A 57,813-nucleotide genomic window follows, 5' to 3' on the forward strand; every position below is an offset into this window, starting at 1 on the left:
TCTTAAATACTTTGTAAAAAAAGAAATTATATTTTTAGTGAAAATATCGGGAGAAGAAAAAACTTTCAGGAAATTTTATCGAAAAATGAAGGGAGAAATTAAGTAATTAAAATGTTGAGAAGTTAAGGTAGTTTAGTCATTTAATAAAATTTAACCTAGCAAATTGATGTATGTTTGTTTTAGGAACATTTTGGCAATTATTTTCTAAAAGCAAAATTATTTGAATAATACTCTAAGGATGTTTTAGTATTTATTTTGTAAAGGAGTGACTAACAGGCAAAAGTTCCATACTTAAAAACATTGAGAAGTTAGAGTAGTTTTGTTATTTTAGAAATCTTAATACATAATTTGCATGAAATTATAATTTAATTTTTTTAACCAAAGATTTAAGATACAGTTAAAGATATTATGTGTTACTTTCTCCTTGTATTTTTGGTAAAATTATAATTTAGTTTTTTAGTAGTAGTCTACTCGAAACTACCCGAATCGATTATCCGGCGCGAATTTAGTGAGCCTTATTCACATCCATAATCCAGAGCTCATTTAGGGCCTGTTTGTTTTAGATTATGACAACCGATTGTGGAGTCCCCAACCGATTTACTGGACTGAAAATTGCACTTAGTGGGCCCTATTCATGCTTAGGAGGGCACAATCGGTTGGGGACTCCACAATCGGCCACTTAGTGGGCACTAAATTTGAATCTAATAATCGGTTGGGGACTCCACAATCGGTTGTCATAATCTAAAACAAACAAGCCCTTAGTGGGCCCTATTCATGCTTAGGAGGGGACAATAGTTTAGTGATCAAAACAATTCATCTACCCAAAAAAAAAAAAAAAAAACCCCAACCCAATTCATCTGGTGGATCTCACAATATGCGTGACATTATTAAATAATTTGAACCCTAGATTTTTTGTAGGAATTTAAATTTAAGTTTCCATCCGAATTGTAGCATGCTAGGGACCGTTCGATCTATCGGCGGATGCTAAACTACACATAATCTAAAAATCAATACGATCGGATGATCTTTGCCATTGAATTAATTGTGATTTTCACCTATAATCAACTTGTTTTTAACGAGAATCCATCTGTTGGACATCGGTCAAAGAAGTAATCCAACGGCATTAAAGCCATTGGCAAATCCGACAAATCCGACGGCTGAGATCACTTTGCAATCAATGATACAATTTGTTTCACTTATATTGCCTTTGGGATTGGGCTTAGATCATGTCGTTTTGAAACATGCGCTTCAAGGAACAATTGAGCCCAACAAAACACTCTCATGTGATTGAACGATGATGATAAGATAGCCCACCCTAATCAACATCAAGGATCCGTTTAGTTGGTTCACTTGACTGGGAAAGGAAATGGAAATAACATGGCATTCAGAAAGTGAAAGGAAATGGAAATAACATGGCATTTGGAAAGGGAATGGAAAGGGAAACCTATGAGATGGATGTTTAGTAGGAAGGAAACTATGAGGATAATAAACAACAGAAAAAAAATAATAATAATTCATTTAGTTGGATAGAAAAATGGAAAGGTTACCAACTTCATAGTGGCTATCTCACAAGACACTGTAGACACCTCTTTTTTTATGTTCTGACTATAACATAAGAAGTGTTGGAGCAATAACAGATTAGCATATCCGGGGGTGAACATATCATAGAACTATGAAGTATTTTCAAAGTTTTTTTTTTTTTTTTCCGAAAGGAATATTTCTAAATTCCTTCAAGAACCATTCAAAACTCCAACCCTGATATCAGTTTTAAGACTAGTCAGTGTGATTAGAATAACTTACTGTGAACATGCTATGATAGTCCGGTGCTTCAAGAATGCCCTCACAACTAAATATGGAGCTTGAAACTTGTCACTTGACAGGATTTCCCATTAAAGATATTGGCCACAACGGAAAAACTCTAGAATGAAGGATTCGATTCAGCTGATTTGAACTAAAAAATAGTTAAAACAAGAGGAGTTAGCAAGCAGTTCATTCAACAAACAGGCCAGGAATCCATTGATTGTGATACCATTTATGCAATAGTTCATCTACAGCCAACAATGTCTTACAGAGGAGATTTAGGCTTAGTCCAGGATAATCGAAGAATCCACTGGTAGTGATGAGATTTCGGCAAATATGTCATAAATCCAACAAGAATGCAAGCCAATGTCCAGTTCCACATCAGAGAGATCCAACGCTCGGCAAAGGCTACAAATATCAGTTGTAAAAATGATTGTCTGCTCGAGCGGTTCAGGTAGGATCACCCATTCTATTTGGGCCAAGACATTTTCCAGAGAAAGGTCCCAGTCAAGAGCCATTACAATAAAGGCCTTCCACAATCAACCAATCATGGAAACCAATTTTCAACTGACCATTGCACCTAAAAAAACCTCAACCATAACACTGAAACGAAAGCTTCACATTCCCCAAAAGATACTATCACACCTTTGTTCTTCTTTGGCATGAATCATAGCTGGCACATCCACAACATAATATTGAACCGAGAAACACGGAAGAATGCAAATGTTCTCTAAATGTACCAAAGAAAAGAAAGTCCATCTCTGTTCAAATTGCAGATTGAATCCGAATCCCCTCTCTACAAATTTGAAGAGTGTCAATAAACACTAAATAATCATAGCATGAGATCCACCGTGCCCTCAAATCATCTAACCATTGCATTTTATAGTAGGAAATTTGCTACGAAGAATCTGAATTGATGAAGCTTCCATGTCTTGTACTCAATAGCCACCCATCACCAAGCAGTAGCGCCAACAATCTATCCGTAACATGGTGGATTAAAAAATAAATAACAGATAATTACAATAAATGCTGGCCACCACATACCTTATTGATAGACTGCGACTTTTTGCCAATCCCTTCGCCAGCAACCTTTGTAAATACCAAAACAGATAGCAGGAAATAATAATGCCCATCCTTTTTTTCAATCCAAGCCCTTTCACAAAAAATTGGAGGACACTCCTTCGTAATGTCTTGGAGATTGCTGACGAGTCAAGCGGGTCCATCCAAAAGTATAAATCCAATATCAAATAGCTCAACCATTTTTTCAAATAGCTCAACCATTCTCCGATGTAATGATTGATAGGTAGAAAACCCAATTTTGGACTCAAATTACAAAGTGATGGGTGGGTGAGTTCAGAACCTGCAATTGCGAGGCACTAAGAACGAAACCCACAATTCCAGTCTGTGGTACTTAATTTACAATAATGCACCACTTTTACAAATTGAACAAAGAGGGGAGGGATAGGAAAGAACAGGAAATATTTACAACTTTTATCAATATGGAGGGATATCTGTGAGAGCCTCCGCAGGATTCCGGCGAACACACAACCTTATCTTGTGGAGGGTAATGAATCTATAAGATACACATTTCACACGGGCTGCCTCCAGCCCATGTTCCCGATAACTAGGAACCGGTGGACCCACTGATAAGGACGTTCCCATAACCACATTATGGAGATTGAGATAAGTGTGTGATCAGTATAAAAAACCTATCGGGGTGCATTTATCGCGCTTGGGAGCTGTCATCGGCATGGATGGAGACACAAGCATCAGCGGCACCCGCGGCAAGGAGGATTTTATAAGGATGGAAAGAGAGGCAGCTGACAGAGCCAATCTTTTGGGCCATGAAGGTGGGGTAATAGCGGATGAGGCTAAGTTGTTCTGCTGCTAGGTTGAAGACTTTGATGAGTTGCTTGGACGAACCACTTGCAATAACAGGAGCATGACGGTGGATGGCCAAGGCAGTGAGCGAGCCCCGATGGGCATCAATAGAGAGGTACGACGGATGGCTGAGATTTCTGATATCCAGAAACTGAATATCCCCAGCTTGAGATGCGCTCACAATCTGGATAAGGTTAAAAAGGTTAAACAAAAATAAAAGACACATGTCGTACCTTCATTCAACCAAACGTGCACATGCTGGAAAAAAGATGTGCCATCAAATATTTAAAAAACCAAGGTATACCCATGGTTTTAAATTTCGACCGAAATTTACTTCTTCTTTGTTTCCAAAATTTCTGTACAAGTTTGAAATTTTTTTTTTTACCGAATTCCAGCCAAAATGTCGGTTTCGGATATGTCCGAAAACGAAATCTTAAATTTTGGGTATACCTAAGCCGAGACCGAAATTTTAAACCTTGGGTATACCTAACTTCTTTTTGAAGGCACAGCTAACTGGTTTAGAATAAAAGGAGATTATCCAAACTGTTGACACAAAATCACAAACCCTAAAAATAAATCAAGATATTGTTACCTTTGCTGGATCTAATCCAGGTTGAAAGCCAATTCCGACAACTCTTTCTACTTTCTTATGTGGCCTTGTTGTAGAAACAGGCCTACAAGTTTAAAATAACACATAAAGCAAGCTTAGAAGCTTTCAAAAGAAAACTAAATAAGTGCCAAGGTCATAGAAGGCTTTACTCAAGAGGAACCTACCAAAGAAATGTAAAACAATTTATTGAACATCTTCCAGAAATAAATGCACGCACAATGAGATGAAACAGCTTACATGTCAGGAGTACGGATGTCAAATAGCCTGACAGAACCATCGACAAAACCAGCCACAAGCTGACCCCCATGAACTTGAGAAGCAGACTACAAAAACAAAAGAATTAAGCAAATATTCTACTAAAGGAAACTGTTGCTAATAGAAAAAAAAATGCAGCAGATACTAAACACATTATAAAAGTTGACCACAATAATAGAAAGGAATTTATTAAAAAGAGAATAGGGGATGCTCCAGTGAGAGTAAAACCACACTTTGAGGGGCATTCCTAGACTATGGCCTCTTTTCCTTTTAGGAGACCACCCCTTTAATCTGAAGACTGCAATCACCCTATCGAGTTAGGTTTAAACTGCATACTGATATTAGGGAAACAGCTACAGCCACAAATACAAATAATAGCACTAGTATCGAGTGTCCGATTCGGCTAACCTCAAAAATAAGATTCATGGATTCTGCTAATTTTAATTCTTATAAATGATAATATGATTGTCAAATGTGAATTTTGGTAGGCTAAATAAATATAATGTTTTATTTCGATATAAAAAACTTATCATTGGGATAGAAAAAATATGTGATAATCGTAAAATTGTTCGAGTATTCAGAAAAAATAGCTAAAAGAAATCTAGAAGTTTGACAGTGAATCCTAAAGTATTGGAATCTGACGTGTGTCCAACACGGGTATTTCACATACCCAGAAGAATCAATGTAACAGATACCTTCAGGTAAGGAAGCAACTTTAGGTAACAGAGTCCCTCACTCCCTCCCGTAACAGAGTCCTTCAGGCAAGGAAGCACCTTTAGGTAACAGAGGCCCTCACTCACACACACACACACACACACACACACACACAAACACAAACACACACACACACACACACACACACACGCGCACACACAATAGGGGCAGTGAGAGTGCAACCATTATTGAGGACCTACGGTCAATTTGTGTTAACCATAAAGTTTGCTAAACAGCAATCGCAGAACAAGAGGAGTAATGGTATGAGGAACCATATCCAATCTTAAGTTTGTAACTTTGTGCAACCAAGCACAATTGATACACAACAGATATGACCTGCAACAAATTGAAGACCCTGACACCACCATTAAGGACAATTCCAAAACTCAAATGCATCTTTTCAGAGGATTTCTTTTCTACTTCCGACGTAATTGCTACTGATTCATGAGAAGTTGAGAGCCATGATATCATCTGCAAAGAATGACAACTTTCAAGCCAGTACATGTTGTACCTACGAAAGGGTAAGATACTGAGGCTACCGCAAAGTGTGAACCTGAGAGTCGATAGCTGTACCGTTCAAAGCATAAAAAAATACCGACGCTATCTTAAAGAGCGACCACTGCCTAACCAATGTAATAATCAGTGCTGGAGTTTCAAGACGAGGATGCGGGTCAAAATGCAGGCAAAGCAAATCGTAGTCGACTTAACACAATGTGGTCAAGTACTCAGTTAACACGATCAGCACCCGAGAGACTAGGACAAGAACGCAGCCAAGGTAAAAGGGAACGGGTGAGTCCACAATGATGCGAGAGAATTTTGAAACTATGCCCTGGACACATCATTTAAGTTTTTTGTCATTCCAATGCACGGACATTTGGACAGTGAATGAGCTCCTTGACATAACAAGAAACATGTACATGTGAAGCGTCCTTAGATACATGAATTATCCCCTTTGGAAATAAAAAAAAGAGGTGGCCCATCGTGAAACTGTCATGTTAGCATTTTTAGAAACAAACTTTCTGGGAGTGATATCTGAACTTAAAAATGCTGGACACAAGTCCTGCTCAATGAAGAAGATTTCTGCTATGTTCCTAGCACTGAAGCTAACCTTCAACATTACAACATATGTCCCGTAACATTGTTTAAAATTGTAAAACTCAGATCCATCATATGAAAACAATATTATCCAGGAACATATTGGAATAAGTTTCTCCAAAAAAAATAAAATCGAGAGGAAGTAGCAGTTTCCACTCGGATACTACAGTGGAAGTGCGTTGAATCAAGAACAGACAATAAGCGCCTTTCCTTTGGACGTTTCATTCTGTCCCCACTTAGACTACTACCAAAAAGCTCCAATGAAGATTCACTCAGGTAATCCGTCAACGAATGAATAACGGTTCCCTTCTCTTTTTGGAAATCTTTATATAATTACATATGATTTTGAAAGGTTTCAATAAAAACCAACATTACTTTCTCCATTTTAAACTCGAATCTAGCTTGCTATCTTTCCTGGTGTCATTTTTATGTAACTAGAGTCCTTTGTCTATCTATATCACTTAGGATAGTTTTCCTATTTTGCTCGTTATTGTATATTATTCCAACTCACTTAAAAATGCATATTTGTAACTTGAATTATCCATGATGTAAAGAGGGGAAGAGAAAATGAAGGGCAAGAATTGAACTCCAATATCCAATACTGTGGCTTGAGTAGTGCTCTTTTCTTTCACTTTTCTCTCCTCTTTCTTCTCTCCTCCAAGATCCAATGAAAGTTGACAAACAGTTCAATAACAAAGACAAAACCTACTTCTGAATATAGCTCCTCGGGAACAAACATTGAAAGAGGATATTTTTATGATTATAATATGGGAGGCTACTATACGCGTCAATGTTCATTGAAATAACTTTTAGTATGTCATAGCAGCTAGGGACTACACAAAAACCTCTAGAGCCTTATTGAATAAATTCTTCTCCTTTGCTACTTCATTCGTGCTGAACTCTTCTTTTTTGGTACTCGATTCCTGCTAGAAATTGTGAGTTCTCCTTTTGGAATGCATCAAATTGCTAATAGTGCCTCACGAAGGTTGAAATTCCTACTTCAAAGATCATTGAACGTGGAAATTGACAAGGCCATCTCAGAAGAGAGTAATTTCTTCAAATCCGTACCAAAATTGAGCAAGAAATTAAAGCAACCAATCATTAAGGACGGCTAAAAGCCTTTGGCAAGTGAGAAAAATGGGGACTTTTCTGAACGTTGGTGATCGAGGTTACAAGGATTTCAAAAAACCCTGAGCAAGGGTGCAAAGATTAAGATTTTCAAATTGAAGATTAAGCAAGTCATGAATGTTTTATTTTTAATGGTGAATAGTATTAATAGAAGCGACAAAAGACCGAGAAGGTCTGAACAGATAATACAAGAAGAGCCACAAGAAAAACGGAAAGAAAAAAATCAAGGGGAAAGATAATCAAACTGCTCCAGACTTTCCCTGAATAACCCATCTTTAGCTAGCCTATCCGCTACGCCATTTGTAGACCGTTACACATGATAAGCATTTCAACGGGGCCCTCCTACTCTATCTTGGATTTAATTAAAAAAAGCCGCAAATCTCCACGGTATTGAGTGTGTCCCATTAACCCAGCTTATCACATTCTTTGAATCTCCTTCTATCTCAACCTTTTCCAACCCAGCATTGGTTAGAAGCTTAATACCATGGAGGATGGCCCGCACTTCCGCCTCATTTGCATCACAAATTCCTATAAGACCCGAGTAGGCCCAAATGACATTTCCTTGATTATAGAAATGTATTTTCGAAGATGATGACATCATGTCAAGAAACATCAGGGTCTACACAGAAATAGGAAAATTTTGAGAGGGAAGACATCGAAGAGGAAGATATTGGCTAAGTTTGAGAAAGACTTTAAACAAATTTTGTGCATCTTGAATGAAGGCACTCTGAGCTTACCTCCCAGCACACCATGAAGTCTATCAACTAGTACTTTTGCCAGGATCTTATAGACACTATTGACGAGACTCGTGAGGCAAAAATCAGCCACGCTCTCCGCGCCATCCTTTTTAGGGATAAGAGCGATGGATGTGGCATCAATCAAGGTTTTAAATTTCGACCGAAATCCGAAATTTTGGATTTTGGTCAACAACGAAACCGAAACGTTCCGAAACCGAAATTCCCTAAACGTACTAAATTTCGGTCGAATTTTCGTAAATTTCAGAAATTTTGGTTGAAATTTCAATATAATATTATTATTTTATTTCTTTACGGGATTTCAGCCAAAATCCCCAAAATTTCGGGAGAAAAATCCGCTGTTTCAATAACTTCTACCGAATTTCGACAGAAATTTTGGGATTTCAGCTGAAATTTCGGTTTCGGTGGAGCCCGAAACTATAGCCGAAACCGAAATTTAAAACCTTGGCATCATTGCATCTACCTAGATTACCACCAGCGTAAAATTACTTAAACAAGTTCATAATATCCTTATTGACAACCTTCAAACAAACTTGATAGAAAGCGATGCAGAAAGCATCATGCCCAGAGGCTTTATCCCTTTTCATGGAAAAAATGACATTTTTGACTTCCATTGAGAAAGGTTTTCCAGTCATGTGCCCAAGAATCCTAAGCTAGAAACCCAAACTGGAACTTCTCTGAGTTAGGAAGACTCGCACCTCCAAAAAGTACAACTCTTTAAACCGCAAAATTATCTTCGAGGAAATAAGAGCCTAATCCTCAACCTTTACGCCATCCGCAACTAGGGGGAGTGAGTTCTGTTGCTACATCTCTTGGCGCTAACGACACTATGGAAATAGGTTGTATTCCTATGTCCCTCTTTCAGCAATTTTGTAATGGATCTATGTTTCCACTTTAAATCTTCCTGAAAATAATTCAATCGTGCTCTTCTTGAAGTTGGATCCTTTCCAAGGTCTCTCCCAAAGATAGATGTCTCTCTTAGTCTCTTCATTAATGCCCTCAAGCCAGCTGAGATTCTCTAAGATGAAAGACTTCTTATGTTTCCACTCACTAGAGAATCAAGAGGGGAAACAAGGGAGGAAAAAGAGAATGAAGAAGTTACTGCTCATGAATGAGCTCATAGGCTGGCTAGAGCATATTGGTATTAAGATTTTTGGTAAATGGGCAGGGGTATGGATACCACTATGTTTTCTAATTTAGCCGACACTTCGAATTTATTGCCGACGGACGTGTCCCACCGTGTCCGATACGACACGCGTGTCCCCACATGTCGACACTCCTTTGGACACTTTTAAATGTACTGCTAAAAGTGTTAAGACTCAATATAGACATGCAGACGTATTTTTGTATCGTGTGTGGCATTCTGTTTTATTATTGAATATTGTATTTGACTCTTTTATTATTAATTCTTTTTTCCTTTTTCTTTTTGAATGGTTTTATTATTAATTCTTCTTCTGCTATAAACTCTTCTTTTAGCTCTTCTCTAACTAATATTTGATGTAATACCCCCTCCCCTAAACAAACTCTTTTCCCAACACAATATTCATTGTATCATATTGGTCTCCCTTCCTCATTGTATATTGGAGACGGAATATAACTAGATTAAATTCATGAATACGTTATTATTTGATTATCTCACGTTTGTTTTAGATTATAGATGATTAATTCTAAGATTTATTAGTTTGTTAAATGAATACCACGTTTATATTGTTACAAATTATGTAGTAATCAGTAATTTTATATGTATGTACGTGTCACCATTTCTAGATTTTTATATGATGCCATGTTAGACAACTCGTATTCATGTCAAATCTAGACAGATGAATCCATATCCACAAATCATGATTATATATACTTTCTATTTTTGCCGTGTCCCCGTTTCTAAATTTTGGGGGTTTGCCGTGTCCGACACTCCGTGTCCATGTCAACACACAACACTCATGTCTGTGTCCACAAATCATAGCTTAATATCCTCCAAAAATCATCCTATGACCTTCTATCATTTATCATCATGTTCTGAATTCCTAATCATTGAAAAATGGTGACAGGATTTCACAGGAATTTCAGTAATGGAACAATAGAGAGAAAATAGCATATAAATAGGAGGCACACTCACCAATGCTGAAACACTGCTGTCGGATGATGAAGGAATAGAAGCAACAAGCTGCTCTTTATCAAGATCCCAAAGCATGATAGACGACATCTCACCAGAAGAATACTGCTTATACAGTAACAAATAACAAACAATAGATGATTCAGAACATAGTGAAAAATAATGTCAAGCTAAGAACAAGGGTTCTGTTTCTTTTTTTTTCAATAATGTCAAGATAAGAATAGTACGCAACTAATATAGCTAGCCAAGAAAGACTTACCAAATATCCAGACTGTTGCTGCCAATCCACAACAGCATTTACACAGTGGATACCAGGTCTATGACCTTGAAATGACGAGAATGCGGTTACAAGCTTTTGTTTACCCTTTACAGTGTAATCTTTCCATACTCGAACATTTCCATCACCTTTATAGGATTTTTGTATCATTAGATATCAATGCAAAACATGACATCATATCTGGAAGTGGCTCACTACCATTGCTTTAAATTTCAGCCAAAATTTAGGATTTTGGCTGGGTCTGAAATCTGAACATTTTAGATTTCGATTTTCGGCCAAAATGACCGAAATTTGAAGGAAAAAAAAATCCAGTTTCCTTTTTTTTTCTTCCAAATTTCAGTCATTTACGGTCAAAATGACCAAATTTCAGCAGAAATCCCAACCATAATCCGAAATTTTCAGATTTCGGACCCAACCGAAATCCAAACTTTCGGACTGAAAATTAAAACAATGCTCACTACAACCACCACAACTGTCTATAAAACATACCAGCAACGGATCTTACTTGAAGCAACAAGGAGCAAGCTGTCATCAAGCTCGTTCACAAGACAGAGCTTGGAAATTCCTTTATCAGGAAAATCATGGTTGTCAAAACTGTTTAGCAGTGTAGTCTCCTCATAGTTCCATACCCTGAGGTAAGATACAAATCAAATTTATGCAAAGATTAGTTCGAATGCAAATTAGCTGCAATGACTACCAACACGGAACAAAAGAAATCACAGTACAACCTGCGGATGGTTTGATGTGGGTCCAGTGGGAAAATGGTGATGGGGAATACCTGGTCACAAAATTGGAGGCCAAAGGTGGATCGTGTTTTTCTGAGTGAGTTCAAAGAATGAGTTCTAAACGTCAATAGGTTCAATTAACTTTATAATTGATGGGCCTTGTTTTCAATTCAATGGAAGGAGGGCTAATGTGTTTTCATGTCATATAGAAATTCAACCAATAGATACATCTTTATATGTACATATACAGGAATACACATACAATAAAATTACTATTAGATATAATGTGTTACATAAAGTGCACTTTATGATCGGGTGCAAGCCACATGGAAAAGGTTCAGTATGTGAATCTCACTTCATATATCAAATAGAGAGTTTCCTTCTGTGAACGTTTAGACAAGGCTGCTAGATGATGATCCATTTTATTGATATTGGAAAAAAATTCCATGATAGAGGATCATGGTTGGCGAATGTCAACCACGAACTCTCCGATAATCCATATTAAAGTGTTCTACCATGTTCAGTCAGGCTTATGATCCAAAAATAAGGATGTGAATATTTGGATCTCCGAGGTGCGAGAGCTAGACCAATACGAGGTCCACCATTCATGACGGCATAAAGGGAAGATTTCTGAATGAGCTCTTATCTCTTTTGAATTTTTGTCAAAATATCAAAGACACTTCCAAAGATCCGATGGCTTTATAACATGCGGTCTAATTCTTAGAATCCATGAGAACTTTTAATTCATTATCTGCTATTTTTATTTGGGTTAATGGTAACTCTTCACTCTTGCAGATGAAGATTTGAATAAATATTAAGGAGAGGGGAGGAACCTGGTCTCTTCAGGGAATGTTGTTCTACCAACATTTTATTAATATGTGAGTTTCCCTTCAACTCAGCAAGATCCTGTGAAATGTACTTCTCCATATCCCACAATAGACCAAGCTCAAGTTTCAAAGTAGCAAGTAGTATGTGGTCCAGATGGCATTACGGGTAAGGCAGCAAAATTAGTACTATGACAAACAAATATGGGATGGGAACTCTTTCTTTCACCCAATGACATGGTCCTGCTCATTCAAATGAGGCAGAAAGCTCGGTCACAGGCCCTTACACTCCTGTAGTTACAACTATATGACAGACTGATAAAACATGATGATAAGCTAATAATTTCAAGGGACGGTTGAGGACAAAATGTCTCCTTGCATATCTGCCACAACAGATCACAATATGTTCACAAAGCGACAAGATATCACAGAAACATATAAATACTAATCTCATTTCCAAACCAGGAGATCCATAAATATTTGATGTTTGAAAACTAAAATCTTTTAGTCATTTACCATCTTAACATGCGGTTGCTGTTCTAGAAAGAGATAAGGAACTGAGTGTTTAAAAACATGCATTCGGACAAAGATCGCCCAAAGTAAAACCAAATCAACTCAGGTGAGCCAATAATTGACCCAGGGAGTTCTTAAACAATGAAAATAACCCCTCATATATTAGTGGTATTAAAAAAATCTCTTCCTGTCATGGTAAAAGACATTTTCATGGCCTACGGTAAATTAAAGACAAACAAGAATACTAAGAGAGAAAATTAACCCCTTTCAAATTACCTGATCCTCTCACTCTCGTCTGCGGCAATTACGATGGGAGAGAACGGTTGCAGCAAAGCTGTTTTTGAACCCGATTCAAACTTCGTATCCCAGATAGCAATTTGATTGCTAAGCTTACTCACGGCTTAAAAAAGCAAACTCGCAATGTTAGCACAAGAAAAAAACGAGATACAAGAGAATAATAATAAGGAAAAAAGTATTGACGAACAGATATAAGCATAAACTGTTCAAAAACTCACAGGAGTGCTGGCATTTGGCTATTCGATCCAGTGCAATTTTTTCCTTTTCTTCCCTTCTAGATAATATTTCTTCATTATCATCCATTGCAGTAAGTAGTGGCCTAGAAAAATGACCGCAACTCCAATTATATATGGTTGATTGAGGAAGTAAACTGCGTTCTGAAACCCCTGAAGATCCAACAGAACCTAAAAGTGGATCGGCCAATCCTGAATCTGGAGAATTTAGTTGTTGCGGTCTGAACTCTAAAGACAAAACTCGTCGCATTCCAGTAAGGTAATTTGGTCGAGGGGGGCTAACAGGAGGAGTTCTAAATGTAAGTGGCAAATGACCTGTAAAAAATTCATCACACAAATATTACCAATTAAAAAGAAATAGAAGATCAAATAAATGAAAGCTGCAGATTTACAACAAGCTAAGTGGCACATATTACAGATAATAGGCATTGGATGACACTGAGACTTTATTAAGCTCAAGAGGAAGAATATACAAACCAGTTTTAGAACTTTCCAACTTGGCTTAGAACACGGCAAAGTCAACCCGCTTTTCAATGTGGCACGTTTATGGTTGATGCATTACAGGGAGCATGACACATCAAAGTGAACACACGCCCAAGGAGACTAAGGGCTTTCTTTTATTGGAGTTTTAGAAGCTAAACTGTTCAGGGATTTACTTTTATAACCCTAGAGGTACTTTAAAAAGAAATTGATTATTAAGGGTATTTCAGTCTTCCCGATTTCAATTAGGTAGGTTTTTTAGTGATATATAGGGGTGAAGGGGCCTGAATTGCACTATGTTGGAAATAGGGAACTTAGTTCTCTCTATTTTCTTCTGAATGATGATGAAATTTTATTAGTAATAAGCGAAAGCAAACAAACAAACATGACTGAGGAACTCAACAAATGCCACACAAAAGAAGGCAAATAAAGAACATAAGGAACCAAGGATCTTAAGGTTAGCCGGCGCAGTCTCTAACCAAATGCATACCATCTCTTCTTTATTAATTGGATACTATATTTGCTGTTTGCTGAATTATTATCCCCCAGATCTCAGTCTCAGACTGTCCCTGGATACGTCCTACCAGTGGCTCCGGGAGTGTTTTCCTTTTCCATGCTCTAGAATCCTAATTAGAGCATACATCAGATTTCTTATTATTGGACAGTCCTGACATCATCTTGGGCTGTTTAGAGTGTGTAAATCTTTCTACTAACTGCATCAATGGTACACATAAATGAAAGAAGTTCATAGTGAGTAACCAATTTTGATAATAATCCTCTCTCACACTTAGTTTATGTCGCTATTCCTGGGTCAATGGGGGAGTATGTCAGATGCAATAATTCCTTAGATGCATTACCATATCACCAATGGTTGGACTCAGTTTGAGGACTCAATGATTATTCGTTCGCCAGACAAGAAGTGGAGATTTTGGAGGATAGATATCCCAGAAAAACTTCCATAGATCCGCGCTCCATATGATGTCAGGATTGTTTTCCATGCTCTAGAATTCCTTATTGCAAATTACAGCTGACCTGTAATTTTTAGAGAATCCAAACATCACTTCCGGCTCTTTAGACTGTGAAAATCTTTTCCAGAACTGCATCAATGGTATGTATCAACGCAGCAAGTATAAAAGGACTAGTAGACTTTATGAAGCTCAAGTTGTAAAAGAATGGAAAGCACAAAAACAGAGAGAGAAGGGGACAATCTTCTTCTTTATTCTAATCTTTTTTCATTGTTTCTTCTTCATTAGTTTCTTCTTGCAAGAAACCAGTAAAATTACCACTTTTAGAGGCGTGCAGCACAGCTACATACTTTGTTTTGCACGACGAAGAGAGGCAAAGAGGTTAGTAAGAGATTTGCTAAAGGGTGTAAAAATCTTGGCCGTCCGTATCACCTCCCCCCGCTAAGATCACTTGCCATTTTTATGTACATACTAATGTGTGAGCGAGAGCTGCTTGATGACAGCTTTCCTTTGCTTTTTTGGTGGCCAAGAGTCATTATTTTTTTGGTAAGTTACAGCCTTTCTTCTAGAGAGGGATAGATATTCATAACTGATACAAATATATGTTAACAGGTACAAATATAAAGTATATGCCTGACTTAAATATAGTAGTATCTTTAGTTTTGAATTTGAGTTCTGAAGCATCCATAAAAAGTATAAGCAATAACAAAACAATATAATCAGAAGCATCGTTATAAATTTCGGCCGAAATTGCGGATTTCGGTTGGGACCAAAACCGAAATTTCGGCCAAAGAACCAAATTTGGCCGAAATTACTGAAATTTCGGTAAAACAATGAAATTTGGGCCGAAATTTCGGTTTCAGCTATGTCCGAAACCGAAACCGAAATTAAAATCCATGATCAGAAGCATATGTGAGAAATTACCTGCATTCATGTCAAACCATGATGATGATCGTGCTAATCCAGAGAGGTTCGGGGTTGGAGATGAACCGGTGGGATCATCCGGCCGAATACTTCTACCACCAAACCTCAACGTCTTTGTAACCACTTGTTCAATACCAATAATAGAGAGTACCCGACGGCCCAGACCAGCAATGCGAGGAGATGGATCTTTGGCTAGAGCGTACATAGCAAACACACATTGAGTATATAATGCATTGTCTAGAGCTCCTGGCCTTGAATAGTTATTAATGACCCCATTACTACAGCTTTCTTTTAATAATATTCCAGAATCTGAATGTTGAGATGAGTCATCCGATAATGGGGAGCCGTGCATGATTCCAGAAGATGCAAGTGGGCTACTGTTTGTGACCCTTCCATCTCGACCTAGGGCTGAGTTGTCACTGCCAAGTCTCAATACAGGGCCAATTTGCGAAGGAATGGCAGATCCAGACTGCATGTAATGGCTTGTGTTAGTATAGCCACTACTTGGACTTCTAATATTAGCCAAAGATGGCAATGAAGTGAGTAGAGATTTAGACTGCGGCTTCCAACATGCAGCGGCAATTGACTTCAGGTGCTTGTTGTGGCCAAAGGCAAAGCGCGCAAGAGCTGTCAAACAAATACACCCATCGCATTCACAATTCACAATTAGAGCACACAGAAGTAAAGAAAAAACTTCCTACAAACGGCATAAAAATGAATAGAAAAAGATTAATTCAATATTAATTATATTATCTATAATGGGAAAAATGTTTCTACTCCGACGGACTAGATAAATTATCTAGTCTTATCTAGTCTGTCGACCAAAAATAGAGTGGGACCACTTTGTTTGGGTGATGCAAACCATTCATTTGTAAAGCCCTGACATAGATAGGGTGTGCCAAAAAAATCATCTCCATAGGATCATCCCAACCATTCGATTTGAAGAGGTTAAAATGAACAGGTTTAAACCTACACAAATCTGTCCATTTTAAACCTCCACAAATCGAAGGGTTGGGATGATCCTATGGAGATGATGTTTTGGGCACACCCTATCTATGGCAGGCCCATTAGATGAATGGTTTGGATCACCCAAACAATGAGGGCCCACCCTATTTCTCGTTGACGAACTAGATAACACATCCAGTCCCATGGAGTAGAAAATGTGAGCACATCCATAATTATGTGAAAATAAAATTGAAATATTCAATTTTCGACGAAAATATTCAATAAATAACAGAAATTTCATGAAGATAAAGGTCAGATAGATGAATGAACACAGATTCACACAAACATTGGCATTTCAAGTTCTGACGGTTAAGCAGAATCCAGGAAAATGTTACAGTCCCTGCTCCAAACACTTGTGTATATTATTGAGAACACTTGGAAACAATATAAGTTTAATTGTCTGCCTGGAAATTCGATGAATTCTTTCACATACCTACAGAAACCTCAGACCTAACCAGGGGGCTTCCATCCGAAACAACTTTCAGAAGACTTCTAACAATATTTAACTCTTTACACTTTTCATCATCATCACAGTCCTCATCACCGCCAAGCCCATCTCTGAACGAGTCAGATCCAACATTTATAAGGGTACCAAGAGCAAAAACAGCAGAAGCCCTGACCTGACACAAACCAACTTTATTGCTATAAAGATATAACCACTAAATTGGGACCATTCGAAGAAAAAAAAAAACCCACTAAATTGGGGAGCTGTAGAGAACTACTCTATCGAAAAGAACGTGTATACCTCAGGTTGGGGTGGTTCAGAGAGTAGCGGGGCAAATATTGCGGGGGCATCTGCTTGCAACCCTACCATTTGTGCATCTGGGAAATCCTCCCACAGCTTTCCAAGACAGAGGCAGAGCCACTGAAGGAGTAAAGGCTCTGGTAACGGGTCATGTGGATTTGCAAGTTGGAGATGTCTCAAGCAAACGTGTATCAAACCCGCTTGAAGACAGGCTTCTTGTCCCCGCCGATGTCCATCCAAAATAACTGCCAAAACAAAAGCCGCCATTGCACGCTGTTCTGGGTAAGCATCCATGCTGTCAAGGAAATTGATGAAATAAATGTGGCCCCCATCCTTCACCAGATCAACCTGACAAGACTGATTTTCGACAACACGGACAAATATTAATACTTTTAGTATCAGAATATTGACGAAGGGAAAAACAATAAAGACGAATTTACCAATAAAACTAAAGTACATTGCTTTGTTAGTTATGTGATGAAACATTTGCTTGATCCAAAGAAACTAAGTACGATATACTACAGATCATAAAATTATAATATAGCAGTACACTACAGAGAAAAAGAAGCTTATACCTATCTCTGATTGCTAAGCAGCAAATGAGCCAAATATAAGACAAAATCCAAAGCCATGGATTTAAATCTAGGTTTCGGTCATTTTGGCCAAAATTGATAAGCCATGGTTTCTGTCCCTACCGAAACCGATTTTTTTTTTCAAATTTCGGTCATTTCAGCCAATTTTTTTCCAATTTCGGTCAAAATGACCATATTTCGGCCGGAATTTAAAACCATGTCCAAAGCAATGCCTTGCAGTGTGAAACGGAATACCTTATCAAGGGCAAGGATCTTCGTCCATATGAATACAAGAATTTGTCGTAATTCCAATGCTGTCGTCTGCAGCAATTTCAGCACATATGGAAAGATTCCAACTGACAAGGCCTATCATAACAGCAACACTTAAAGCTAAGTTGGACAGAACGACCGAACATTAAAAGAATATTAACAAATATCAGTAAAGTGACAATTCAACAAGTTACCAGATCCACAGCCCAAGGTCCCATATCCAAAAACCTTCCTAGGAGTACTAGAGCTCGAAATCTATGAGATTGACTAAGCAAAACCTGAAATAGTGACTTAGTAAAATTTAGGGACAAGGAAATCAAAAGTGAATCATAAATTAAGATAAAAGAAAATCCTGAACAGAATGAATCAGAACTAAATAAAGAGCATACCACCAGCAATAGATAAAATTATTTTAGAAAACAAATTACACAACCATTTAAAAAGTAAAAGATAAAAACTATTACAAGAGACAATGCTGAAGAGCAGCTTCCTAATTGGGCAACGGAAAATACAGTCATATCCTTTGGGGTTTGTCAAGAAGGCTGCTTAAACGGCAATTATCTCGTTGATCAGAGCCTCCTCTGGGGTCACGAAATATAGTCAGTCGGATATCAAGAAAGCTCTAAAGTCTAAACCACTTTCTCCCCCGAATGACAACACACTAATACATGTTCAAAACCGGTGTCTTCTCATAAAGGGTCTTCCACTATCTCTCAAAGTTTCAACTTAGGCATAAAATGCTTTCACAGTTGGCATAATGTGCAGTTCAGGGCATTGGTATAGGGCTTGAAACAGGAAGGGAAACAGTGTTGACAAATTCCTTGGGTGAGATGGATGGCCCATTAGGAAGGCCAGAGGACAGAGGAAACGAAAGAACCCATTGAACATGGTTTAGACTCTTTCTATGGTTAGATTGGGTCATTAGGATAGCAAAAAGGAGGGCTAAAGGGGGGCTGAGGAATCGAACGAAACCATTGAAGAGGAGTTAGAAGATCTTTTGTAAGACAGGTAGTGCAGGTGCCAAATGAGGAGGTACACCGGTTGTGTTAGCCTCGATATCAGGAACCATTTCAACACCCTTGGAAGGGGGTATTGACTATTGAGTACTAGCAATGCCTCTCAAGGTGTTGGCCTCAATATCAGGAACCATTTCAACACCCTTGGAAGGGGGTATTGAGTACTAGCAATGCCTCTCAAGGTGTTGGGCTGTGACTGGCGGCCTCCCCATAGTGATAATCTCAAAATGTCAAAAGTTAGATTAGCATGGTTATGCAAGTCGGCTTCTGCAATCAGTTTTAGAAACTGAAAAGATTTAATTTTATTTTTTTTGGCTAAAATAATAGTTTTCAAAATGGCACAATCACGCAGAAATTGAAGATGAGCAGACTTGCGAGAGAATGTGTGGACATATCACATGCAAGGTTTTAAGCTACGGTTTTGGAAATATTTATGGATGGTTTATTAATTAAATAGTATTCTTATCGCTTCCCCTATTTATCATTGTGGTTTGTTTTTTTTAAATTACCGGATTTTACCTGTTATTTACCGTAGCGACGTGATGCATGAAAATCCAGTCGTTACAGTTTCGGTTACAGTTGTGACGGAAAAAGAAACGTTTGGGTTTCGATCGGAAACTTCAATGGAAATCAAGTAAAATGATGGAAATGTATAGAAACATATGTTAATGATAGAATTTATAGATGAAACTTCAGGGAATACTACAATAAGCACAAATACAAACTCAGAACCCATCATATAAACAAGATAGCCATCCATAATGGTTTAATAACATCGAACATGTAATGACTGTGATTCACTCCTTCTTTGATAACGCTAAGATTTAGGCCTTTGGATCGGTAGATCTAAATTTCAAGGGTGGGGATCGAAGATCCATCGTTGACCAACCCTTAATCCTAAAAATTTAATTGCTCTCTCCCCTTGATTATCTTAGATCCATTGCCCTTTTGGATCAATGGCTATTGAAAGGTTATCAAGGCTTGTTGTAAATGAATAAATTCCATGAAAAATGTCACTTAAAATATGGAAAATAGAAAGTTTAATGTTGTGGGAAGAGGGCCACGTTTTTCCTTGCTTGGAAAATGTGCATACTCTTAAATAGAGAGTGGCCCACGTCCAAATTGTTCTAATTCTAAAAATAAAATATATTCTTTGATTTTTTTGAGATATGATCTAAAAATCTAGGTATAGTAAGATATAATTAGGGATATCTACTAACCAATGAAAAATGAGTGAATGAGAGATAAAATAGGAAGATTCCAAATTTTATGGGCAGTTACACGATTCCCCATGAGGAAAGAATTGTGCACACAACTCATTGTGCACATCTTTTCCCTCTTTTGGTCGTTCCTTTCCTTTCTTTTATTTTCGTTTGAAATTTAAACCCCTTAAAGATAGCTACTATGCCTTGTAGATAAAATCAAGGGGTTGGATTGATGGCAATTTACCATAGCCTCTTACCACTCACCATAATTTCCAATCTCAAAATAAGGAAAGTAAAATAGAATAAAAAGAAAAGTGGTGCACTCCTCCCATTCTTGCCCAAAAACGTGAGAATAGAGAGAGAGGGACACGTTAAAAAAAAAAAAAAAAAGGAGAAGAGAAAAAGAGAAAGGAAAAGAACCCTAGTCATCTTCAAGCTTTGTAGCATCACAATTAAGTGTCCTTTTATTCCTGTTTTATTCCAGCTATGGTGTGTTATCATTAAATTGATGGCCACCATGTAATGAAATGAGATTTCTTTGGATTTGTGTCATCAGTTGACCATCCTATTAATTCAATAGAAATCCCTTTCATAATATGTGTCAACAGTTGATGACCACTAATATATATATATATATATATATATATATATATATATATATATATATATATATATATATATATATATATATATATATATTCCATAGAATCCTCTTTGAAAATAAGTGCCATCAGTTGACGACCCTTATATTAACTTAATAGAATTTCCATGAAAAAATATGTCCTCTGTGAATGATCAGCATTGTATTTGAAGAAATGTTAAGGGAGTGGGTATTATTAATTAATTTATAAAAAGAGAAATTGATAAAAAAAATTCCTCAACAGATAAATGGTTAAAATAAATTTTTAAAGGTCTTTTAAATGAATTTCGACAGTTTGACTTCATGAACAGGTTACGTAAATTAAATAAAAATGATTTTTTTTGCTACTAGTCTAGGAACAAATTTAAGTAGAGTGATTTTATTACATGGGTTTTATCCAACAGTCCTATGTTATATGTCTGAGAAAATGATTCCTTTTATTTCCAAACAATATCTGTATATAGGATAAATGCTAGAATTCTTTATATAACTAGACTTTAATTTCCAACAGATATAGGTACCTAAAGTACATAAGAACAACTTTTCATATGTATATTGTTTTTGTTCAAATAGTTCAAAGATATGTATAGTAGATAAAATGATCTTTGTTATGTGAACCTCTTCTAAACAGTATTATGAGCATAAGATAAATAAAGAGCTTCCTTGTAAAATACATATATGTGCTATATTTCAACAGTACCGTGTATTTATATATATATATATATATATATATATATATATATATAATTGATAAAATGATTTTTGTGTTCGGCCACGAAAGTATCAATAGTTATATTCATTAAAATGGGTTTAACGACTTTCTTTCAATTTTCTCATAAATGATTTCACACCTAGATCAAATGATTTTTTAATGTTATGTCAGTTCTATACATATATATATATATATATATATATATATATATATATATAAATGATGTGTTATGAAATATCAAGATTTGTTTTCATCAGAACGCACATCATCAAAATGATTTTTAACTTCAAACACTAAGATTTATGAAAATATTCTGTGTAACCAGTACATATGAAGTGAAATAAATTTCAATTCATAAATAAAAGAAAACAGGTGTGCTATTCTCGTTCGGGTATATATGTATCTTATAAATTTTTATTTAAGAAAAAGGGCTATTAGGAGTAAGAGGTTAGACGATTCTGGCTTTCAACCCTCCTCTAATGTATGCTATAACATTTAGATGGGTATCTTAACATCTAAATTTATGCCAGGTCTGTCAAACCGCCCTCTTATTTCAAGGCCGTTCCAGAACATCCACCTCACAGGTTCAATAAAACATTTTCGATAAGGCAGGTGATAGTTAAACTTTGCTCGTATGGCTTTCAATTTATACAACAAGAATGGTGAAGTATCTAAATCTTTATGTTTTCTAAACTATTCTATGAGGAATGAAATTTTGTCTCTTGTATTACATGTTGGAAATGAATCTGATTTCTAATAAGGAATTATCAGTTTAATTGTTTTTATCACATGAAATAACTTGGAAGTCGTATGAAAATATAAGAAATATCCGAAGAGAAAATGGGAAAGGGTGATGGGAAAACCATTGAGTTATCCCCGTAAACAAATGTATACAACTTGGGGGAACCGCGCACCTCCTAGTTGATGTCGGAATCCTACGGAGACCAAGAGTCCCTAGGCGGTATGATCTACCATAATAAGTCCACGCGGAGTCGACCGTGTCGGCAAGGGCAACAAGCTAGTGGGAGCTGGAGTGTCCTGGGTTTAAATGAAATTGATATGATAAGAAAATGCTAGATTTATAATTGCTCCTATTTTTATTAAATGATTCTCTTTCAGTTATTATTACATTTGTTCACGCTAAATGATTTTTCTATTCAGTTGCAGAAGATTTTGGTAAACCATTATTTTGGAAAATTTCAATTGTCTTATCTATAATATGGATCTTGATGTGTTGTTTTAAATTGAATTCTTATACTAGTTCAGTTTCTATCATTCTGATAACCTTATTTTTCTCCCCAGGATTAGAGAATTCTAATGAGGGTGCGTTTGCGCACGAGGACGTCTAGGAGCGTAGGATGAGGGGAGCAAATAATTAAGGAAGACGATACCCTTCGTCTACCCCTTTGAATTTATTTTAAATTGGCTAGTTCAAGACTTTACTTAATTGAGTAAATTGGTTTTAAGTTAAAGCTTTTGTAAGAAGACATTTTGGAAATGGAATAAGAGCAATGGCTATTTAATTTTCATATATGGTTTAAGAAAAATAAATAAAAATTTATGGGTATTTTGGCAGGTTTTGCTTGTAGCGATCCGGTCATGGAAAGCGGGTCGTTACAGAACACCTACTGACATGCAATGCCACGTGTGTCTGATAATTCAGTATTTATCACATTTCACATGTAACCCAAATAAATAGGTATACATAATAGATACACCACATTCTACATGCAATTCATATAAATAAAATGTAGGAAAACATAGTATATCACTAATGAACTTACGATTTTGGTTTTGATATGCCTTACAATTTTGGCATCATTTCCGTGGTGATGTAAACGGAAACATCTCGGTCGTTTCATGTCAGTTTCGGTGGAAATTTAAAACCATGATCACATGACGGGCTTCCTATGCTCATGGCAATGACCAAAGTTTGTTCTCCACAACCCCTATACCATATGTAGGGAATAGGGATGAAAGGGCAGTGAGAAAGGAAGAGATACATCATTACTGCTATCCATAAGAATTTTGATTTATCTATTTTGATTTTTTAAAGAAATGGAAACTAATATCCACCCCGATCAGTGGCAGACAAAATAACAACTGAAAGGAGGTACATGGGTATGTGTGTATACCATGTGTATGTGTGTATACACAAACAAATGTATACATACATACATATATAAGGTGTATAGGACCAAATTTATAGTGTGTAAAACTTACAGCCCTATATAAATATATAAATTAAAGAAATATAAGTTCATGAATGCAATATCCTTGAAATATTGAAAAAGTGGAAAAATACAGTTGGGCCTAACAGTTCTACGATCCAAAAGATTCCCCTATTGTGCCCTAGTATTCAACAGTCAAATATGTGATTTTTTGTGGCATTTTGATCATACAAAAGCCCCAATCTATCCTGAGATACGTTTTTTAAAAAACGATGGGTTCAATGTGGAACTAATAAAAAGCACACTTCTCACACAAGTGCAGTGCAATTTAACAGACTAAAATCATGCCCTAGAAGTCAAATTCGAACATCTCACAGAGAAAATGAAGCTGGCATAAATTTAAACGTAATAAGAGGACGGCCACAAAAAAAGATCTAAAAGTGAAAATGGCATCGATATAGAAGCAATCTACAATCTTACCTGAAAAGTTATTGATATTTTCGACACTACATGAAAAGCTATAGCTACTACGAAGTATCATAGACAAAGTCAAGATAACAAGAAATCCATAGGATGCAGTTACAAATAAGAGTCTCACCTGCAGAACTATGGGCAATTGCTCTGGTGGCTTTTTGTGTTCAGATCCATGGTCAAGCCATACTTCAAACGCTGTTAGCTGTTCCGTGAAAAAAGGGCTTGGCTGAAAATGAAAATTAGAAGAGATGAAATTGAAAAGATGTAAGAGAGGGGAGGATATGGACATCATTTCTTTCTAATAAACCATGAATGTCAAATCATTACCAATCAAAATATAGAAGTCTTAGTATATAATGTAAGCTAAGTGTATAGAAAACCTGGAACTCAGCTTCAGGTTTGACAGTCAATGATTGAAGCTGAGAAAGGCAGATTTCTGCAGCCATGTCCCATGCATCCCTATAAAAGAAGATGCTATAAAATGAGATAAAAAAATAGCAGAATTATGATGGATATATTCAGATAAAATGAACAGATGGCTACCACATATGATGCTGATGAGTTGAAGGCAACACTGGAAATGAAACTGGGGAACAATTTGCAGCTCGCATAATTCGCTCAGCAAGTAAGAAATTACGGAACAAACTAGCAACCAACAGATCCTGCCTGAACAATCTCTGAAACAAACCTGAAAGACCCATGTCCATGTCAGCGACGAATTGACCAAAATTAGAGAAGGGAAGGCAAATAATATAAATTCCCTTCCACTTCCCCCAAATGAAAAAACACAAAGTCTACTATCTGCCACCCTCCATCCTAACCTAGGATAAATACTACTAATATTCATTATTTTGTTGTCCACAGAGTTAAACAATATTAGTGTTTATAATGTCGGTTTGCTGTTTCATCTTCCCTGGTCGACTTCTTGCCCTCTTCCTTCCATTCAAAGCTCTGTTCAATTAAACAGAATGAAACGTTTTAAAATTCTCATGTACCTGAAATTTAAAAAAAAAATTAATGGAAAATTTGATTTTGAAGTAAAAATCGAAGTTTATGAATCTAGGAATTGAGGATTAATTTTTTTGTCTACGAATTCCACTACGATGCAGAAGAAATTGCTAGATTCTGGAAATTTTTTAGAAAAAATGAGTTGCCAAACGGAATTTCAACAAAATGGACTCGATGGATTTCTCAAGAATTTACAAGAGGATATCATTCAAATAAAAAAAGAATTTAGCAAAGGTTTTGAACATCATGCTAGTTTCATCAACAGTTGACTTCAAAACATCACCAATTAAAAAAAAATCAAATAATTCCTGGGTTCTATTCTGGGGTTCATCACACCACTTTGCCTTCCATTTCTAGAAACCCAAACCGCAGACATCCTACCCACACACAATCTTCTTCAAACCCCCTCAGCAGTAGATTGAACAATCTAATTTTCACAGGATCTGATTTTTTTCCCCAGAAAGTAATATAAGAATATGCTGCCAGGTATGAGCATGGTTTTAAATTTTGACCAAAAACGGAATTTCAGATTTCAGTCAAGACCAAAACCAAAATCCACAATACACGAAAAGTTACATAATTTTGACTTTTCCCGAAATTTTGTTCAACCCAAAAATCTCGATTTTGTTAATTATTTAATATCTTCCCCAAATTTAGACCGAAATTTTGTATTAAATAAAATATTATTTTAAACGATTTCGGCCGATTTCGGCTGAAATTTTGGTTTCGGTAAGGACCAAAACGCATTCCAAAACTGAAATTTGAAACCATGGTTACGGCTAAACTTTATCTAAACATTTTCTTAACAATCAGCTAAATTTTAATTACTCTTTCTATGCGATTCACATGGAAAAACCAAAGCTGATTAACCTAGGAAGGAGTCGAAAAGGGAAAGAAAAGAATACGTTTAGAACTTACCATTATTTAACCGAGGTTAGAGAGGAGGGCTAATTTGAGGATAAATGCTTAACTAGGAAGGGTTTGCAATTAGTGGGTAAAAATGGGGGGAGTTATCATTTTCCCAGAAGAGAATAGCTGATTCAAAACAACTGCAGACAAGTTGGGTTCGGCCTGTAGATGAACTGGAAGCTATGTTACATCAGTATGCGAACGAGTGTCGGAATCCGACACGGGTATCAAGCGATGGATTCGGCAAACCTCAAAAAGAAAGATTCGTTGATTCACCAAAATATTTTAATTAATTCTGAAATTTTAATTATAATAAATAATATATTAAAACTTTTAGTAAATTGGGTAAATATAATGTTTTATTTTCATCATCGAAAAAATAATAATGTTTTACTTTCATATAAAAATATAAAAGCTTACTAATAAGATGGATAAAACTTAAAGCATGCAGTAATTGTAAAGTTGTGACAGTAATATTCAGGAAAAAAAAAATTAAAAGAAACCTAGAAGTGCCTCCGTTAATCCTAAAATATTGGAATCCGAGACGTGTCCGACACGGATTCTTCATCCATTCAGAAGAATCCTTGTAACATGGACAGGAAGGTGCTATTTCCCAACCATGAGGTCGTGGTTTTAATCCTAGCTTACCTACTAGAGAAAAACAGTTGCAGACAAGTAATAAGGTTTAAAACAGTTATTTACCATGTGGAAGGACATTCCAGGCAATTGTATCAGTCACTGCTGTGAAAATCCAATTCAGCTCCCCCAGAAGTGTTTTCCGGTCATTTTGGCGCCCAGGAATTTTGTCTACATCAGCAGGATCAAGGGAATCACGAAGTAATGAACGAGTACAAAACCTGAGAAACATATTGACAATTAATCAAAAGACCAGCAAATAGGTATTAAAGACCTCATGAAAGAAAAGATACAAATATTATAACAACCAAGGACCATAAATGATCATTACTACCAACCATCTCATCAACTCGAATTATGTCAATAAAATCAGTGTTGAGCAACAGAAAGTACCAACAGAGACAAGTAATAGACATCAATTCTGAAAATTCAAGGACGTATTCTCAGAACATACGAATGCAGTGTGCAAAAACTTCATAAACCGGTCGAAGTTGCTAGCTTAAAAGAAACAAGAACGTCAAATAAATAGAGACCTTCATATAGTATTGAGACGATCTCACTTGAGCATTATCGGTTAGGTGTAAAAATGAAATGAGCCAAACAACAGCCCCCAAATCCTCACCTTATTCCATTGAATTGCCTGATACACCCAAAGGAACAAGAGTTTCTCATGATAATTTGGCGTTGATTATCATGAAAACACTTCCAAAATAAAACCCAATTACGTCAGTTGCCTTAACATGCCTCCAAAATTGAGTGTGATACACTAAACTAGGGATTTACGGAACAATTTAGGCACTAACTAGTGGGTCGAACCAGAGAAGTAACAGCACCAACATTACGTCTAAAAGGATTACACCGACTTTTATACTAAAAAGGAATAAATGACTTGTATCAGACTACTTTCTAAGGCCCCACAAAAAGTTGATATGTTCTCAAGAATATTCACAACTTTTTCATTGAACGTACATGGCGATTTGTAATGAGTCTCTTTTCATTGAACGTACATGGCAATTTAAATTTCGGTTTCGGTGCTGAAACCGAATTTTCAGCCGAAATCCGGTAATAAAAAAGTATTATTTAATTATTTTCGGAAATAATAAAATATTTTAAAAAAATCCATTTCTCGAAATTTGGGAGATACGGTTTCAGTCCCAACCGAAATCAAAATTTTCAGATTTCTTCCGAAATTTAAAACCATGACTGTGACTAGAAATGTGTAATAGAAAATTTAAAATTCACCCACCCAAAAAATAAAAATAAAAATTCTGAACTGTCCACCTTTCCCTTGACTAAGTGGAAGTCAATCACGATAACATGACATTCTGAATTCAGTGACAACTTGACTGTACTCTGGTTGTCACAAAAAAAAACATTAAATCCTATGTAATGTGCATCTTTGTAAAAAACATATAAACCATGGTTTTAAAACAGAAAAACCATGTAAAACAGAAAATGTCGGAGCGACAAAAATGGAAAGATGATATTATTTGCATTTTGTTTCATTTCATTAATGTAGAGAATGATATTTGGTAGAAAACGTCTTTGAATTGCACATCAAGGTAACCATATCTTACGCAAGGAATGTCAGATCGGCAGGAGACCAATAATACAGCGTAACTCTTATGTGATATTGACAAAGAGTTGGGGTCCTTAGATGGGAGACTGGTCATTGTACTTTCTTATACTTCATTACATTGTACTTTTTTATTGACTTTATTGTTCTAGACATGTGCTACAACCATTGTTACATGGATTCTTCTAAATGGGCAAAGAATCCATGTTGGACACATCTCGGATTCCAATACTTCAAGATTCTTCGAAACACTTTAGGGCCGTTTGGATACGCGAATTTTAGAATCTAGGATTTCTTCAGAATTGTAGCTGAGAGACGAGAAGAAGCGGACCAGCCGTCGTTTTAACTCTTTTTTTGCTTCTTGCCCTTCTTTCTGTCAGCAAGAGAGTAGCAGATCCTCCCATATTTCCAGGTTTTGAGAAATCTCAAGATGCAGGAGAGATTTTTAAAACCTGAGTTTCTCACTTAAAATCCAAGAAACGCTGTCAGGACAGCATACATCAGCTTGATCATGAACCCTCTTTTACACTGTTTTCAATTTAAAAACCTGGATTCTAAATTCCGCGTATCCAAACGGCCCCTTCTAGATCTCTTTTATCTATATTTTCTGAATACCACTACCACAACTTTACAATTACGATATGTTTTGAGTTTTTTTTTTTTTTTGAAAATTGACATATTTCATCAGTATAAGGTAGCATTCGGGACCAGGAGTCCCATCCTGCGTTACAAAATGTTAAAAAGTGTTGGCATGGGCATACCCGAGACCAGTTCGAAAATACCGCAGAGTAAGTCAAAATACAATAGCCTAACACCTCCTCCTTGCTTCCTTCCATCAACAAACTTTCTTTACAAATTCCAGAAGATTCTTTGTACACCTTCACATGTACCCTTCAAAAACTGAGTATAAATCTGTTCTCATAACAAAAACCAAGCTGACACTCTGAAACTCTAGATCAATCGTAGTCCTCCAAGAAAAATATAGCAAGGCAAGAATATCTAGAAAAATAAGTCTACGCGAAAGACAGAGTCTCTCAAGCCATGACTATTGGAGAGTATGTACTTCTGGATATAAACAAGTATTTCACTTTGCTATTTGAATCGTTAAAGCTATCTTGGATGATCATCAAGAATATTTACCATCATCAATCCTATAACCCAATTTTTGAATTTTACAAGTTAACAGCTAACATCCTCCGGACTAATTCTAGAAAAATCACTACCATCTTCAGGCAATAGACTAAGGAAGAAGTCAACCCTAGACGAAAGACAGTAAGGCCTCTCATGCCTAGGGGAGTCAACTTCTCACCAATTAACACACTTCCTGAAGTCATCCAGAAATTGAACTCCATTTTCTTTTTCCTTGACTGTATTCTCCTCTAAATGATAACTATTTCCTTTTCTTTTTTTCTTTTTTTTTCTCTCTCTCTCTCTCTTTTAAACACTTCTTAACAACTAAGGATACTTACCAATTCTTATCCGGAGCCGAATGGCCTTTCCTTTAGGGTATGCCTACCCTCGGCCCCCAAATTTTCAACAATCTTCCCATCCTCCTGTTCCACACAGGCCTCTCTTCGCTCCTTCAAATCTCTGATCGCCATAGATAAGAAAAGTTTCTTCGCAGCTTCTAAATCATCGTCGAAGCCTATCCCAAATACATCACCTATAGCCAGCATCTCATCCAATTCCTCATATGGGAATACATCATTTTCTCCCCCACCTTCGCCTTCCTCAACCATTTTGTCCTTCCCTTTATCTTCAACCTCCATACCCATCCGATTTCGGATCTCCGTACTCACCTCCTTGTCTAAAATGTCCCTTGAATCTTGGGAATCCTTTAAAGAAATTTTTATCAATTTTTCTAGTCTCTCTATTTCATCTGCCTTCTCTTTTTCCCATCGAAACCGGCGAGCCCTTGTCTCCTCCTCCAAAGCTTCCATGAAAAAAGGAAGTTTGTAAATTCGAACAAAGACATCTTTCAGATTAGTCAACCCAGAGACTTTCTTAAGCTCTTCTTTGTTTGCCAAGGCATCCTTCTTAAATTGCTTCCACTGCGTTTTCCAAATCCCCATTGATATCTCTCTTGGGGTGGGACACTCCTCAGACGCCATTTTTTCATCGTATTCCAATTCTTTTAGAAACTGGAGATCATGAACTTCAGAGGATACGGCCTTCCTCTTTCCGAGAGAGCAACCGGAGGCAATCGACATTAGAGGAGAAAGGGATTTATCAAAATCCTTCAATAAGAGTCTAAACTTGGATGCCAAGAGGTTTCTCCTGGATTCTTCCTTTCTATGACAGCCCAAAAGCCTCCCTTTTAAAGAGAGAGAGACCCCCTTTAATGGCTAATAAATGAGAGTCGGTTCGAAGCCCTCGCCCAAACTGACCGACCCACTCTACTCGTTTTAAATTTCTATTCCTTGAAGCGATGACTTGATCCCCACTGATTTGACAAGAGTTATTAACCGAGACTCTCACCCTCCCTTTATTCTTTTTGTTTCTATTAAAGAATCGGTTTTTAATTTTCACCGCCCTAATCACTTAAGCCGACTGTAGAATTGGATCGTCAGAGAGATCTTTCCAGGAGGCTTTTCCCACGCTAGTACAAGATTTAGCTTTAAATGAAGACTGACTCGATCCTTTCATTGGTCTGACATCCATCCCGATCAATGATAGTTGCTTCATTTTGGTTTTACAGACGGCCCTGCCATTCCCGAAGTAGAAGATAATTCAAACTCTACAGCAGGCCCATGCAACGGCTCATTCAGCAAGAAAATTACCGGAATACCCCCGGGGATTTTGACAAGGGCCCATCCGAGGAGACCCCTAACGCCGGTCGGGCATTGAAAGGAGTTAGATCCTCCACTACCATCTTAACTCCCATCGGATGAGAAATGGAATCTACTGAAGATTTATGAAAGATGGTAGACACTTCCAAAGTGAGGTTAAAACCTTGACAGAGGCAAATTCTAGGCAGTGATCATGACTGGCATACATTCGAGTTTCTAGATGTTGACCAAAATGCTGACCCAACGCCTCCACCGTGGATTCAAACCAGGCATGCAAAGGAATGTCGTATAGCCTGAGCCACATTGAGCTTGCCCCAGTATTGAGAGCGGGAAACCACGGCTGGAAAGAGACAAGATACCCACCCAGCGCATCCCTGCCACGTCTTAAAATGTTCAAGGCCTGATCCTGAGAGTCAAAAGCAAAAAAGAATCATTGAAAGGCTAATACAAAAAGGCTTATTGAGAAGCGGGAAAGCCCACTGTCTCTTAGCCCAAATCCAGACCTCTTCCGGCAAGGAGTTATTTCATAATGAGCCCACCAAGCAGCTTTTTAGAACTTTCAACCTTTCAGCTACCAAGCTTGTTGGAATAGAAATCAAATGGATTTTGTCTTCTACTGCAGGGGGGATACTCTCCTTCGGAGCAACCTTTGGTATCCAAGATTTTGACTTCCGCCCTCTCGCGTTGATTTTCGACCCAAGGCATTTTCTGCAAACAGATCGATTGCCAAACTTCCTATAATTGCATTTCATACATTTCCAGTTGCTCCCATTTTGCTTTAAAGGATTTGCTCTCCCATGAGGTCTTCCATTACTAAACTCGAATCTTCTGAGCAACAAGTCCAAGTCCTCCTGGCTTCCCAAATAGCGCGGGCCGGGCCTAAGGGGGAATCTAGGGGATCCCTCCCGGATTCACCCTTGGCTTACCAAAATTAGAGTTCTCCGGCAACAACTGGAAAAGATACCTTGACTGAAAAATGCCCTTGAGCCGAGTAATCACTTTCTACTAGATCTAGAAAGGAGGCTGCTACCTGGATCAAGGTTAATACCACAGATATATCGAATGGGATGAAAGTTCTCCAAAACCGGCGGGGGGTCTGCCGGTCGACGACTAAAGTATTCACTGACATTCCAATCCCATTCCCACCCTACTCCCCCCCCCCCCCCACATTTTCAGCTCAGCATCAAGCTTCTCGCCCCTCAATTCAATTTAATGCGCTCCAAAATCACAAATTTTACACTTACAGAAATATTTTTGAGTTTTGTACATCCTAATATTAAGTTTCTTAAATAGAAATAAAATATTATATCTGCTTAACCTATTTAAATGAGGAAAGTGTTTCTGAGCTCGAGCTCAGATGAGCTTATCTGAGCTCGAGCTCAAAAACTCATGTTGGGGTGATCCAAAGCATTCATTTGTAAGGCCCTTACATGGATAGGGTGCCTACAAAAAATCAGGTCCATAGGATCATCCTAACCCTTCCATTTGTGGAGGGAAAAAATGGGAAGATCTATGGAGAAACAGTATCTTTCTATTTTTTCCCTCCACTTTTGGATGGGTTAGGATGATCCTATGGACCTTATTTTTGGTAGGCACCCTATCCATGTAAGGGCCTTTCAAATGAATGCTTTGGATCACCCCAAAAATGTGGGCCACATGAGTCTTTGATGCTCGAGCTCAGAAACACTTTACTCTTTAAATATTCAATATATTACTTTTTTAAAAATTATTTTCAATATATTACTAGTTATAACCATATTATTATGTAAAAAATCAAATTTGAGAATTGATTAAAATATTTTGGCGAATCCACAAATCGTTCTTTTTGAGGTTTGCCAAATCTGACACTGAATACTCAAGAATTCTGATACACCTATCCATACCAATGCAACTTACGCTACAATGCATGTCACTAGCTTTTCAATGTGATTAAGCCATTATGGATGGTTTTGTTGCTTATGTGATGGTTCCTAAGTATGTATTTGTGCTTATTTTACTATTTTCTCAAGTTTCATCTTAAAATTTCATCATTTGCTTATGTTTCCATACTTCTTCAAGAAAATTTTCTAAAGGATTCATTAGCTGACCCCAACTAGTTCGAAACAAAGGCTTAGTTGAGTTGAGTTGAGTTAAGTTGAGCATATATGTTTCCATACATTTCCGTGGTTTTAGAAGATTCCCACCAAAACAGAAATGTTTCCGTTTCCGTGCCGTCCGAAACCGAAATTCAAAACATTGATCCATGATTCATGATAATCATTAACCATAACACGCAATCCAGTAACAGACCACCTCCTGGTGTCATCTTCTGGTGTAAGGATGAACTATATGCCTTTGAATATCCCGTAGCCCTAGAAATATTATCACAAAAATCTCTCACAAAATAAAATAAAATTATAAATTATAAATTAAAGGATAATAAAAAAATAGTGCATACATATAAATGTAATCTCATGAAAAAATGGGGATAATAAAGAAACATTATTACAAAAATATCGGAAAGACTCGGGCGATCTCCAGAAAATCATGGTTTTTCAAACATCACGAGACTATTGTGGAAGGGAAATGATTTTAGCACTTCAATGGTTTAATATGTCGCGAAAGTAGCATGTCATTTTTTTTTAATTGGCAATGTCAGAGTTTTTTGGGACCTGTAAATAACCTTTTGAGAGCCCTGTAAACACTTAAAGACAAGAAGCGTGCGCGGACATATCAAAACATTGCAGTGCTAAAATCATTTCCCACTGGAAATATCAGGTGATTTTCAATATTTCAGAGAAAATTCATACTATGGCAACATGCAGTATGTGTCAATGCCATTCTTTAAGAATGGATTATTTCAATTAAATTCCACTAGCTTTTATGGTGACAGACTGACAGCACCGACAGGTAATTTCATGCAGATTAAAAGCTTAAAACTTTCTATCGTGGGACACAGTATATTCCGGAGCAACTCACAAACATATACAACCAGCTTCCCTATATATTCTGAGACCTGACCTTCAGATTCCAGAAAATATTTTATGGTAAGGACAAAAAAGTCGTTACATTGCAACCAAAGTCATGCCAATGCACCAACAAGCAGTGATTAGAGGCATAATAAAAACCATGATTAGCACTTACCTAAATCATGCTTATAAATCCATGCAGTCCGGTTTGATGGGAGTTATGAGGCTGCTTATATTCATGTGGGATCCCACTGCATTAATAACCAGTACTTTTTTCTGAATGGCATTTTCCTTGAACTTATATTGATACAAAAACTTGCTTATCTTGATATATAAAGTTCATTTTTTTCTTATTTATTCATTCTAGTAGTATCCATTAGATATATCATCATACTCTTACAGAAATCTAAACCCATGTGATTTGAGCTCGCATTCATGCAAAATATCACAACGGGCCACAATGGAATTTACCATATGTTTCATTTCGCTATAACACAGAAAAAGTGCTGCAGTCATGGTTAGTTGATACTAACTGCCAATTAGAATGAAATACCAATAGGCAATATCCAACAAATTGGTAGTAAGAAATAAGCCAACTTGCAAGTTGCAAGTACTGCTAACACGCCATGATACTGCAACCGTGGGATACACGCAGTTTTTAACCCAAAAATTAATTGGGAACTTCACGGAAATTGGATATACAAACGTTGCTACCATGGGAAGAGTTGTTCATTCTTGTGCCAGAGAATAAGAAGAAGCAAGAAAATCTTCATCAAAATGAAAAGGTAAAAAATTGCATCGTAAGAACTCATGGAAGATATTAACAGTTTAAGTTAACATATTTCTGCAGAGAAAATAATACCCAACAAGTAACAAATAAAAAAGTAATCAATAAATAACAAGAACAACAAAAGGTATATACCACCGTAATGCCATTTTGATTGGCGTTGTGAGGCATGATGTGAAAACATCAGCAGGAAATTCAGCACTCTGAGGAAGAGTTTCATGTGCTTCACAGGCAGCAAGCAGAATGCAATCCTTCATTGAAGACGTGGAGGAACCAGAAGAACTCCACTCTTGCCGCTAAAATAAGGAAATAAATTGTTTAGAAGGGTGGAAGCATGATAAAAAAATATTATGAAAGAATGAAATTTGATGACCAGCAATAATTTATGTAAACCTATGTGACAAATATCGTTCTCGGGAATTTCTCGGCAAGGGAAAATCTTGGGATACATTAATTTTTTTTATTTTTTCGGGTTTATATCAGGAAAAAATGATAAAATAAATTATTTAAAAAATATAAAAATATATATACGTTAAAGAAAAGAACATAAAATATAAAATATTGTGATATTATAACGGTAAATAAAAAATCTCGTTTTTAAAAAAAATCGGGATTTTGTTGTCTTATCAAAATATCACGATAAAATCGCTATATTTTGAAAATATCGGAGATATTTGTGACATAAATGTCAACTCAGTGAAGCATATAACCGAAATAGTTGCAGGATATTGATGCAAACCTCCGTAAATGCACTGACAATCATCCCTGCAGCAGAGCAGTCAAATACATATATGGACGGTGTCTTCAACCAGGAATCAAGGTCGCTGACTGGCAATGGAATGTACTGTGTATAACTCTGTGATTAATGGCAAATAATTAGTACCAGAAAACAAAAAATTCTAAAGCAAATAATACAACATAACAATAGAAGATCAACCATGGGGAAGCCAAGGACCTTATTGAAAACCCAAATTTCACCATTAGCAGTTGGCTTTGGTACTCCATGGCCGTTGTAATGAAAGAGAACTCTCTCTGATCTAGCATATTTGCGGCAGGTATTACAAAGTTTCTTTACGTCTTCCACAGTAGGGTCAGGTTGAAGCTTATATTTAGCCTGTATCCATTTCAAAGGTATCATAAGGACTGAACGTACTCAAATTTCAGATCGCTACAATTCAACGGTTGGCTTACCCTAGGTTGCCATCGCTCGTATTGAGCATGCAAAGCTTTACCAATTGTTTCAAGTGCCTTCGGAGGTTGCATGGAGAATGGATCTGCGGACAAGGGATGGAAGGCAATCTAAAGTATAAAAATATATCCTTTTAGGAAGAAAACCAGAAGCTTATTAACAAAATGGTGCTAACAATTATTAGAGTGAAAATAAATAGCTTTCAAGCAACATAAATGATAAGAAACTTATGGGGACGTTCTCTGAGGAGATAGAAATCGTTGGATAAGCTGTTCCTCAGATTGTCTGCTCTGCTTGGATAAGTTTCGGACTTTTCAAAAAGTCGACAAATTGGATGATTAGGACTATCTAATGGAGAAGATTATGGGTGTGAAGTTATAGAAATCCTTGGATAAGCTGTTCCTCGGATTGTCTACTCTGCTCGGATAAGTTTCGGACTGTTCAAAAAGTCGACAAATTGGATGATTAGGACAATCTAACAGAGAAGATTATGGGTGTGAGGTTCATTAATTAATAAGGAAACCTGCATGAACGGATTGGATACACTCGACCCCAGCTGTCTTTTTTGCAGCCAGTAATTCTCTTTGGAAAGTAAGCGCTGACACCGTATCTCCTCATATTAACTAATTAATGCTCGCAGAATCAGCAATCCAAATTGGGGGGGAAACACTCAAAAAACCCTCTTTCTGTAGAACAGCTAGGTTCTTCAGATCGGCAAGGAACCTGCAATCCTAATCATCATACATATCCCATTTGTGTGGCGTAGGGGTAGCTACTAAAAGTGAAGGTTTCGTTATGATGGTTGGCCCACCAAATCATCAGCCCATAACATCATATGTGATTGTGTACCATGTGTACTGGGAGGATTTTGGTAAGAAGGTGTGTGTGTGTGTGTGTGTGTGTGTGTGTGTGTGTGTGGTGGTGGTGGTGGGGGGGGGGGGGGGGGGCGGGGGGGTTATATGTGCTGTATGTTTGTGTTGTTAATAACAGGATGGAACATGTTGTTCGGATGAAAGATGCAAAGGAGAGAGATGTTGATCATTACATACTTCAATAATAAGGAAGTGTTTACCAACTAGAGGAATAAATATGACCTGAACCGATATGACAAGCAAGGGAATGGAATGGCCAATAAAGGGGGTGAAAATATCAGCTCCATTTTGTGTGTGTGTGTCTACGTGCGCATGCATGTGTGTGTTGTTCCTATTAATCATGTACCATTTTAATGATCCCCGATTCCCTAGCAACTGAAACAAATACAATTTAATAATTTGTACTGACACAATTCATCACTTATAACTTCTTAAGTTTTATCCGCTAGTTCCCTTCTTTGTTTTATCCAAAATTTTCGCAATGTCAAACTTTCTCTGAAATTTCTATCAACTACTTGGTTAATGCGAACAGCCCCCTATTTCCCTTGAAATATAACAACAATGGGAAATTTTTGGAAAAATGAATAGAAAATAATCAAATATCATAACAATAAATTTACTGCAATTTGGTTAGTTCGTACTGTAATAGAGTATTCCGAATGGAATTTCCAACCGAGTAGTTCCATGGAGATTTCTGTTCCAAATTCCATTCTTAACCAAATTTTGAAAAAAAGTCTGTTTGGGACAAAACATAATTGGCAACCAAGGCCGAATGTACATTTGTCTTTAGAACATCGGTGTCATTAAGCAGTTATCAGCAACAAACATGAGTATTACCAAACAAAAAAGTTGTATGAAAGAAATTGAAAAAAAAGACCCCTGAGAACTAAGAGCCCATAGTGCATCTTACCTATCCAGCACTCCATTCGAGCACAAGGAGAGATTTTTATTACGTCCGGTGGATCAACACTTATGTTCAAACATAAAACAAGTGCAACACACCCAGTCTTCATCTGCCCAAAAAAAAAAATTATGAGTCACACTTATATAGAAGTTGAAATATCACACAAACAAATCTAAAGCATCACTTTTTGCATAAGTAACCAAAAAAACAATCCAAAATAAAAGGCTAACGAGACTGGCAATTTAGATGAAAAAATAATAATAATAATGAAGAGAACATAACAGCAATGAGAACAAAAGGTCATATCATCACTTCAGGTAGGCTCATAGCAGATGAAAATGCATCATATGACCAGAAGAAACACAACATAATAATTTGAATGTTTAAACAATTAATTTAATGCTTATTTTGGAATTATTTGAGAATCGACTAAAAATAGTATAATTTAAAAGCGGCGTCAGGATCATATCATATTAAACTAACAAAGCCACGAATCACGAATGGATTGTTGAATTCTTCAACAATCCATATCAGCATATAATGATAATGGATAAAGGTTCTTACTATTACATAACATTACAATGGTTGTGGGAGATCAAACTCCATGGACAAGGAAGAAAATGTTTCTAAGAGAGTTTTGGTGCAATTAATTTTCTAGTCACATGTTTAACGAGACAACAATGAAACTTTCTCAGCTTGAACCTTTCTATCAACGAAGCCCTACTGGCTACGAGAGAGGTGTGACAGCACTTCATGAAGAAGAGGATTCCCAAGAGAGTTTCAGGTGTGGTAAACTTCTGGGCATAAGTATAAAGAGGCAATAGTGACCCTTTTTCGACTTGCAAGGGCTCGTCGGCCTATCAACCCTCCACATCCTAAGAATGACAAAACTCGGAAAGATGGTAGGAAATCAAAGAACTAAACGTTGCATTGAAATGGAACCTTCGCAGAGTCTCCAACGCGTTCATGATATGAAACTAAATGTGCAAGGGCGATGACATGATAATTGTAGGCACGTTTGTTTCTTCGCATAGGTCCAATGAGACATAACAATGACCCATTCTTGTTTGACTTGGAGGAGTTCATCAGTCCATATCCTTTCCACTCCTTCCAATCCCCATTCCCCACTACCACTACCCACACCACATGCACAAGAAATCTCTTATTGTTTGGCTCATCATTAAAGCCTGTTTCCGCACAAGGAAGAAAAAAATCATGTGTGGTATATCCATGTAAGCTTTTAAACATTTTTGCATGTTGGAGGAAGAGATAGCATGCATTTTCTAATCTATTATAATTTTTCTGATCATGTATCTTCTTTTTAAAGTGGGGTGACTCAGACATGAACCTTCTAGTGGCCCTTCTCAATTCAAAATCAATGAAGCCCTTTGCAAGATAGTGAAAGATCAAGATCTTCATGCTTTTTTCTTTCTTTGAAGCAATTTATGCAATTTAAAGAATCAGAGACAGCAACAGACAGGGACCATCAAATGCTTGGGGTCATGCATTTCATCTATGATTTGACAGCATATCTTCCATTTCAAATGAAACATATATTCTCTGTTTGACTACTGATTGGTCGTAAGTTTAAGAAGAAACTGTAGTTTTATTTGTCATTCCAATGAATTGTTAGGACTGGTACTTCTCAAGGTGCAAAAGCTGAACCTGAATGGCAGGTTCTTAATTGCATTCATCAGCTTCAATCAAGCCAATTTGTGATGGGAAAGAATTTGATTAATCAAAATCATCACGCAAATCTGGAGCCTTCATCCGCTTCAACGACTGTTGACATTTTTAGGAGAGCTGATGAGATTATTGATTCCATAGGTTCAGTTAGTTTATTCCAAAGCGACACATGGTTGAATCAAACAATGCTACTAAGCTCTTAAATTTGGAATCAACAAAACAATTCCCATTCAACATTTGGCTACAAATGCATCCATCCTGGGACAAAAGAACAATCTCATGAAAATTTCAGCATTATCCTATCATCAGAAAAACGAGATACTGTTTTTTAATGGTAAAAACAAGATACCATTTAACCATATATAAAAAAATACATGATACCACTTCTCTTGTTTCGTTTTCTTTCTAAGCTAAAGGATAGAGCGGTGCATGATAACGGGAACATGGAAAACAATATATATTTGAATTTTGATTACCAAAGCCCACACATAGTATAAAAAATAATAGTAAAAGGAAACAGGAACTGAAAAAGTTTGTTTACCCGATCTTTGGGCCGCCATTTTGAGACCAACCCACTCTCAGATGGACCGGATGGCATGCAAGCCTCGAAAGCATCGTGTCGTAGCTCACACAAGACGACGGTTTGTGGCAAATACGCCATGCTCGTCACCGTCGTCACATTATTGCTGCCACTACTGCTTGCAATGGTGGTAGACTCTAATTCCCTTTTTTGGCTATCAAAATCACCATCATCGCGACTGGAGAACTCATCAAGATGATTCGACACCGACACCGAAGATTGTGAGAATCGCGTCGCCATTAGATCTCCCAATGCCATCCACACCTCTAAAGAATCAAACCACTCAAATTTGTTTGACATTGATATATTTCTCAACTTGTAAACCAACCATTTCTGGAGGTTAAGTCAACATAACATCACACATAAATAACATGCTCACCTAAAAACATTGCGAATCTAAAGAAATAATATTGCAAATTAAAGGAAAGCACCATTGATAAATTGTAGAGGAATTATATGGTGTGTGCATGCTTTTCCCAAGAAAATATCAGTGGAAAAGGTACAACGACACAGCAACTTTGAGATCAAAACCATTCATCTGATGGTCAGTACTAATGGGGCATCTGCCAAACTCTCTTGCAAGGGATAATCCCATCTAATTCGCAGAAATATTCACAATTTGCTCATTTATGTTTTGAACCATCAATTTAATAGGTAACAATTTGAAAGTTAAGATCATCTAGACGGAAAGATTTGGAGGGTATGGCGTAGTGGCGCCCAACAAATGGAAAAGTTAGGATCACTAAACAAGTGCCCCATGTGTACTTTAGCCTGCCTTTTATTTTTCAATGGAAAAAAGGGCCGGCCATCATATAATCTCTCTAAATTGTAAACCTGAAAGCAAAATTAATTCAAAGGCCTAAACGATTTCAAAAAAAAAGCAGGCTAAATTCTCTGGGTACGAAACATTCCCCAAACTTTAAAAATCCAGCACCTCACGTATTTATTAAGCATAAAACAGTTACTTATCTACACCATTCAAAAAAATATAGCATTTGCGTATCTTTCAAAAAAAAATCCTAAACACTTTGGGTATGAAACATTGCCCCAACTTTAAAAATTAAGCAACACTGATTTATTGAGCCTATAACAACTAAAATTCAACCAACAAATAATACCTAGGTAACCATTTTTTTGGAACACAAAAAAAGTAATGAACGGCGATGCCTGCCCAGTGAATTGTTAGTCCTCGCCACTCCCCACATATATTGCATCTGAAAAAGGGAAAAGAAAAAGAAGCAAAATGTCATATAACTTAAGAAAATTTCAGCATAAACCAACCCATCCGAATGGAAGAAAAAATTAACAACAAAGAAAAAAATAAAACGAAAATAAAAGGCTTAGTAATAGCAAGAACCAAATGGAAGTATAAAATACCAACCCATGACAATGGAAAGAGCTAAAACAAAGCAAAAACTAAAAGGGAAAAGCCTTACCAACAGAAAAAAAATGAATAGGGGATATTTTTCAGCCTATTTGCGAATAAGACAAAACCTCACTAGAAGTTATCGACCGGAACATAACTAGTTTCTTCGGTTCACAGATGCTCTTATGGAGACCTAGAATGTTAAAAAGAGAAAAATAAAAATAAAAACCAATTCCACAAAAAAATTTCAATGGATTAAGATTCAAACTCAATGCTGATTGGCCAACCAGCCATTGAAGCCAAGTCAGTCCCAAATGACAGTGTACCTAATTAACAAGGTGGCGAAAAGGATAGAATGACTGAATTTCTCTTGGTTTTGTTTTTTTGTATTGTGTATGTGTTAATTTTTGCAAGTCAAGCTCTCTTTCCTTTTTAATATAATCTCACTTGTTCGAAAGAAGAGAGGGGGGGACACTAATAAGGAGGGAGAGAAGGGGGGGGTCAATTTGGTGTCAGAGCAAGGAGAGAAATGGTTGTCATATATAAACAGAAAGGTGGCAATGAGGGGATAGAGTTTGAGTTTGGATTTAATGTCTGAGCAAGGAGAGAGGTTGTATGGGTGGGGGTAATTGTTTTTTTCATAGGGAAGTAAACCAAAGGTGAATTCCCCAAAGCGGTCTTTATGGTTGCACTGTTTTATAATTCGCAATGAAGCACGTGTTGAGTGAAGCAACAGATGTAGAGTTCACTTGGTCTGTGTTTGGGTTTTCTATTCATGGTTCGCAAAATTCATACGAACCAAGTTCATTGGGAGGATGCTTCTTCAGTTCGACAATTTGGTTTAATCTCGCCAACTAGTGCAGATTGCTCTAGCTTGTGTTTCTAATGTTTTTAGATAGAGAGAGGAGGTGGGGTCAGCAAGGCAAAAGCAACGTTAGGATCTTCAGTTTCTAGTAGTTCTTTGGCCACCTCTTTTTCTACGCTTGTACGTCAGAAATGACTTCCTTAAACCGGTTATATTGAATGTAAAAATAAATAAACTGTTAGCAGTGTTTTGCAATTAACTTAGACTGATTGACTATCTTCCCACGTGAATATGGGAGCCTCTTTTTTTTTTTTAACAAAATTACAGGCACAAAAAACAGAAATTAGCTTGCAATCACTTTCATTCGGCTAACTATCAACCATTGTGAGTAAACAACAATTTGTTTGAAGAAGAAAAAAATCGTGGGCAATCAACTACATCCAGTTCAATATCGAACAACCATTTTTTTTTTCATTTTTGTAGGGTTTTTTCCCAAAATAAAAAACCCACTTGAATAAAAAAAATCATATGCTCATTTAAACAATCTCTAACATAGAACCCTAACCATTCATAAACAGTAAAATGAAAGACACACAGCATTCTACTTCTACTAAAATACCCAAATCAAAAACAGCAAAATCAAAACAACACATTGTCTTTCCTTACCCAATCAAATCTCAATTAAGAAGAAAAAATGCATACCATTTCTGTTCATAATATCTAACATAAATCAAACCAAGAAAGAAAGAAAAGACAAAAGACAAAACAATCATTTCACTCTCTAAAATAGATCTTTATTCACAATGACTTACCAAATCGGCAAAGTAGAAGTTGAAAAGCGAGCTTTCTTTGACCCTAAACAGATGAAGATTAGGGTTTTTTTGCTGGAAGAAAACCTAGATGAATCGAGCAAACCCTAGAAAAGGATTGTGTTGAAATAGTTTTCACAACATTCTCTGTTTTTAAGCCCGATAAGAGAAGAGGCCAATCGGTGTTTAATGGGGACAAAAACAAAAACCCTAGCTATGGGTTACTCGCGAGATTCGAGGTTAGAGAGAGAGAGAGAGAGTTTTAAGTTACAGAAACCAAAAAGATATGTAAGTATATATATATATATTGGGGAAGTGATATATTTTGGACGATGATAAATTCGCACCCACTGTTGGATAATTCGCGCCTCTTCACATGAGGGTGTCAGAGTTTAACGCTTTTTTGACGTTTACAGTGGTGCGACTTATCTTATAGAGGGTGTGAATTTATTAATGGTCTATATTTTTCCCTTTTTCGGACAGCCTACTTTAGTATATTTATGACAGCTCTTTTAGAATATAAGGGGCTGTCTCAAGTAAAAAATGGGGAGAATATATCATTTCTTTATATATATTTGGTAGATGATTGTTTCGCCCCCTTTTGGGATAATACGCCGGCCTTGTAACTTGATGTCCGTTAAAGTCTGCCTACAATTCACGTTACAAGTGGGGTGTATTATCCTACAGTGGGGGTGAAAAAATCATCTCCCTATATATTATCGTTAAAAAGATAAATTGATAGGAAGACACACATGCGTCTGGAGATTCCTAACAGCTACCTCCATTGGGATTTTTCTAAGATAGCAATACGTGGTTTATTTTTATTTTATTTTTTTTCAATGGCTCAATATGTGGTTTATTTTATCCTTGGATGGGCTTGCTATCAATCCAATAGGCCCTGTTTGGATTGTAAGAAAAACATTTCTGACGGGAAATTTTTTTCTCGGTTTTTTTTTTATTTTTTATAGGTAAGCTGGGTTTTGGCGAGGATTGACAGAAACAAATCCACTATCTGTTTTACGTCAAACAATACGTGGAGTAACTCCCGATATAGCAGTAAAGGTATTACAATCAGCATACAAAACACAAACCCTATCACAAAAATAGGGCGACAGACCAAGTGAACAAAGACAAGACCTATCCTTAGAATCACTATCATTATGTAAGAAAAAGTGGAAGCACAAAGATCTCAAGAGCCACTAATAATCATAAGTGTCTACCATCCTTTGACTCAACTTCCTAACTCTCTGGCTCTTCCTTAAATTTTGGTGGTTCTTTCTACTCACCTCCTGCCATGCTTTATTTTGATCTTCCTTGTTTAGTTTAGGCATCTTCTCAAGTTTCCGATCCTTGTTCTCTTTCTCTGTGTCTTCCTCTCGTTCTTGATCCTTGTTTTCTTTCTCCGTGTCTTCTTCTTCACTTTCTTGGATGGCGTCCTTCGGGAGGCTGAAAGAGTTTGCCAAAGGAATAGCTTTTGCATTTTTATGGTCATTTAAGGGGTCTCCTCCGATTGTGATTTCTATACTGGTATTTCCCATATGTTTTGCTTTGGGTCTTCTTCCTCTTTCTGCCAAATTGGGATGGGGTTTGCCTCCGGAGCTGTGCTTTTTTTGTTTCTGGACCCATTCCTTCCGGGTTTGCATTGGGCCGTTGGCTCTCGGTCTGATGGTATCTAGACAATTGTCTAGGGTATGCTTGAAATCTCTGCACTCTCTGTAGTCATTCAGTTTCCAGTCATACTCAACTTTCTGCACATGAACTCCGGAAGAGGTAAGAAAATTGATGGTGTCTGGGAGCAAGGTTTAAAATTTCGACTTTGGTACCGTTTTCGGTCTTCTCTAAAACCGAAATTCCAAATTTTCAGTTGAAATTTGGTACTCTCGTTCGAAATTCTGGAGACAAATTTCGAAATTTCGGCCGAAATTTTGTAACGCTTTTTTTATAAAATAAAAAAGTCATCTTCTCGAAATTTCGGACCGAAATTGCCGAAATTTGGTAAATGGCGAAATTTCTAATTTCGCCAAATACCGGTTTCGGTCCCCACCGAAAACTGAAATTTCGGATTTCGGTTGAAATTTTAAACCATGTCTGGGAGGATTCTCTCCACATTGACTTCGATCCACACTCTAGCATAGCTGAGGCGCGAGGCTTCTGCAGTTGGGGGATGCATATAGAGGGCGTCCTATGATGCTGGCGATTTTACTGAGACCCTTTTGTGTCCAGAACTTAAGGTAATATGATTATGGTTAGTTTAGAATGATATCATTATAAATTGAATGTCCTAAAAATTGAATAGGGTAGGATCAAGTTATCTTTTTTTTGTGCGTAAATAAAGTAAGAAATATTGGACGTATTTTTCCTTTTCAAACTTTTCCAGAAAAATCCTGCATTCCAAACAAGCCATAGATTTGTTAAGATAAAATTAGGCAAATGATATCAGACAATGGAAACAACATAAAATTCTAAACTTTTTTCATAAAATTTCTGCAATCCAAAGAGGGTCCAGTCGGAGAAATAATCTTCCGCGCTTACATTTTTCTTTTCTAAAAGGGTTAAACGAAGTTTTTCTTGTTCAAATTTTGAAATTTTATAATCTAGTTATATTATACCATGTTATTCTAGTTAAAATCAAGTTATGTCATTCGGGTTCAAGATGGGCCATTTGGATACAAGGATTTTATAATCTAGGATTGTAAAATCCAGGATTTTACAAACTAAAACTTGGATTTTATAAGCTAAAACCTAGATTTCACAATCCTAGATTATAAATCCATGTTTTAGCTTATAAAATCCAGAGGATGAACTTCTAGCTCAACTGGTAAAGGCTATGTTCTTCAACCAGGAGGTTGGAGGTTCAATCTTCTTAGCTTACCTACCAAAATAAAAACTTATAAAATCCAACTTATAAATTCGAGGATAATACAATCTTTGATTATAAAATATACAAACAGCCCCAAGTTTCACTGTGAAGATTTGTCAGGTGAATAAAAACAATAAAGAAGTTTCCTTCAAGTCATATCTATGTTGGTATTTTAACATTATCACTAAAACACGAGCAAAGCACATTGGAGTGATTGAGAAGAGATGGACTGTTGCATCTGAGGAGAATACACCTACTTTTGTGGGCACCTGAAAATGCTGGAGATAGAAATCCTTAGATAAGTTGCTCTTGGGGTTACCTACCCTGCTTGTAGGGAGATGATATTTTCACCCCCTCTGCAGTACGCATTCGCCCCCCCTTATAAAGTGAACAGTGGGAAACTTTAACGCCTTTGTACATCAAATCACATTAAAAGGGGGGCGAACGAGTACTGCAGGAGGGGGTGAAAATATCATCGCCCATTATATATTAGTGATAGTTTTCAATATATGAAAGGTATATGGTTGTCCCTTAGTTCCTGTAAACAGAAAAATGACGAGATAGTGTAACCTTTGATGTAGCTAGGTATGATGGACAACCAATGTCGCTATCTTTAAGATGAATTTGAACCTACGTGGAATGAATCTCCGTAGCTAGGTATGATGGACAACCAATGTCGCTATCTTTAAGATGAATTTGAACCTACGTGGAATGAATCTCCGTATTGATATAATCACTCACAGGATACAACAGCCCAACGCATTATTGATTTCTTCACAATATGTACAATAAGAGAGCGTTGAACCACACAAATAGAACATCTGTGAGAATGGTTCACTCCTCGAGGATAAATTCACCCCCTTTAACGTTTTTCAAACTTAACGAATAACGTTAAGGGGGGATATCATTTCCCTAAAACAAATAGCCATGATTTATCTTACACGCGACCTACATTTTTGTTGATGAGACCGTTGATCTGATAATTCATTACTAGGAGTCCAGTGGGTCCATCCCTTAGAAAAATTTTTAAGGGCCATATGGATGTAAGGAAGTTATTATTGGAAAATTTTTTCCATAGAAAATAAAATTTCCAGCTAACACCGTCTCGATGGGTTTTTTTGCCAAAATTTAAGGGGAAAAAAAAAATCTTCCTCGTTCTCAAAGAAATTGCAAACCTACCGGACCATAAAATTTTATTTTCCATGGAATTATTTTTCTACAAAAATTTATTTCCTACAATTTTCTTCTCCCTAGATCCAAATGCCCTCATGGGGATAGCAAGCCAGGGTTTAATTTATCATTGGATAGGCGTGCTACCCTTCATTAACATTGAGAACAATTCCAATGAGTAGCTATTAAATAACTTATATTTTAAAATTCATGACCCATTTTACCTCAAAAGTTTAGTTATGGAAGTCAGTATTTATTGATGCTTGTGCATGTCGTGCGTCATTTTCTTGACCAAAATAAGATAAACTCAAATGCTGCACTAAGAGGCTATCACACGGGGCGGCCTTACATCTTTGTGGCTGTTTGAATGCCTGGATTTTATAATCTAGTACTGTAAAATCCCAGATCTTACAAGCCAAGACCGGGGTTTTATAAGTTAAAACCATGGTTTTAAATTTCGACCGGCGGAGACCGACACCGAAACCACCAATAACCGAAACTTGGCCGAAATTTCGGTTTTTCCGAAATTTGACCCAAAAAATCAGTTTTCTTTTTAATTAATTTAATATTTCACAGAAATTTTGACCGAAATTTAATATTGAATAAAATATTGGTTTCGATTTTTGTACCAGATTTCGACCGAAATTTCAAGGTCCGAAACTGGAATTTTAAACCTTGGTTAAAACCTGGATTTCACATCATGAAAATATACGATCCGAGGTTTGGCTTGTAAAATCCAGGTTTTAACTTATAAAATCCATTATTTTAGCTTGTAAAATATAGGATTTTAGAATCCTGGATCTTAAAATCCTGGATTAGAAATCCTTGTATCCAAACAGCTCCCGTGGGTTTGAAGGGGGGTGATGATGAGGCCATGTTGCAACCTCTGTGCCTTGACCATTGGCGTAGTAGATTTGACCCCACGACCAAGGATTTGATCAGGTCATATCCACTGGGTTCAACGTACCCCACGACCCAGGATTGATATCCACACTACCATATTTTGATAATGGCACTAATCACTATGTTTTAAACTTTTCCGGTTGGATGTTGATAGCATCTTGAGTAGTATAATGACATATAAAAGTTATATAATTAAAAAAATGTAAGAACGAAGAGTCGAGATAGTAGTTCTATTATCATATTATGGTAGTGTGGATATCAGTCCCCACAATATGTTGTACATGTTACTTATCTACTGTGTGCGTGCGTGCTTAGTAATTTTATAAATTTTTTGTTAGAAAATATGATGTGCAAATTTGTAATTTAGGATAATCTCGTAACTTCAAAAGCAGATTTCAACAGTAAGTAATTTCTGCAAGAATTAACAGAAAGAAATAAACAAAGTCGTTAGATCACTTATCGAGTTGAGGCACAGAGAATCTTCGCTGTCATTAAGGCAAATCTCGCCCCCACTATGATGAATCAACTGTGCAGATGGGCGTCTCGGCGTATGCCTCCAGGATACAACAACTCTCGCTTCAGGGGTGTGCACTCACGTAGAAATAGATGAAAGCATGTAGAAGAACAATGGAAACATAAAGTCTTTCCAAATGTATCTTTCTGTTTTCCACAAATCCGAATAAATAGAAAATTGATAAACACGTTAGGTTGAAATGTCGCACTCTTTTAGTACGTGAGAAACGTTACCAAACGGTCACCAGACCACGATTACGCGTTATCTTAAACGGTAATCTGGAGTTAAGAATAAAAAGCGGTTAAACTAATTAGATAATTAGTAAACCAAGAGAAAAGAAATAAAAGAAAAAGAAAAAGCCTTGGGCCCACGCGCGCGGCTGGCAGGGCCGGGCCGGGCCGGGCAGCGCGCGTGGTAAGAAAAGCCTGCCAGACCCAAGTGGGCGATCCGTGTGCGTAGGATCTCCATAACCTCTTGCTCATTCACAAGGCTAAGAGAGTGAAAACAGAATGGCCACTCTTACCCTCTCACACTTCCCATCTAGGACTAAAGTTTTTTCATGACTTTAGTCCTTTTGGAGGGAAGCTCAAATACTTTGAATGAGAAGCCCAAAAGCATAAAGCAAGTCTCAATAAAGGACAAACACAAATGAATAAAAACGCCCCATTATAAGTTTGAATTACAAAAAGACTTTTCCACATAAAAAGTCAACAATTTTTTTAACCGATCTTGTGCCCATGCAAATAAGCTAATGTCCTCCATTAATGATAAGTTAAGATAATTTGTATTTATTTATAATTTTTACCTAATCCAAGGTCTAATTTACAATAATATTATAGTTGATATTAACAAAATAACAATGTATTGAGTCTTCCTTAGGCCATGTTTGAGAAGGTGGTGTGAGAAGGTGAGGGAGACTTGAGTGGGCACAGATGAATAGAGGATGAGAAGTGGCGCATTTTTAGCTAAAATGCGGAACTTAAGAGAAATAGGATACATTGGATTATAGTTGATGATTGAGAAAAGCGACGAAATGCCTATGTTATTGATCTTTTTGACGACATGACCACCTCAAAGAAGTTCAACACAGCTGATTTTTTTTTTTTTTTTTTTTTTTTGGAGTACCATTCACGGGGCGAGTTCTATTCAAGTGGAGGGAACACATGTAGGTGTGAGTTTTGTTTTATTTATGAATCTTATGGTTAAGGTTAATGTTAGTTCTGGGTTGTATTTTCAGGTTGTTTTATGTCATGATCTGAGTACTTATGTTTTGTTAGGAATAGGTAAAAGTTTATCTTTATATATGCCTATGTTCATGTAGGCCATGTTTGGCAATCAAGAATTTTTTTCCCATGGAATATTAGTTTATCACGTGGTGAGAGAGGATACTAGGGAGGATGGAAGATGAAGAGACTTGAGGTCACGTACATCACTGATGAGAGGATAAGAAGTGGCTAAAAAGCATGGGAAAAATATAGGGTAGGCAATGCAATGTTTTGATAATTGCACTAACTCATCTTGTCTTTTAATATTTACACAGCTGTCAAAGGTTATTACTGTTCCCAAAAAGCTATCATAAGGCAATTAAAAAAGAAAAGACAAGCTGAGTTTGTGCAACTATTAAACAATGATAGTGCCAATATCAATAGCCATAATAAGTTGTACTTAGAAGTTTTCTTGTTTTGATAGCAAAGATATCTTTCATCTTTGTATTTCTTTTGATTCAAAGAGTTTTCTGAAAGAGAAGCTTTTATCTCACTACTTAATCCCATTTTCTAGGCATTCCTTTACCACCCTCTTTTCAAAAAATTAAGAAAAACTTTAAAAATATCGGGCACATCATACACATGTAATAAAAACAGATCAGCGGCTCGTTGTCATAACATACGACCGATGTTACATAAGTCTTGAAAAGACCTCAATTTCATTTCATGTAAAGCTGCTTTAGTGTGTATCCGCCAATCTCTTTCATCTGAAATCACCCCGACCGGACGAAGATTTTTCTTCTTTTTTCTTTTTTGTCTGTCATCGTCCTTCTCGAGTCAATTTTCTTGAATTTTTTTTATAGACTTCAGCCACATTTGGATTGCAAGAATTTGCTGGAAAAGTTTGGATAGGGTTTCCATTTGCTAGATCAGCTCTTTTGTCACTGCCTTATCTGTTACCAATTTTGGGCGTAACAGATTGGCGCCATCCGTGGAACCTTGAACTAAACGCTGCTCCAAGTCCGATTACAAACGGCAGGACGGAGGAGTAATCGAATACCCCATGGTCAAACATTTCAGCTAGAATCACATCGCATGGCTCGGAACGGGCGGATTGCTTCGCAAGTAATTGTTCCCCCGACAATAGCAGAATGAAGTCCAGCCCTCTCAGAGCATCAAACTCCCGCTTCAGATCCTACACCTGAGCAAATCCAAACCCTCTTCCAACAGATGACAACCCTCGTCGATCAGTACAAAAACCTGACCCAACAAGTGCCTCAGCAGCATCCTCTAGAAGTTTCTCAACTTCCACAGGAAAGGTTGAATCACCCAGCGGAAGAACCCGTACCTCTCCGCCGTGATCAGACCCACCACTCCTCTTCTAGATGGGTCCATCACTCCAGAACAAGACATGCATGAACAGAGCCTCATCATCGTCATCGGTCCCAATCACGTTCGGCGCACAGGCACCGAGCTAAGGATGACCGTGCCGACCAAGCAAAATCTCGGCACCATCGAAAGAGCTCAGAAAGTCACTTGGATTCAGCAGCGAGTCCCACTGTGGAAAGGAGAAACAAACAAACTAACCGAATGGAGAAAAGAACTGATCAGGTGCTGCAAAAATTCGAAGAGATAGACCATCGAGTTGAAGAGCTAGCCAAAGATCACAACTGACCTCCTCTAAGCCCATTCTCCAGCAGGCCTCCCTCCACGGATAGATCGCTGCATGCACCAACACCTAGAGGGTTCAAGATGCCTCCAATTCCGCAGTACGATGGAACCACCGATCCAGTAGACCATTTGGAGACGTTCAGAACCATGATGCTCCTTCACGACGCTTTGGATGGCTTCCTTTGCAAAGCTTTTCCAACCACCCTAACAGGGGCTGTGAGAGATTGGTAACCTCGTCAGCAGCCCAAAGTTAATCTTGTACCTATCGATGAGTCCGCTAGCGTTGGCAACAACATTGGTTCGGGAAGAACACAATCAACAGAGACCAATCTATTATGTCAGTAAGATTTTACATGAAGCTGATACTAGATACCAATAGGTGGAAAAGTTGGCGTATGCTCTAATCATGGCCGCCCGAAAGCTGAGGCCATATTTTCAAGCACACACAATCAAGGTCATGACTGATCAACCGCCCAGACAGATCCTCCATAGGCCAGACACTTCAGGACTACTCGTGAGGTGGGCAGTGAAACTTAATGAGTTCAATATCCGGTACTTACCAAGTCCACCAATAAAGGCCTAAGTACTGGCAGACTTCGTTGTTGAACGTACCTTACCCGCACAAAATGCCACCTCAAAAGCAGATGAAACGATTCAACCTCCGGGTGCAGAGATTACAACTACACCTGGGGGCAAAGCCAGGAAGGAGCGATTCAACCTCCGGGTGCAGATATTACAACTACACCCAGGGGGCAAAGCCAAGAAGGAACGATTCAACCACCAGGTGGGGAGAATTCAACTCCACTCGGGGGCAAAGACAAGGAGAAATACATCCGAACAACAATGAACTGGAAGAAGCCGATCCGGATAGGAGCCCACAAATAAGAGAAGAAGACTACACTCCTCTCAACGCTCCTAGAAGTCAGATACTCATGCCTATCCGAGACGAGCAGTACCTCAAATGACCGCCGAAGTTGCTGATAAAAGGGAGTAAAAGAGATGAGTCGAAATATTGTCGATACCATATGGATCATGGCACGACACTGACGAGTGCCAACACTTGAAAGAGGAGATAGAGAATTTGATTAAGAAGAGGGCACCTCAGAGACTTTGTAGAAAGGGGAGCCTGTTCTCATAGAACAGTAGAACACAGAGTTCCAAACCGATCTCCAAGCCCCAGAAGCCCCCAAGACGACAAGAACAGAGTAGCCCAAGAAGAGAAGAACACCATCAACAACTTGCTGGAGTCATTAAAACCATAATCGGAGACCTAACGGCGAGAGAAACCTCGTCCTCTGTGCAGGAAGCTTACCCAAGGCAGGTCAGCTCGGTGCATCTCCCTGATAAATAGCAGAAAACAAATCAATTCCTCTCTTTCTCCGACAAGGATTTGGAGGGAGTGCTTCTCGCCCATGACGATGCCATGATAATCAGCATGCTTATCGTCAATTTCAAAGTACACAAGATATTGGTGGACAGCAGACGTTCCGCCAACATTCTGTACTACCACGCCTTCAAACAAAAGCTTTTGCCGGAAAGTCACCTCCAGCCGGTCAATTCGTACCTATATAGGTTCCCTGGAAATGCCGTTCGAGTATAAGGGTCCATAGAGTTGTTGGTGCTGGTAGGATCCCCAACTTTACCAAGCCTCTGCTATGGTGAATTTCCTTGTGGTCAAAGCACCCTCGGGTTTGGCCTAAGACCGACCTACTCGGCTAGAATGAACACAAGTCCAAAAATCCGAGTCTCAGCTCGGGTTGGACATGCCTAAAGCCTGAGGTCCACCTCGGGTTGGGCCTGAAACCAACCCATTCGGTTAGAATAAACACAAGTCAGAAAATCTAAGTCTCAGCTCAGGTTGGACATGCCTAAAGCCTGAGGTCCACCTCGGGTTCGGCTTGAAACCGACCCATTCGGTTAGAATAAATACAAGTCCAAAACTATGAGTCTCCGCTCAGGTTGGACATGCTCCAAGCCTGAGGTCCACCTCGGGTTGGGCCTAAAACCGACCCATTCGGTTAGAATGTTGGCCTAAAACCGACCCATTCGGTTAGAATAAACATAAGTCCAAAAACCTGAGTCCCAGCTCGGGTTGGACATGCCTAAAGCCTAAGGTCCACCATGGGTTGGGCCTGAAACTGACCCGTTCGGTTGAAACTTTAAATTGCTAACTCCTAACTCGATTTGAACGTGCTTGCTCTGGACCAAAAGCTTGCCTCAAGCTAATGCAACGATTAAACCTATCCAAAAAGGATTAGCCGAACCTTGCCGTGATGACCAGTCCATCAAGAATTTGGCCGACCTGGATACAACGCAGCCTTCCAAACTTGCCCACAGAGAGCATGTGGCAGCTCGTTCGAAATCCAGGTCATCCAAAATTTGGCCGATCTGGATACAACACAACCTTTCGCACTTGCCCACCGAGAGGAAGTGACAGCTCATCCGAAATCCAGGTCATCTAGAATTTCGCCGACTTGGATATAACACAGCTTCTACACTTGTCCCACAGAGGATGATTAATAGCTCTTTTGGAATCCAATACAATCTCAATTCGGATGAACTGGATATAACGCGTGGGTAAAACTTTACCTGAAGAAGGCTAAGTTGTAGCTCATCCATTTTTTGGCCTACCTGAGGCAGACCTCCAGAATCGGCTGACCCGAATCAGTTTCCAGTTCATCTGTTTCCCAAGCCAATCTGGATATGACGCAATCCCCAAAATGACTCACCGGCCGAACTGAATTGGCGGAACTTCACAGCATCAAGGACTGGTCTTAATCCTCCCACAATAGAATAATTGGAAAAGAAAAGAAGAGCTGTGACGTTCGAAATAAAGTACAGGGAGAGTCTCTCAGCCTTAGCCTTTCCCATGCTAAGAGAGGAGTCAAGAAAATGACAAGTAAGAGAAGGGGGAAGAAGCACAATCAATGACCTCGCCCGACCTACATATGCCAAGGTAACTTTTCAGGAAGAAGAGTTGCGGAGCCGACCTGACAACCTAGCCGACCAGGATATGGCGTGATTCGCTACAGGACAAAATTTTGGTCATCTCAAGCCGACCATGATATAATGCGATTCGCTACAAGACAAAATTCTAGTCATCTCAAGCCGACTAGGATATTGCACAATTTGCTACAAGACAAAATTCTGGTCATCTGAAGCCGACTAGGATATAGCGTGATTTGCTACAAGACAAAATTCTGGTCATCTGAAGCTGACTGGGATATAGCGTGATTCGCTACAAGACAAAATTCTGGTCATCTCAAGCCGACAAGGATATGGCCTGAATCGCTACAAGACAAAATTCTAGCCATCTGAAGCCGACCAGGATATGGCGTGATTCACTACAAGATAAAATTCTGGTCATCTGAAGGCAACCAGGATATGACGTGATTTGCTACAAGACAAAATTCTGGTCATCCGAAGCCGACCAGGATATGACGTGATTTGCTACAAGACAAAATTCTGGTCATATGAAGCCAACTAGGATATAGCGTGATTTGATAAAAGACAAAAATCAGATCGTCTCCGGCCGAACAAGATATTTAGCCTTAAAATTCAGTTCTTCAAGCCGTTCAGAACATCTCCGGCCGAATAGGATATTTGGCCTCAAAGTCCAGTTCTTCAAGCCGTTCAGAATATCCCTGGTCGAACATGATATTGGACCTCTAAATCCAGTTCTTCAAGCCGTTCAAACCATCTCTGGCCGAACATGATATTTGGCCTGAAAATCCGGTTCTTAAAGCCGTGCAGAACATCTTCGGCCGAACAGGATATTTAGCCTCAAAATCCAGTTCTTCAAGCCGTGCAGAACATCTTCGGCCGAACAGGATATTTAGCCTCAAAATCCAGTTCTTCAAGCCGTTTAGAACATCTCCAGCCGAATTGGATATAATGCGTGGGCAAAACTTAACCTGCACGAGGCTAAGTTGTAACTCATTGATTTTTTGGCTGAGAAATATTTTCTAGTTCATCCGTTTTCCAGCTGAACTGGATATAATGCGTGGGTAAAACTTAACCCGCAGGAGGCTAAGTCGTAGCTCATCAATTTTTTGCCTAACCTGAGGCAAACGACCTGAATCGGCCGACCTGAGCGGCTGAGCCAGTCGGCCGAGGTGAATCAACCGACCTTAGCCAATAGATTTTAGGCGGATGACCTGAGCCAGCCGACCTAAGCCAGCCGACCGACGTGAACCAGCCGACGTGAGCCGGCCTACCTTTGCCAACCAACTTGAATTAGTCGACCTGAGTTTGGCGACCTGAGCCAATCGACCTACTATGGCCGACCTAGAAGATAAGCATATTAAGACAAACTGCAGAAGCTATGGTGGAAAACTACTTCCTCACCCTTCACCGGTCTAAGGAAGTGGGGGGCATCTGATGGGTTGTAAAAAGATCCCCCACTCACAGATCAACTCGTGGCACCAAGGCAAGCCCACATGCTCATCACCCAACAAGGGGTAATAGGGTCATTACAACCTAAAAAAGAAAGATCAAGTGTAAATCTTACCCAACCACAATCTTGCACGTGTCTAAGGGCATGAAGGAAAGGGTAAAGTTTGATATACTAATAGGCTGACACCTGTCCCAAGGGCAAAAGGGTAATCCAAAACCCAAAACTCCTCTATAAAAAGCCTCCTAAGGCTCAAAGGTAAATGATCGAATCCCAAAGAATCACCATTCCTAGCTTTGGTTTCCCCTTTTGTGCCCATTACTAACTTGAGTGTCGAAGAGCCCATCCGGAGCTACGACTCCGGGTTGGTCTTCTGACCTTATGCTCTCTTGTGCAAGACACAATCCTTTAGCCAGTCCAGCAACTAGGATTCGCTAGATCAGCTCTTTCATCACTACCTTATCTGTTACCGATTTTGGGCGTAACAAGAGAGACCTTCAATTTATAATGATATATTGATATCTCGCTAAATTAACCATTATTATAGCATTTTCATCTAAATCATTAAAATAAAATAAAATATCGCAAGAAAAAGTTTTCCTTTAGAAATGTTTTTCTTGCAATCCAAAAAAACCCTTCTTGCGAGGATAGATCATATATAGCCTAACTTCCTACCATGCTACATACATAAACAACCTTCCTCATCACTTATTTTATTACATTCCCGAAAGATCTAAATTGATATTCACACTTCCTTTTCCTAGAAAGCTCTTAAAAACCATTAAAAAAACGTTTTTAATGGCACTATTAAAACAAGAGAGTGTTTAACATTTTCCTATCCTAAATCATGGTTGACAACTATAAGTTTAATCATTATTGACAACATGTCTCCCAATAGAGTAGGATTGCCCACTCCTTTACAGTTATATATGTACTTTCTATCCCCCACGTGGGCCCCACATCTTCAACAATCAGATCTCTTATATGATGCTCTTCTTGGATATGTGCAATTGTTGCACACATGGCCTCAAGTCTTGATAATGACAGTCCTCACTTTCTCAAATACTTCTCTATTTAGCTGTTTGACAGATTTTTTTGGGGAAATGTTATCAGCACTTTTGATGAGGGCACTCATCACTTTATTAAAAGTACTGTATGACCTGCACCATAAGATGATCCAAACCATCCATTAGATGGGCCACAGCCTAAATAGGTTGTGCCCCAAAAATTATTTCCATAGGTTGATCCTAACCCTCGATCTACAGATGGTTAGGATTAACCTTCTAACATTCAGATCGGAGGGTTAGGATAAATTGGATTTTTTTTTATTGGTGCCCAAAATTTCACATTCAATGAGAAAAAGTAGACTGATTGAATGGCCATGATCTTTTGATGTGTATAGATCATTAGATGTGGGGCCAGCAATTAATGGGGCCCACGATAAATCTGCTAGCAGAGAAAAAATTGCTTCCGCCCACCCCCTGTTTGTTTTGCAAGTAAAACATTTCCGATAGAAACAATTTTCTTTCCAAAATTTAGAGAGATATCATTTGAAGGTCCCTCTCGATAAAAATTGAATAAGGGTGGTTCATGATTTCCTTTTTCATGTGTAAAAAAACATAAGAAAATTTAGAAACATTTTTCCTTTCCAAAGTTTTCTAGAAAGTTCCTTGAATCCCAATAGGGCTTTAATTTAAGCATTTTATAGTACTTGACAAGGTAATTATAGTTACGAAAGATAATCCGCACTCCAACTAGTCTGGGACAAAGGCTTAGTTGAGTTGAGTTGAGAGAGATCTCATTAGATGTTGATTCAATTTTAATAGATATAATT

At 37.8% G+C, this 57,813-nt stretch overlaps 1 protein-coding gene across 3 annotated transcripts; it reads right to left on the minus strand.

The window, feature by feature from the left end:
- Window positions 1-2,003: 2,003 nt before the first annotated feature.
- Window positions 2,004-43,517, minus strand: LOC143856535 (regulatory-associated protein of TOR 1-like). Of its 3 annotated transcripts, XR_013238267.1 has the most exons (26): window positions 43,267-43,517; window positions 41,402-41,497; window positions 40,245-40,549; window positions 38,024-38,126; window positions 36,244-36,326; window positions 36,008-36,166; window positions 35,792-35,908; window positions 35,188-35,348; window positions 27,019-27,173; window positions 24,943-25,087; window positions 24,780-24,858; window positions 24,524-24,625; window positions 18,376-18,459; window positions 18,167-18,277; window positions 17,340-17,696; window positions 17,028-17,214; window positions 15,590-16,216; window positions 13,206-13,535; window positions 12,967-13,090; window positions 11,134-11,258; window positions 10,611-10,756; window positions 10,355-10,456; window positions 4,529-4,614; window positions 4,274-4,355; window positions 2,845-3,865; window positions 2,004-2,776 (listed from the first exon to the last, which is right to left on the minus strand). XR_013238267.1 is itself a non-coding variant. In XM_077366789.1 (25 exons), the coding sequence occupies exons 3-25, from the start codon at window positions 40,539-40,541 to the stop codon at window positions 3,524-3,526; spliced, it is 4,104 nt and encodes a 1,367-aa protein (XP_077222904.1). In that variant the 5' UTR covers window positions 40,542-40,549; window positions 41,402-41,497; window positions 43,267-43,517; the 3' UTR covers window positions 2,004-3,523. The 3 variants fall into 3 exon arrangements, 2 of the variants coding, with proteins under 2 accessions (XP_077222904.1, XP_077222913.1); XM_077366789.1 differs by having other exon boundaries at window positions 2,004-3,865; XM_077366798.1 differs by lacking the exons at window positions 2,004-2,776; window positions 2,845-3,865; window positions 4,274-4,355; window positions 4,529-4,614; window positions 10,355-10,456 and having other exon boundaries at window positions 10,625-10,756; window positions 11,118-11,258.
- Window positions 43,518-57,813: the final 14,296 nt, after the last annotated feature.

Source organism: Tasmannia lanceolata, unplaced genomic scaffold (assembly GCF_043159265.1).
Source record: "Tasmannia lanceolata isolate RefF3 unplaced genomic scaffold, GAP_Taslan_0.1 ptg000003l, whole genome shotgun sequence".
Classification (NCBI taxonomy): Eukaryota; Viridiplantae; Streptophyta; class Magnoliopsida; order Canellales; family Winteraceae; genus Tasmannia; species Tasmannia lanceolata.

Coding starts and splice junctions, on each gene's coding strand:
- LOC143856535 (XM_077366789.1), bottom strand. CDS start 40,541: ATGGCATTGGGAGATCTAATGGCGACGCGATTCTCACAATCTTCGGTG. Junction 24,859..24,942: donor ACTCATCAGCATCATATGTG/GTAGCCATCTGT, acceptor CTTCTTTTATAG/GGATGCATGGGACATGGCTG. Junction 16,217..17,027: donor TAGGTCTGAGGTTTCTGTAG/GTATGTGAAAGA, acceptor TTTGTTTGACAG/CTCTTGCGCGCTTTGCCTTT.